The following is a 65,567-nucleotide window of genomic DNA, read 5'->3' on the forward strand; positions in this document are numbered from 1 at the left end:
TTGGCATCACCGATGCATGGGAGTCTTCAAGAGTCTTGTGGGATAGCTCAATGGTTATTCAGCTCAATTAAGCTGAATTAATTAAGTCTATTTGGCTAGACCTTGGTAGAGCTATAAATACTAAACTCAAACTTTGTATTTCAGACTTTTTGAACCTTTTATGTTATATATCAATTTGTGAGTTATTCAACTCTCTTTGTTCTTTTAGAGACTCAAATTGACTTATCTAGCTAAACTTAGTGGCGTCAATCTGATTTCCTTGGCGAACTTATCACTTAACAAGTGTGGCATTCCAATTATACCGTTTGGCTCCTATCTCCAATAAATAGTAGGTCGCAGTGCAATCTAACAGCTATTTCTACCTTAAGAGCATCATAAGATTCGATTCAATATTCCTTTTTAATATTGGTTCATTCTTCAGCTTTTAAGCTTATCTTTCATCTGTCCAATTCCTAAACAACCAAATAAGCCCTTGTTAAACCTATCGTTGTCCAAATTCAGCCCTTTGACGAAATTAGACCGGATACTACCTCATTTTACAATCAGGAACACAAGCAACTCGAATTCCCCAACGAGTACAAAATCACATCAGGTATCAACTAGTTGATTGAATAAGAAACCTAATGCTACAGTTAGTTATGATTACCGAAGTGAGCTAATCACCCATGCTCGTATCTGATTAAGTTTCCATAGCAAATCTTCTAAGTTTTTCCATTTATTATTTTATTTCTTAGTTTTTAAATAAAAACTCTTTTTATGTTTAGAAATAATATAATTTAAAGTACTAATTAGTTTTATTTGTGCTTAGGTTAGGATTAATTTAGTGCTCACCTCCCTTGGGTACAATCCTCGAAGTACTCACTTTGTAACATCCCGAAATATGGCCTAAATGGAACAGTGGTTGTGAAACCACAAATCTGAGGTAGAAAAATTTATTTTATTATTATTTTTAGGTTCATGATATGATTGCATGATTGTGTGAAAATTTCGTGATGAAATTCTATGCATAAAGTGCTTAAGTTGATATTAGGGACTAAATCGAATAATTTGCAAAACTAGCATTCTAGAAGTTTTTAGTATGAAATTGCTTTGGAATATTAATTAGGAGGGTTTAAATAAAATTTGACCAATTTCTAAGTTCATGGAAAAAATAGGACATGGATGGAATTTTTGAAAGTTTAATAAGGAAGGGCATTTTGGTCATTTGGATATTAAATGAAATAAAAAGGGAAAAATAACACAAAATTCATCATCTTCTTCATTAGCACGAAATTTCAAGGGTTCTCCATAGCTAGGGTTTGTTTCAAGCTTTCAAGCTCCATAGTAAGTGATTCCAAGCCCCGTTTTTAATGTTCTTTACGTTTTCGGAGTCCTGGTAGCTCGATAAAGCTTATGCTAGCAATAATTTAAGTTTGGGTTCATATTTAGAAAAATACCCATAGGTGAAAAGTGTTTATTTTGATGTTTTATGATAGAATATGAGGTTTTAAATTATGTTAGACAACTTGTGCTACTCGGTTTTAAGTGAAAACGAGTAAAAGAGCTTAATCGATAAAAATACCTAATAGACATAAGTACATGTTAGAGTGTGAATTTGATGTTGTCATAGAAGGGAAAAATGATCAGCATGTCATAAAACATAAGAAAATAGGATGAAGTTTAAATTACGAGCCTTAGGGAAAAAGTGCAAATATGTGAAAGTTTAGGGGCAAAAATGTAATTTTTCCAAAGTTTGGGTTAAGGAATTTTTTGATAAATGTGAATATTAAATAAGTTAAAATTGCTATTATAGATCAAGAAGAGCAAAATTCGGAAGTAGATCGGGGAAAAGAAAAAGTAAAGGACTAAATTGTAAAGTTTAGTCACATTTTGTATCGAGGTAAGTTTACAGTAAATAAATGCAATATTCTTTTATTTTACATTATTATTGTCAATTTCCAGCATTTATATACTTACTTTCTTTGAATATTTAAAGTTGAATTAAAGGCAAAGTGACAGAGAAAAAACATTAGGAAGCCCCGTTTGAACCTTAAGAATGTTAGGATATTAGGGTTGACAGGACAGGACAGGACAAAAATGAGCCATGTAAGTCCATATCAGTTATATGGCTTTGGAGACAGGAATGAGCCATGTAAGCCCATATTATATATATATGGCATTGGAGACAGGAATAATTCATGTAAGTCCATGTCTTCGACATGGCATTGGCAGGATATTGATAGACAGGAATGACCCTAGTATCCTTAGTATTCCGAGTGGTTCAACAGGTCATTGTACACGTTAAATTACAGTAAATTATCAGCAAAAGGGAAGGTAGATTATATTTATGAATAGTGAAAGGTCAGGTAAGAAAGAAGGTAAGTGAGTAAATAAGAAGGTAGAAAATGAGAAGTAAAGAAAGTTTATGAGGCTAGGTGACATTATGTATAATTATTCATTATGTTGAATGTTGTAATTTATTTTCTTGTAAGCTTACTAAGCCTAGTGCTTACTCTCTTTATTTTCTTTTTCTTATAGTTTTTATCAAGTCACTCGGGGATCGAAGGAAACGTCGGAGACCCGATCACACTATCGAAGAAATCACATTGGTATAGTTAGACGTTTCGTTTTATGTATGGCATGTATAGGAACTTGGTTTCTTTTGATATGATATGATCAATGAATGATGTGTAAATACTTGCTAGTGATTAGCTAATAGAGTGGCTGATGATATACATGTTTAATAGTATGTATGATTAAGTAGTAACTATCACATGAAAACTAAGAAAAATGTGAAAGTAACTTAAAAACAGATTCAAGTATCAGAAATAACGGGATTTTGAAAAATCACAAGAAATTGTAGAGACATGGGTTGATGGTGAATAATATATGAAATTAAAGCTCATTGTGTCTATTTTCATATGGAATAAGCAAAACAGGTAAAGGTTTTGTATTTTATAGGGTATCTGAGTTTTGGTGAAATAGGGCCAGAGCGATTTCTGAATCCCCTATTCCAACTTTAGAAATTCACCATAAATTTTACAAAAATAATTAGGTGGTGCACTTTATATGGTTAGAATCCTTATTGAATCTAGTTTTAATAGAAACAAACGGTATAGTCATATTATTTTTTTACAGAGAGAAAAGTGGTTCGTAGTAAGTAAAGGCCAGTGCAGTCGAATTCTAAAACAGGGGTAACTTTAACTAATAAACTGTACTAATTGGCTAAGTCAAAAATTCTATAAAAAAAATTAGTAGATAGATATATGAGTCTACTTTCAGGAAAAATTTACGGATCTTAATTTTTAGTTTTGAAACTCAAGAAATGAATTTCTAAGCAACCATGACGCAGAAAAACAATTTATTCTGAAAATTAAAATAAGTGGTTTAGAGTTGTTTAAAAGGTAAGATAAGTTTAGTAACACCTCAAGCTTGACTCCGGTGACGGTTTTGGGCGTGAGGGTGTTACACACTTACTTCATTGTAACTATATTACAACCTGACTCGTATACTTGTGGAAACCGCTTATTTGATGTATTTTGTGCAGGATTTCTACTCTGGACGTTGGTACGTCTAGAGTCGGTCAAATTATAGAGAGTGACGTCGAGACGAACATGGACTAATATAAGAACCTTCCTAAGTCCGTGTAAGTTTCGAAATTAGTTATATATTGCATCATATGCCTCTTGTGCTTGTATCTATGTGTGTAATATTATAAATTGAATGTTATTTGATGTTTGATGCTCTGGTAACTAGAGTAGTATTCTATAGCTCAGACTCGACGATCTGATCGTGTAAGGGGTGTTACAGGTATATTTGATACTGGCATATAATCTTTATCAAGGTGAATTTCGTTTTTTTTATTGATAGATAATTACACTAGATTATATATTTTTGAATAAGTGAAATAGTTGGTTAGATAATGATGCATTGATGGTTATGATTTGATGATGTTTGGTTGTGTTTGTATGTGATAAATTGATGATCTTACATTAAGGTAAGTTTTAGGTATGTTTAAGTACATTTTGGTATGGTTTGAACTTGAAAATGTGCGTTTAGGGTCATTTTGCCATTGAGTGTTAATATAGCATGAATTTGTCTCAAGACCATAAGAACAAAATTTACCTTTTTTGTCTATTTATATTTTTAATGTCTCGAGACTTTGTCTAAATAGGCTCGAGACACTTCCATTTAGGTCTCAGTACAAAGTGGTCATTATCTCGAAGCAAGGAAACATCAAAGTCAATTAAGTTTTTTCGTATTCCAGGTGTCGAGACAAGAACCCTTTGTCTCAAGACATTTAAACATTAAAGCTAAAATATTGAAGCTAAAATAAGAAAACAGGGAAGGTTAGTGTTCAGAGATAAGGGACTATGCCTTGAGACATAATTTTTAGTATCTCGAGATAGATTAACTTCGAACCAAAAATTCCTAAATTAAAATAAGGCCTATTTTGAGATAAGAATTCCCCTGTCTCGAGACACAACATTGAAATTTGATAATTGAGTTTGGATTTGAGTCCTAACTCTAAATTTGACCTTTCATAACTTCGTAAAATGATGAATCTGAAACTTAGACATCATGAATGTAAAATTTTGAATATGATTTAAGATGAAATTGGTTTGAATGATAATTATGAACTTAATTTTATAATTATGTAATGAGATAGCCTAAGTTGCTTCGGCAATATGATGTGGCATCATACATTCGGATCTAACGACTAGGACGGGTGTAAGGTGTTGCATATAATGTTATTAAGGTTGAATTTTATCTTTTAATTATTAGTTATTTATGCTTGTTTATATAGTTGTGAATGTGCTAATTAATATTTTAAGAGCTGATGTATTGATAATTGCGATTTGGTAGTAATAGGATGTGTTTAAATATGTCGACATGGTGATTTTATATTGAGGTAAGTTTTAGGTACAAAAAGAGATAAGTTTAAACACTTTGAAATGTGCAATTTTGGTCATTTAACCATTAAGCTTTGAGATAGAATGAACATGTCTTAAGACCATTAGAACAAAACTCATTTTAATGTGTATTTAAGAGTTTCGTGTCTCGGGACACATCTATTTGGACTCGAGACAATTGCTTCTAAGTCTTGAGACACATGACCTTTGTCTCGAGGCAGAAGTACATCGAAGTTAAATAAATTATCTTGTTCCAAGTCTTGAGGCAAGAATCCCTTGTCTCGAGACAACCAAACATCGAAGTTAAAATAGAAAAATAGGGGAGATCTATCTGAAGAAATAGGAATCTTACATTGAGACACATCCTTTAGTGTCATAAGATATGTTGTCATTGAAATAAAAACTCCCAAAATAAAAATATAGTTTGCCTCAAGACATGGAATCCTTTGTCACGAGACAAAATCTTGAACTTTGACAAATGAGTTTTGATTCGTGTCTTAACTCTAATTTTGACTTAGTATAACTCGTAATTATGTGAAATAAGATTTTAGACATTACGAATACATGTGGATGATTTTATTAAGTGATTTATTTGTTATGTTATTGATAAATATGAATTAAACCTTGTGGAATTATGTCAAATTAGTCTGAATTACTTCGGCAACGTAATGTGATGTCACACAATTGGATTTGACGATTAGGTCTGGTGTGGGGTATCACAATATTTATGCAAGTAATATATTTAGAATATTACAAATCATATATATTTTACAAGTTTTTAGATCCCAGGTGACATGATTGCTTAATTTATTGACATGTGTCATACTTATTGTGATGACATATGGCAATTATCTTATTTACCTTCATTTTTTGATATTTTAAATTTAAAATTTAAAATTTAAAATTAGAATATAACATATTTGAATGATATGAATAATTTATAAATTTAAATATTTAAAATACTATTCTGCTATAGATGTGTTTTATAAAATGAATAGAATTTTGACAATTAAAAACATCATCATATTATACAATTTAGTTAATTTAAAAACACAATTAATGGAAAGAGTCAGCTACCCTAGCACATTTTCCGTCTGCCGCCTCTGGTATGAGTCTTTAGGTTTTCTTCTGGTTCTTTATTGTTTTTTTGCCTAGTTCTGTCCGGTGTTCTCAATGCAACATTATCCTACTGTAAGCTGGGAGTTTATAATTACGTTGGGCTTCATGACTTGCAGAGATGGAGAATGAATTAGCGATTTTGTCTCTTAACGATGAGGAAGATGAAATTATGCAGATTCATAAGGATCCACTAGCAGTTAGAAAAGAAGAGTTCCAACTGGTAGGTTGTTTTTTAACAGCCAGCTTAATTCACTTCCCAGCTATGAAGAGTACGGTGGCTAATCTGTGGCACCTTGTACGGGGGGGTCAAATTAGGGAGTTGGGAGAAAAAGAGTATTTATTCCAGTTTTTTCACATCATGGATTTGGAAAGTGTTTTAAAAGGCTCACCATGGACTTTCAATAATCACTTGTTGATTTTGCCTCACTTACAAAAAGGGGAGGATTCGTTAATAGTTCCATTAATTTATGCTCTATTCTGGATTCAAATTCACGATGTTCTTACTCGCTTGTTCTTTGAAAATTTAGCGGTGCAGTTGGGGAATTTTCTAAGAGACTTCCTAAAATATGATGGATCAGGTATAGGGAAAGAAAACCGTAATTACATGAGAGTTAGAGCTAAATTGGACATCAAACGCCTGTTGAAAAGGAAAAAGCAGGTTATGTTTAATGGAAGATATTCCTATGTCATGTTCAAATATGAACGTCTATCTTTTTTCTGTTTTTATTGTGGTCGATTGGGGCATAGTGATTCTTTTTGTGATGCTAAAATGTTGCTGGGTGTAGAGGTTGCTGAGTTGGGTTAGGGTTTATCATTGCAAGCCCAATTCTGTAGAGCGTTATTAATGATTAGCTTCTGGCTTAGGGAGGAAGGCAAGGGGAAAAGTGGAAATCAATGGAATGAAAGTCGAGTACTGAGGCACCGACTATGGGAAGAGGGAATTGTTGAAGGAGGTGGGTTAAACATTGATCCAATTCTGGGTTTTAGTTTATAACGGAGGCTGTCCCCGTTCGATAAATCTAGGAGGAATATTGGGATGAATCATTCGCAAACTACCATAGAGCATGATCTTGAGGAGGGCGTTATCATCGGAGAGGAATGGAAGAAGAGAAGAGCCATCTAGTAAAGAAGGGTATGATGTTCTTACAACAAGGACCAGGAGAGGGATGGGTTTCGACCATGTATTATCAGCGGCTGCCAAAATGCAAGCCGACCGGTCACAATAAAAATCTTGAGTTGGAATGTTCGAGGTTTGGGGAGGCCACGAACGATTCGAAGGCTTCGGTATACGCTTGTAACAGCCTAATTTTGAGTGGTATCGGGAATAGAGATTTGAGATCACTAAATCTGACAGGTGAGTTGAAAATTTAATAAATTAATTCCTATGAGTCAAATGTAAATATAAAAGCATTTTTGAATTAGTGAATTTGGTGATTTAAAAGAATTAATTAGGTAAATTGGGTCGAGAATGAGGTATCGAGACCTCGACTTCATAAATCGAGCCATAAATATTTTTAAAAATATTTATGGAGTGTTGGTGAGGTAGTAATAAAATTTAGTCAGAAAATTTTGACGTTTGGGTGGTTAATTAAATAAAAAGAACTAAATTGAAAAGGGTGTAAAAGTTGCTAAAAGGATTAAATAGCTCAATTGTCAAATGAGGAAGGACCTAAAGTGCAAATAAGCCCAAAGGAGATATTTTGGGCGGCAATAGCTGAAAAAAATCAGGAAATGGGTGAAATAAGGGCAAAATTGGAAAATTGACAAAATTGGCTAAATAAAAATGGGACTAAATTGGAATATCTAGAATTCTCTTCATTTCTCTTCATATTCATCAGCTGAAAAATATCCATGGAGGAGGGTTCAAGCTGGTTTTCATACTCTAGCTTCATGTAAGTTTAATTCTTGCTTTCTCCTTGACATTTTTATGTTTTTAGACTTTTACAATTGGGTCCAACTTACTATTTCATTAGTTTTGATTCCATGTCTAATTTTTGAAGTTATTATGGATGAGTACTGGAAGTATATGATGATTTGGCATGGAATTAGAGCTTTAAATTGTTTATATTCTGATTTTATTGAAAGAATTGAATAGAAAGTGAATGTTTGAGACCTAATTGTAAAAGAGTTTGAAGTTAGAGTTTTATGTGAAAATTATGAATTTCAATAGTTATGAAATAACTTATAATGTCTATAAAAAGTATTAATTGATAAAATTATCTTAATTGAGGGGTTAATTGAGTAAAGACTGAATTGTATGAATTGTGAAATTTGGGGTAAAATGAAAATCAACATTTTGCACTAAAACTGTTTTGGGCAGCAGCAGTAGTTTAACTTTGAAAAATCACCAAAAATTTTATAAATCGAATTAGAGGATGAATAAAATATGAAATTAAATCTTATTAAGTGTAGTTTCTTATAAAAGAAATTATGTAAGCAATGGAATTGTAAATCATGAGATACAATAACTTTTGTGAGACAAGGTTAGAATGATTTCGGGTTTCCCTGTTCTGAATTTGGAAAATCATAAAAAATTGGATAAAAATAATTAAAGGCTTAAATTTATATGTTTAGAATCCTGAATGAGTATATTTTCAAGAGAAACAAACAAGGATATCATTCGAATCTTGTACGAGAAGATAATTAATTTTTAGTGAAGAAGGGTTGGAACTGTCAGACAGCAGAACAGGGGAGACTTCAATGAATAAGACCCAACCAAAAATCATGAAATTTTTATGGTAAGAAGACATATGAGTCTAGTTTCTGGGAAAATTTATGGATCTTAATTTGGAGTTCTATAGCTCAAGATAAAAATAATTTAGTGACTATGACACAGATGGACAGCTTGAATATTCACATAAGTAGATAGTGAAAATTATGGATAATGTTACCTACAAGTGTGTTGTTTATACTAAGGATGTGGATGGAGAGTAGGAGGAGGAAAATATACAAAAATATATGAATGACTCGTGTATAAATTGATCACATGCCCGATTATAATCGATAAGTGTTGGATTAGAAATAATATAATTTTTTACTTGGTATATTTATTATGAAATTATGATTATCGTTATAATACAAAAATTGAACTTGTGAGTTTATATGGCTAAATTTTAGTAATTATTTGTTAATTTTATGAATTTTATGATGTGTTATTTCATATGTATTGATGATAAAATCGTGACTAATGTAAAAGCATGAAAATTGAATAAATGATCAAATTGAGCATTTCAGTTCAGTGACAAGATGAATTGAAGGAAAAGACCATGGTTGGACCATGGCAACAAGTGATAAGTGATAGCTTCGGCTACACTTATCTGATCAAAGAAAAGTCAAAGTGATAAATGATAACTTCGGCTACACTTATCTGATCAATGACAAATGACAAGTGAAAAGTGGTAGCTTCAGTTACCTGATCAGTGAAAAGTGGTAGCTTCTGTACCTGATCAGTAAAAAGTGGTAGTTCCAGCTACTTGATCAGTGAAAAGTGGTAGCTCCGACTACCTGATCAGTGAAAAATGGTAGCTCTAGCTACCTGATCAGTGAATTGTGGTAGCTTCGGCTACAAATGACAAGTGATTTCCGTATAAGATCATATCTGGGATATGTCATCGGTGTGATATATGCTACAGTATAAGACCATATCTGGGATATGGCATAAATGAGATATATGATTCGTGTAAGACCATAGCTAGGCTATGGCATCGATATATGAATGTGTAAGACCATAGCTGGGCTACGGCATCATTATGTGAAGATGTGTAAAACCATAGTTGAACTATGGCATCGAGAAAACGAAGTACACAATTTCGTAAGACGTTCACTAATTTGACAAAGTTCGGTAAGTGATATATGGAATTATGTGATACAAGAAAGTACGAGTTAATAAGATCCGAGTATAGAACTTGGTTGATAAATGAATTCATTTATGATTATATAATTGTTCATCTTGAATGTACTGTCCGTATGTATTGATAATTCAAATGTTTTAATGAATAAAATTCCGATATGGAATAAATTGAACATGAGACAAATAATTATAAAATTGAACTCGGAATTCATGAAAATGACGGTTATTGATATATGGAGACATGAGGCATTGATATATGAATATGAAAAATGTTTGATAAATGTATTTATTCATAATTATAGAATTATATACCTCATGTGTACTATTTGCATAAAGATGATATTTCAAATACTTTGGTTATTTAAGCTTAAATATGAAATAGTCTGAAATCAAGATAAGTTGTTATGAAAATATGTTTAGATTATAGAGATATGGCTGATATATGTTGTATGATTACATAACATGAAATTGTGTATATATATGAGAAATTGAATGAGAATTAAGCCCATACACGTTTCTTGTTATTTATATGAAGTGTACGACTAACAAGGGTGATGAAGTTATAAACAGAGAGTTACACGGGTTGAAAATACGAGCGTGTGACTTTCTAAAGTGTAAAAATTTTCCAAGTGTTGCAAAAGTTTCATATGTTTATGGTTTGGTCCCGAACCACTCTGAATGTATGTTTTGAGCCCGTAAGCCCATATAAAGGACGTTAAACATATGTATGAAATCTTTTAATTTAGAAAAAAATTTTATGGCTGATTTTTTTTTACATGATTGATCATATTAAGTTTGGTAATGCCTCGTACCATATTCTAGACTCGGAATACGATAGGGGGTGTTACAACGCTGAAGTTACATAATCCCTAAATAGTCTTTTTTATGGAGACAAAGCTATATGGAAAACAAATGGAACGAGTACGACGAAGTTATGGTTTTCAAAATGGTATTGAGGTCGACGCTAAATGTACTAGAGAAGGGTTATGTTTGGCTTGGAAAGCGGATGTTAACATAACACTTTGAACGTTTTCCAAGCAGCACATTGATGTTTTTGTCAAGGACAATGATACTAAGGTGAAATAGAGATATACGGGTTTTTATGGCTCTCCATATGCACGAGACAAGAGCGAAGCTTGGGGGTGTTGAAAAGTTTGATTAATATGGAGGATGTCTCTTGGTTTGTATATGAGGACTTTAATGAGATTATGTATGGGTTTGAAAAAAAAAAGATGATTACTGAGAGATGAGGAAAGAATGGAGTCATTCCGAAGAACATTAGAAGTCTGTCAATTGATTGATATAGGGTATTCTGGTACTTGGTTTACGTGGAAAAGAGGCAATCTGCCGAAGACAAATATTCAAGAAAGGTTGGACAGAGGAGTTGCCATAGCTGATTGGATCTCCATGTTTTCGGAGGTCAAGGTCCAACATCTAGTGCATACTTTTTCAGATCATTGTCCTATTTTGATCAATACGAAGAAAGACGATGAACGACCAATGAGTATTTCTTTCAAATTTGAAGCTTGGTGGTTACTAGAAGATACTTTCTTTGAAAAAGTCAAACATTTATGGGAGTCTTCTTTCGGAACACTACTTTTGAATTTAGAAAATCTGAAGAAAGATTTGAGTCTTTGGGCAGGGAATATTCGAATGAGTTGAAGGAGAAAGAGACAGATTCTTACCGATAAGTTGACTGACGTGTTGAGTAACAACAAAGATGAGGGAAATCTGATGGAATTGATTGACATAAAGATACAACTGAATTTTGAAATAGAAAAAGATGAACGCTATTGGGAGTAGAGGCTAGGCTTAATTGGCTAAAATTTGAGGATAGAAATACAGCCTTTTTCCATAATTCAGCAACCCAACGACGACGGAAAAGTTGGATTCATTAGTTGCAGAGTGATGTAGGTGGAGAAACAGATGACTTGCATGAACTGAAGACTATTGCTAGATCTTATTTCAATAATTTATTTACAACTGGAGATAGTGGTAATTATGATCATGTGTTATCTAGTATTGACCATTGTGTGTCTAAGGAAGATAATGTAAAATTTACAGCAGTGTATACCAATGAAGAAATTCGAGCAGTGGTATTCGAGATGGGGGCAACAAAAGCGCCAAAGGAAGACGGGCTTCTAACTTTATTTTACCAAAAATACTGGCACATTATTGGAGATGAGGTCACTTCTTTTTGCTTACAGATACTAAATGGCGATATGGAGGTTAGTTCGTTGAATTCAACTAATATTGTGCTTATTCCAACAAAAACTCTAACCCCATCAATATGTCTCATTTTCGTCCAATAAGTCTATGCAATGTTTTATACAAAATATTGATGAAGGTGATTGCAAATAATTTTTGAGGAGTAATTGGAAAATGTATTAATGAAGCGCAAAGCGCCTTTGTGCCAAGAAGATTAATCTCAGACAATGTGTTGATAGCTTGTGAAATCCTTAATACGCTTAAACATAAAAGACAGGGAAATAAATGATTAATAGTAGTGGAGTTGGATATGAGTAAAGCGTATGACCGGGTTGAATGAAGCTTCTTGAAGGAGATGATGATTCGGATGAGGTTCGCTACTAAATGGGTAGAAGGGGTTATAAATTGTATTTCATCTATTTCTTATTCAGTTGTCATTAATGGATCCACTGTGGAGGGGTTTTGACCATCCAAAGGTCTTAGACAAGGTGATCCTTTAAGCCCATTTTTGTGGAGAGGGTCTATCGAGTTTGATAAGACTAGCGATGCAGGAAGGACGTTTAAAAGGAGTGAAGGCTAGCAGAAACGGACCAGCGGTATCGCATTTGTTATTTGCAGACAATTGTATTTTATTTGGGAAGGCCACAGTTTAGGGTGTAAATCTATTTAAAGCAATTTTAAACGAATACAGAACTGTTTTCTTCAGCAAAAATACTTCACCAGTGGATAAACAATTAGTTGCTAGCCTACTGGCAGTTCAATGCTCAGAGGAAACGGAACGATACTTAGGATTGCCAAATATAGTGGGTAGGAGGAAGAAAGAGTCTTTCCAAATTTTGAAAGATTGTATTAAAATGCATATTGACAATTGGAATACTAAATATCTATCACAGGGCGGGAAAAAAATCTTTATAAAAGTCATCCTTCAAGCGATTCCAACTTACACGATAGCCTGTTTCCTATTGTTGAGAACTCTGTGTGATGATATTGAGAATATTATTGCGAAATTTTAGTGGCAGAAGGGCAGAGGAAAAAAAGGTATTCATTGGTGCATTTGGCAAAATCTTTGCAGTTTGAAGGAAAATAGGGGTTTATGGTTTCGAAAGTTAAGCCAATTTAATGTTGCATTGTTAGCTAAGCAAGGTTGGTGATTGATTAATTACCCTAACTTATTATTAGTGAAAGTTTTGAAGGCAAAATATTATCCGCAATCAAATTTTCTAGAGGCTCGGTTAGGAAATCTACCTTCCCTCACCTGGAAGAGCATCTGCGCTTCGAAAGGACTTCTTCAAAGTGGGCTATACTGGAGAGTGGGAACTGGGAAGGAGATATCCATTTGGAATGATTGTTGGATTCCCAGGATTGACACAATTGATAGGCAGAGTAGGATAGAAAACGAGAAGCTAGAGTTAGTCTCGAATCTTATTGAAAGTTCGAATATGAAAAGAAAAACAAAGCTAATATGCAATACCTTTCAAGACGAGGTTGCTCAAAGAATATTGCAGATCCCCCTTGCAGAAACAAGCCATGCTAATTTTCAAGTTTGGAAGGGAGAACAATCTGGGGAATTCTCTATACGGAGTACCTATAAACTATTACAAGATTCTTTACTAGATCCTAGTAGTATTATATTACAGACTGAATCAAAAAAATTTTACAGCAAACTCTGGAGCCTACAACTTCATACAAAAATCGCAATTACAGTTTGGCGTATCTCCTGGAATTATCTGCCCACGCTTATAAACCTTAGGAGTAAAAGGGTGCTCACGAACGTTCGTTGCCTTTGTTGTTGTTCGAGGGATGAAGACTGCTCTCACATATTCAGACAATGCCCTACAAGTTTAGAAGTTCGGAAGATTTTAGATCTTTCTTGGGTCACTAACAACTTAATCTCTGAGTTTTGGGAATAGCTTACCTCGGTATTCCTGCAAGGGTCCGAAGAGTAAAGTCGACTCTTTTGCTATGCCTTATGGCTAATATGGTACTCAAGAAACCAACTAGTACACGAACGGATATCCATAACAGGAAGACAACTTGCACAAAACATTCTAAGTTTCAAGGCTGAACAATATGGGGCAAGAACAAAGCAGAAATCACCAGATCTGGCTCGAAGGCACAGAAGTATGGAAATCTTACCAATGGTTAATATACACTTTGAAGTTGCGTTCAACAAGAGAATTTTCAGATCTGTCTCTGGGGTGGTGGTTTGGGGTCGTAGAAATGAAATTCTGGCATTGAAGACGGTCCTTCACAATAGTATTCCATCTTCGTTCGCGGTAGAAACATATGCAGGGTTGGAAGCAATTAAGTTAGGGATCTTAATGGGTTTTTGAGAAGCACAGATTAAAGGGGATTCACGAACAGTAATCAGGAAGTGTCAAACAACAGAAACAGACAAATCAGCCATAGGAGCAATCATTTGAGATATTCAAAACATGTATTTCCTTTATCTAACAATAGAATTCAAGCATATTCCTAGAATAGAAAACATGCGTGCCCATCAGATTGCAAAAGATGCCTTAGAGAGCGGAGTAACCTCTTACCTGGTACAAAGAGACCCGAATCTGCTAGACTTGCTTTTGGAAGGGCGCTGGGCAAGAAGTCCAGACTAGAATACGCTGGAGAGGAAATGGGTTTTGATGATAGCAATGAATGTTTAATTTTTTGGGCAGAGCTATTGACTGAACGGTTGGGTAAGTTTGAAATGACGACTCGTATAATATTATGAAGTACAGCCGGCGTTGAAATGACTGGGGTTGATTAGGTTACTCTTTTTTTTCTAGATTCATTTATTATTGCTGTCGATTTCTATTTCTTTATTTTTTTTTAATTTTTGCTTTTAGGAAACTTAATCTGTTCGATTTTTGCCCTGATTAGGGCCTTTATTCTTCTCTGGTTGTTGGGCAGGTTTGAGGCCCACTTTTAGAAGTATTTATTTTCATTATATATAAAAGCCCAGTTGTTTATATTTCAAAAAAAAAAACATCATCATATTATCGGAATAAATTTAATTTTATAAAACTATTAAATATTTTAATTTTAAAAATAATATTATTTCTAAGATATATTATCTAAAAATTTAAAATAATTAATTTTATTATTAATTAAATTTATGTTGGTGAAGATATAATAACAAAAATTATTATTTAAGTATAAAATTAAAACCAAATTTTAAATAATGATAATTAAAATCAAATCTTAATTAACGTGTATTTTCATGAATTATTTTTTAAAATTAATGGTTATATATAAATTATTTATTTAATCACACTTATTTAAATGAATAAATTTGCTTCTAATTTTTTTGTCAAATTAAAATAAAAATTTTAAAAATAGATTTATAACTTTTAGAATGGGTAAATTCCTTTTTAAACCATCCATATTTTGTTAAATTATTTAAAAGTTCTCATCATTCTTAAATCACACTTTAAGTTCTCATTGTTTCTAACCTTTTAAAAATTAAGAAATTTCCTTATTAAAATTACAAAATTAGACCTCATCATTTTTTATTTGTTCTAAAAAATAATCTTTCAGTCAAAAATTAAATAAATTATTTAATTAATTATAAATTTTATTTTGTTAAAAATAATTATAAATAATTTTTTATATATTACAATTTTAAAAAAAAAATAAACAATACACACAATAAGCCTATGCATCACACATATAAAAAACCTAGTATTCAAATATAAATTTAAAAAAAAAACTGTCCAGATAAAAATTTACAAATACAGATAATTAGTAGAATAATTATTCAATATTGATGATATAATTATTAGTAAAAAGAATGGATTTTTTTTTTGAAATTAAGAATGGATAATTTTTAAAATTTAAAATTTAAAATAGTGAAAAGGATTTAAATGTTTTGTAAAAATTCTAAAAAGATATATAGAACAATTTTTTAAGTTGTTTTCCAAATTCCAAGCTCAAAATGATATTTGCCATGGATTCTTTAGTTGAATGGCTCCTGTTCCTCGTTGTTTTTCTTTCAATTTCAATAAGTAGCAGCAGTGCTGGCCGGATTGGTATTCCGAGGGGAGCAGCCGTCTTGAAGAAGCATCATCTTCCGTTGAAGAGAGCATTTTCTGGTGATCTTCACACTTATTTCTACACTCAAACACTGGATCACTTCAACTACAAGCCTGAAAGCTATGCTACTTTTCAGCAAAGGTATGTGATCAATTACAAGTATTGGGGCGGAGGCGCTGTTAGTGCTCCCATTTTTGTCTGTCTTGGAGCTGAGCAGGCTTTGGAAACTGATCTTCAAACCATTGGTTTCCTCGATGATAATGCTGCCCGCTTCAATGCTCTCATTGTATACATTGAGGTATGAATTTTTGAATTAAACACTCCAGTCTCTTCAATTAAGAAATGTGATTTTGATAAAAAGTTTCGGTTTGAATATTTGTAAATGGAAAAAATAAAATTACAATATATTGAATCTAATTAAATTTAGATTTGAGTTGAATTAAATTTTAAAAACAGATAAATATCTCCCATTTATAAGTATCTAACTCTTTACTACTCTGATACAACGTAAGTGGATTTAAGAAACATCAAATATTAACCTCTCTCTATATAAATTGCATCAGCATCGTTACTATGGAAAATCAGTACCATTCGGATCAAGGGAAGAAGCCTTTAGAAACGCATACAGAATGGGTTATTTAAACTCAGCCCAAGCTTTAGCAGATTACGCAGAAATCATCGCAGATATCAAGAACAATCTTCAAGCTTCACATTCTCCGGTGATCGTCATCGGAGCATCCTACGGGGGAAGTAAGTCTGATTTCCATACAAATTTTAAATCACAAATTCAATCCAAATTAAAAGCTACTCTCTCACAAATCTGAATCTTAAAAACAGTGCTGGCTTCATGGTTTCGGCTAAAGTACCCTCATCTGGCATTGGGAGCTTTGGCCTCATCCGCACCTGTTCTTTACTTTGATAATATTACACCAAGTGACGCTTTCTATTCAATCATCACTAAGTCCTTTAGAGTACTTACCACTCAACTCTCATTTTTTTTTCCTGGATTGTATGACTTGATAATTTCATGTAACTAACTAATCGGAATTAATAATGTACAGGAAACGAGCGAGAGCTGCTACCAAACTATACGAAGATCATGGTCTGTAATAGATTCATATGCTTCCCAACCCTGGGGTCTTTCTGTCCTCAGCTCCAAATTCAGAACTTGCTAGTATGGTTTTATTTTTCATTAATTCAGTAACAATATATGTAATTATACACGATCTGTATTTAAATTTATTTTTTTTGGGCCGGGGGGGTGTTATATTAGTCCATTGAACAGTGCTTCAGAGCTCAAAAAGGAGTTAGAGTCGATTTACGTGGTAGCAAGTCAATTTAATCAGCCAGCGTATCTAGTCAACCGGGTATGTGCAGCCATCGACGAAACTCAAACTGACGATATTCTTTTCAAGATCTTTGCCGCCGTTGTCGCTTTTAATGGGAATAACCGTTGCTATATTAATCCACCAAATCCTGAATCCCAAACAGTTACCGGATGGAAATGGCAGGTAATTCTTAACAATTGTTTATATTAAAAATAATTATAGTTTTAAATATAAACCTGAACTGTAATATTGGTATTATTTTTTAGACATGCAGTGAAATGGTGATGCCCATCGGCGTGGGCGAAAACACTATGTTCCAACCTAACCCCTTTGATTTGAACACATTTATAAATGATTGCATTCGAACGTATGGCGTTGCTCCTCGCCCTCATTGGATCACTTCTTATTATGGTGGCAATGTATCTATCTTTTTTCTCTATTTCTTCACAATTATTTTCTTTCATATTATTTATAAAATAAAGCCTCAACTCATACCTGCTTTATTTTGGTAAAAATAATTAATATATAAATGCCTATTTTACTTTATCAATTTTAGAGATAAATTTTGCAGGATTTTAACTTCATTCTCCAGAAGTTTGGTAGCAACATCATTTTTTCAAATGGGCTGCGAGATCCTTTCAGCGCGGGCGGGTAAATATATTTTTACCAAACAATATCTTAAAATGTAAAAAATTATGTTAATTATTTAACCTTTTTTATTAAATATTGTAGGGTGTTGGAACATATTTCAAAAAGTATTCGAGCCGTAACTACAACTTATGGTACGTGGAATTTTCTTTCCTTTTTTTTTTTAAATAAAGAAATAATTGAGATTGCTCATTGGATTGACATTTTTTTTTAATCTCGATGGATAATTTAAAACTAAAAAGATGGGTATATTTGTGTTGCAGGATCTCACTGCTTAGATTTATTTCCAAAAAGTGATAATGATCCAGAGTGGTTAACCAAGCAACGGAACATAGAACTGCGTATTATCAAGGGATGGTTGGTAACGTACTATGCTGACCTTAAAGCATTCCAAAAAGGATAATATTTACTTCCAGATGAATTTTGAAAATAATATAATTTACTTAATCAACTCCATTTGATTTAGTCCAGCTTTTCTTTTTATATATATCGTTCTTATATTATATATCAGTCTATTGTTTGATTAGTTTACACATATCAATTTTGTTCGAAATGTGACCGGTGCTCCATCATCTCTCCATAACAAGTGTTTTTCCTATTCAATCAATATTATTTTTATATGTTAACTTATTTTTAATTTAATCAATCCGATTTAAATATAATCTCAATCACTCAAAATAACAGCTAAATCTTTTTACTAAAACAGATTTTGTGACAAAGTCCACCTTTTTTATTTAAAATAACTGTATAATATATAATATTGGCCAAACATTTGTAGATGGTTCAGCTTGATTTTCTCACGCTTACGAATATAAAATTCAATGATGAAGGTTTAGTCATTCTATTTAGGTAAAATTCTATTATTAATCCCTATATTATATGTAAGTGTTCAATTCAATCTTTACATCTCAAACTTTCTTAAAATTTCTACACAAATTTGTGGGTGGGTGTTCGTAAGGTTAAATTATAGTTAATTTAATATCTTAAATAAGCAAATGACTGAATACCCAAATCCTATTGTCACCCATAAATCAAACTTTTTTTTTGAATGTATCACCCATGAATCGAAATTATTTACTTTGTTTTGTTGTCTTCAAAGCAAGCCTTCTCAATTCAAAATTCAACAATATAATTAAATTAAATGGAAAAAAATAGCTATCAAGGAATATAGTAAACCAAATAGGTTAATCACTAAACAACAAAATTACTAAAAACTAAACAATTTGAAGTAAAAAAGGAACATGCAAAAGTAATCTAAATATATATATAAGAAAAATACTCACCAAAAGGAAAAAGATAGAAGCAACCTTCCACACTTGTAAAAGATCTTCCACTAAAAGGTTAAAAAAAACGCAAAAAGTTAAATGCTCAATCAAAAAAAAAAAAGTTGAGGGCGTCTTTTAAATAGATGATACATTTATCTTTAATAAAATTAAAAATAACGAGAATTTTATGTGATAGCATGATGGTTAAGAGTGTTCACTGCCTCAAGTGTAATTTAAATTTAAGTCGCGCTAATTACGCTCGTTATTTGGGCTATACCCTATTAATGTAATTCACCAAAAAAAACTAAAAACTAAAAATAATGATATCAGTAAAATTAATTATTATAATTATAAAGTAAACTGTATTATAATTATTGTCCATTCAAAAACAAATTGAGACGTGAAAAAGAAAAACCCCAAAGTGAAAAGGAAAACAGTAAAAGAAAAAAAAAAGTAAAGTGAATATTTAAAATTAGAGTAAAAGACAAATTGACCAAAATTTTCCAATCGCCACGTGCTACCTCTTTTGCTTACACGTTGGAACCCCTGCAAAACACAACAAACATAATTTTGACTAAAAGTCAACATAAAGCCAACCAATTTAAATGACCGAATCACCCTTCAAAAACCTATTAATACCTTCACTTGGCTTAAAATTAGATCATCTAAATTTCAAAATTAAGGCCTCTCAATGTATAGGGATAACTTTAAAGGAGTTATATAGATTCTATTTTGCCAGCAAAAAGTAAATACAAAGTATTTCACTCAATTATGAAAATTTATAAAACAATATTTAATTATTATATTTTTTTGTCAAATTATTAAGTGATAATAGAAAGTAAACATAGTAATTTTTTAAAATTGACATAATAACTTTAACTCTTAACATTTTATATATTTGTGTCAATTTAATATTGATTCTAAAAAAAAAAACTTTAATACTTACACAATATATAATTTGATTATTTTATGGTTTTTTTTGTGATTTTTTTGACATTATCTTTATATTTGATTCAATGAACAAAAAAAACAAAAATAAGAAACAAACACCAAGTTTTTTTTAAACAAAATCAATTGCTTGAAAAAAAAAACTGCTTTCATTAATTCAATCTAATTAAGTTTAGCAGCTTGAAAAAATAATAATTTTCGCTTTAATTTACTTCGTCAATGATAGTTAATACAAACTAACAAAAATAAATTAATTATCATCAAGAATTATCAAGTTCTTAGTCATTTGAAGTATAAAGAAAGTTATGTATTTGAAAGTTGTCTAGATTAATAATAACGGAATTTTTAAATATATATTTTTGCTTTTATTTATGATTTACATTGTATAAAATTATATTTTCATGTCACGATAGGATAAAATTAAGTAATGTATAAAAAGTGAGAGCGAAATTCTTTAACATTGAGATTAAATTGACACAAGATGTGAATGTTGAGGGTTAAATTTGTTATTATGCCAATTTTAAAAGTTACTACATCATCTTTCTCTAAATTATTTAATATCGGATGACTAAAAATATAATAAGTTGAATAATTGAATGGTTATTTTGTAACTTTTCATAATTGAGTAAAAAATAAACTTAATAATAATTGACTATCATGTAGTCAATTGTCAAGTAGTTTAAGTTCTATTTTAATCAAAATTTTAATATTATATTATAAGATTTTAATGATTTTATCTTAATCAATTTTTTTAGTTTTCACAATTACATTTAAAAATAAAATAAATTCATTTAATTAATAATTTTATATTTTATATTTATATAAATATATTTATCTACATTTGAGGTACATTTGTATATATAATATTATAAATATATTTAATAAATTTGAAACGATATATTGATACATTAATGCTAGAATAAAATATTAAAATATTTTTATAATATTATAATTAATTTAAATGAAAATAATAATCCAAAAATGTTTATTGGACCTTCTTAAAGGAATAGGAAGAAGCAAAGCCTAACTGCACATTACGTGACCCAAACAACGCAAGTTATTGTTCAGGTTTTGGGCATTAAGCGGCAGCCCATTACTTATTTCCAACTACAAAGACAAAATTGGCAAAAACGAAGAACCTCTAAAAATTTCTTCCAGTGGTTTAGGGTTCTTAGAGGGGGAATTGAAATCTAAACCGAAAACAGAAAATGTTGAGGGTTAACCGAGTAGTGATAAACCGGGCACAAGCTTCGATTTCAAATTGTCAATATCTCGTAAGTCATGACCCAAAGATTTCCCGTTCACCTCCTCAACATTTCGCTTCAAAATCATCCATTCGCTTCTTCGATATTTACAAGGCAATTCCTCCATCTCCCCCTTTTTAACTCTAAAATATTTGATTTTTTAAGTTATTGTTCTTTTTAACTTTTTGTCTTGTGTGTGCAGCTTGCAAGCAAGGAAAAATCGAGAAAGAACGAGCAAGACTGTAAGTTTAAGCTTTGTTTGTTTATTGAAATTTTGTTACGTGCTCTTTTTTCCATGAAATTTAATATAAATAATTGTTTTAATTTGATTTAGGGCAGTGCTGATGAATTGAATAGAGGATATTTTGATGATATGTCTGAGCTAAAACAACACGGTGGTCAGGTATTAACTGATTTGTTCTTTTTATATACATATAGGCTATATCATTTGTAAATCTGTTCAAATTAGTTGAATTGCAACTGATTTCTGAGTAAAATTAATGTTACTTTCTGTAAACATTTTAATTGTTAGTTTTTTTTTTCTGGCAGATTGCACTGGCAAATAAGATTCTAATTCCCGGAATTGCAGCAAGGAAGTTTCCTGCCGTGGATGTGATATATTCTGATGGTAGAAAATCAAAGCTGCCGATTGTTTTTGATGCAAGTGGCGTTGATGCTAGCAAGTTGGCTGTCCCTGGAGCATCTTTAGTCTGTCTATCATTTAGAGCAAACTCTCAGGTATGGTTTCCTTTTTCTATGTTTGTTTTGGATTAAATTTATGTATTTCTTAATGATGTTATAAATCTTCCATTTTTATCATGATAAGAGAATGTTGAATGGACAGTGCATTGCTTTAAAATTGTGATAAGAGGCATATCAGCGGCTCCATGGCAATGGAGGGGTTAGCACTAAATTGCAATCATGAAAACAACAAAAACATGAGAAACAAAAGATGTTGTTAGTTGCTAACTTTTCTTTTCTCTTGTTTCTGGTTATTGTTGTTGATGATGCATTTTAACTCCTTTTCCTTGTCAGGCTATGGTCGATTCTTGGAGCAAGCCTTTTTATGACACCTTTAGTGAGTCCAAGAGCGTGCAGCTATATGAGGTTCTATATTTTTGCTATTTAACCCTTCATTCCTTTTTGGCATGTGTGGTGAATCAACTATTCTCAGTTTTCTGTTACTAGAAAGAACTTATAGTTACATGCATCTGTAGTCAATAATAATAACAAACAAATAAAACAACAAACAAGAATAGAAGATAACCATGCTGGTATGACTTATGAGTTATATGACCGTCCTAGTTGAGCTTATAGCTCATCAGATCAGCCTATAATTAATAATGCAGTTGTCCTTTTATTTACTGTATTTGAATGGAAATTCTTGGCAGCTGATTTTATGTTTTATATAAGTTATTTGTTAAAATACTCGTGTTTGGAAATTATTATGTGTTGTTAAATGATAATATATTTGCTGTTATCAGGTATCTTTTATAGACTCTTGGCTCTTATGCTTGAATCCCATTAAACAACTGCTTCTTCGATTTATGAGGAAATCTAGTGATGGAGCGAAGGATGCTCTTCAGAGGCATATTGTTTATTCATTTGGTGATCATTATTACTTCCGAAAGGAACTTAAGATACTGAACCTTCTAACTGGGTAATCAAAAGTTTCTTATATCCTAATCAATAACATAACTAATGTTCATACAGTTCTGTTTTGTTAGTCTGAGAAGATGCTTTTTCACTTGTTTGAAGGTATATTTTCCTGCTTGACAAATTTGGTAGAATAAGATGGCAAGGCTTTGGTTTGGCAAAGCAAGAAGAGTTGTCATCGCTTATTTATTGCACGAAAGTTCTTCTGGAGGAACAATAGGTAGCCCGACTAGGTACCGTATTATCTTAATGGGTTAATCTCCATTTTTGCATTCAAGGGATACTAGTATCAAATGAAAATAATGATGTGCTTTGTTGGAAACATGGTCCAGTTTGCTGTTTTCTTTTCCATTTTTGCATTCAAGGGATACTTTTCAAAATAATTTCTAAAAGTCAAGAAACCATATAGAAAAGATTTCTGCAACCAAGCAAAGCCTTAGGTTTTCCATTTTGGGAGAGCGAGTGAAAAGTAAAGAAGTATCCTTATGCTAGTGTCAGTATCCTTATGCTAGTGTCAGTTTTATTTCAACTTCACTTTCTTATATTCTGGCTTTGTGTCAGACTTAAGTTATAAGCCTATCAATATCCCATTGATATTCCTTGCAGATACTTTTGGCTTGCCTGGAGTAGCTTAGTTCTTACACTAAAAGCCTGTTGGGTCAACAGGATGAACAAGTTCACAGTTTTGAGAGACCTCAATTTTGTTGCAGAAAACCTTGGTGTTGAGTTTTTCAAAGGTACTGTTGTGGTATAATGATGTTCCCATTACTGATGATGTGTAGAGTTGAATGAATTTTGTTTTATTTTCTTCGACAATTAGAATAAATTGTATTTATCTCTTTAATATCGAACCGGATGGCAAAGCTGTTGAGGGAGTATTGTTATGGAGCATTGGGATTTGGTGGACAAAGTAACTAAGCAGATAAATTGGCAATTCCAGGGAAAACTTAAATTGGAAGCAAAGCTTTTTTATTTTGAGTACATTGATGAAGTCAATTTTTAATCAAATAAATGAAGCTTCATCCGAAAGAGAAGTATTTGCCTTGTAACACCAAAAAAAATGGTGAGAAATGATGCACCTGCAACGAGAGAAAAGCCCCAACAATTAAAAAAGGCAGGAAAAATGGCAACCCATGTCATCACTGTCCCTGTTTTTAATCGGTGGCCAACAAAAGATTGCATTGGTCACCAAATTGAGATGAGCATTGATATCGGCAATGAAACTATGGTGACACGCCGCACTGTAAGCAGTGAGCAAAGCAAAGGAAATGTTGGTGTCATTTTTGAAGGTGTGGACCTTGCATTTCAGCATATGAATTTGTTTCGGCAACCATCAAGCTGCACCCCAAGTGGCTTGTTCAGTTAATAAGGGGACGGACTCGTCAACTTGGCCTTCGATCTTGTTCAGTTAATAAGGGGACGGACTCGTCAACTTGGCCTTCGATTTCATATACTTTTTAAACTATATTGGCACTATAATCTTAAATACATTAAAATTAAATATGGACCAGTGTGTTCCTTTGGAAGAGATTATGAATTCATAGGACTTAGGATAATATTAAAAAAAAAAAAAAACATGATTGTGTCTGTATATAACTAGTTTATATGAGCAACTTCATTTGCTTCTGGGTAGGATAGTGGATAGGCTGTGAGGCCAAGTCTTTTAATATTTAGTTTTGGCAATTTGTGGTGTGTATTTTATTTGTCGATCGATCAATGTTAAAAGGAGAGGATTAAGCTTAAGCCTTAAGGTTTTCATGGCGCGCACTGAATGTACCAACAAACAGAGAGAGAGAGAGGGAAGGCAGCCATAAGCTTTGAAAGGAGGCCCACAAAAGCAGATAATGTTTTTTCAGCAGGACAAAGTGCCCCACCACCCATTCATTCACTCACACCTCCATTATTCTATATTCTATTCCTTCAGTGTTTTTCTTTTAAATTTAAAAAAAAAAGCAAAAAAGAATAACAAAATAACGTCCAAACAAGTTCTCATTATTGAAATTATAGGTAAATATAATTGCCCAGAAAGTTTTTAAAAACACGAACTTTTCATATAATTCCTATGACACTTTGGAATTGAATTATTGAGATAAAATTTTTTTTATTGAATATTCTAATTAATTTATTAATATTTTGGTATAAAAGGATTAGATGTCGTTTTATCTTGCAAGGAAAGTTGAGCATAAGTCAGAGAATGAGACAGAAGGGAGCAGGGTATATCTGATTTCACAAGTCATTTATATTTTAATTATATCACCTTTACTCAAAGTACCCAACACTTGAACTCTTTGGATATTCATTCTTTCTTCCATTATTTATTTCTCTTTCAAATATCTGGGTTATATTTTATGAAAAGAAGAAAATGGGTCAATTTTCATTGGAAGGTTGACACATTAACATCTTCACGGTCAAATGTGTAAACAAAAAACACCAAGGAAACCCAATGCTTTCATAAAATCAAGATTCCTTTTCTCAACACAAATGTTAAATTCTCATTTTCGGATAAAAGTTAAAACACTTATATTTGATCACAACACCTATAATTTAATAAATGTTAATTCATATTTAACTATTAAATACACAATGAATTAATAAAGAGAATACGAATCAGTTAGTATAATTAATAATAATAATAATTATTATTATTATTATGAATTGATGTTAAGATGTATATTTTTTTATGGTCATACAATCAAAGGAAACGACATTGAAAAGAAATTAAAAAAAACATATAAAAGAAAAATGTGTTTAAGTCAAACCTAAAATAGAATGCACCCACCACAAATACAGAAACACATTGTAAAGTGTTCAACTACCAGCATAGATGAGACGATCCATAATGTTTGTCTTTCTTAAAAACCTATAAAAACTTCATGTTATGAAATTAGAAGAGTTTATTGAAGGTACCTTTTTTGGGCAATTTTTTTAATGTCAAACAGTGAAATATAAATATAGGTACTAAGAAAAGAAAGCCTCACGTACAACACCTAATGACATAATTTATTGGTAGGCAGTGTCCGTAATGGAGCCGTACTTTGATGCCCTGTTTGGTTGGCGGCCTTCGGTCAAAGCCACAACCCCCCATTGCTTTGCTTTGGAAAACCAACTCAACTATTCCCTCCACATAGCCTCAACTTTTTACGTTATTTCTCAAAAATGTCCTTCACATTCTTCATCCCATAACCACACTTCATTGCTACAACTTAGAAGTAAAGGCCACTTGGGGATATATTAGTCATTTTCCGAAAGCAGCCCATTGCATTTGCACCTTTGTCCTTAAGGATTGTTTAGTGGAAACATGACCTATATGTATTTTTTTTATTTCTTTTTTGCTTTCAAAACCGACCAAAGTAAAGTGAAAAACATGCAAAAATAAAATCAATAATTGTGCATTGGGTTTTGATAAAGTAGTAGTGACTGTGTATTGGGCTAAGAAAAAATTTAAATATAAAAAAGATTGATTTAATTTATTGTGTTTGATGAGTTTTTTTTAATTCAAATATTGTTGATTGAAATTATTCTTAAGGATAGTTCCGATATTTATGGCTGTCAAGATTTGTGTGCTTTTAATTTTTGACAAAATCAATATCTTAAAAGAGAAGGAATTATATGAAATTATATCTCCAAGTCATTTTTATTTTTTTTAAAGAATGACAATGATAAATTAATTTTTTTTGTCCTAATTTTCAACTTTTTTCTTCTAAAAAAATTTAAATTCAACTAAAAATACTGAAAATTTATCATTCTCCTATGAAAATGGATAAAGATGAGGTGGAATCACAGTTTCATACAATCCTTTCTCATCCTTAAAATTAGGGATAAATCTCAAAATTATACACAAACTTTGATTTAATGTGCAATTGTATATTTGAACTTTAATTTGGTGCAATTATATACGTAAAACTCTAATTAGGGTTCAAATGTATACTTTAAACTTTAATTTTGATTTAATCATATAAGTTTAAAGAAACAAATCCATCAATTTATTTTTATATGGGATAAATATAATTATTTACGTATGCAATATATAAGCATAAAATTATGTTGTATCAATAATTGTGTTAATAATTTACAAGGATTGAATCAAATCAAAATTTCATGTATAAAATTGCACAAAATCAAAGTTCATATATACAATTATACATTAAATCATAGTTTATGTATAATTTAATATTTATCCCTTAAAAATATGAACAAATAAATTTTGACTACATCTCAATATTGCAAGGTTTGACTTGAGATTATTTAGGCTTTTCAACAACTCAAATCAATGTCTTTGACTTAACCTCGACATACAAGTCTCACTCGATAAATAAGTATAACCCTTCTTTTCTTTTGTTTTCCACACTAAAACTTAAACTTTAAATTCTATCCTTTCTTATATAATTTAAATCCTTAACCTCTTTAACCTAAATTTCTATCAATGGTAAAATGATTTTATTGAGACAACAAAATTACATAATTATAGTTTACACCAGCCCGATTAATTTAGTCACTCCATTATTAAAATTTGTTATTGTTAAAATCTATAATTATTAGATTAGATCTTTTTTAGAATTATTAAAGTGAGGAAGATAGAAAACTTTGAGAAAGTCATAATATGATAGTTAACACTTCGAATGATTAAATTGCTGATTACTTACACAATATCTCAAATGAGGCACTTCCATTATATCGAATTTGCTTACTGCCTTAGTATGAAGATGGAGGCCAAAGACTCATACTTTCCATTTTCACACAGTAGAACAACAACTTTGGAAGATATAGCTATACTAACAAGCTTTTCGATCAATGGTGATGTGCTAATTGGAGAAACTCCATTTGAGATATTGCCACTACTTATTTCATTTTTGGGTGAAGTTTGTGAGAAAAAAAAGATCAACTACTTATTTCATTTTTGGGTGAAGATTGTGAGAAAAAAAAGATCTCGATAGGTGCCAAATGAAAATGACATGGTTGGAAACCCTAATCAACCAACTATCACTTGCTAATGTAACTGCCAAAGAGATTGATCGATGTGCTAAAATTTACACACTCTTTATGATTGAAGGAGTGTCAACGTCGGACAAGTTTAACATATGGTGCATTATATGTATTTTCAAGTAGTGATAAACTTTTATTTGTCCAAGACACTTAGCTAAGGGTTAGCAATTTTGGCATTCCTCAATAAGGCGCTTTGTTGGTTGAACCAAATTGAGATTGATGAAATAGATGGTTTTTGCCTACTTCTACTAACATGGGTGTAGTTGTGGTTACCATGGTTAACACCTATCATTTCTCGGCCATACATTTTCCCTTTCAATATAAGGTAAAAATAAATATTATAATTACATTATGAATATTTATAATGTGGCTTACCTTTAATATTTGAATAGATTCATGGTCACTTAGATTATACCAATTATAGAGAGGACTTTACTTAGATCCAACAACAAATTGATTAATATGCATACGAGCACACTCATTTGAGGAAGAGCAGGCACTGCTTATACTCTTCCACATCATTGAGTGGCAACATCCTGACTAGGTGAAATGATAGTTCAACCTGGTCTAAGATTCCACGGGAGCTGAGGAACCTCAACCAACTTCTTACTATTTGAGAGAGATCAAGAGAAGTGTTGGCCTAATATTGACCATGACTAAATTAACCTTAGTGGCACTATTGATCAACATGTTGTTGTTGATGAATTTATCTAGAATAATATTTTTGAATCATCAACAATATATATTGAATAACTTATCAATTGTGTTTATATGCGAAAGGATAATATCCTCTAATTAGGGAATAATGGGTACCAACTAGTTGAAGATAGGTGTATTAGAGCATACGTGTTCAATCTCTCAAACTTGTTTAACCTGACTCACTTGTCAAACCGGTTGGAGTTGTCCCACTTGTGTACTATTCGAGTGTGTTCTCATATTAGTTTGGCGATGGCGTTGGTCATTCAAACTTAGCTCATCCTTGATTAGGGCGCCAATGATAGATATGCCAAGTATGGGGCTCAAGTTAAAGTAGTTCTTCAAGTTAAACTATCTGGCCCAATGACTCCAAACACATGTTATCCCTTCCATCCATTGCAACATTATTCACTAGCATCTTCCTCTTGGTAGTAAGTTTTATTTTTAATACTAACATCTAAAAGGGATCAACATTGAAATAGTGATGAAAATCATGTCCAACATCTACTATACTAGAATCTTGGACATATCCTACACCTAATGGGGTGTGGAACGCATTAATGACTGTATAGATTTTTTTTATTTATTTAAAAAATATATAACATTTTAATTATATTTTATTTATTTTTGTTTAATTCAATTAACTTTTATTTTATTTCATACATTTTATTTAAATGTTAAAAGCGACTAATCATATTTAAATGATATCATTATATTAAGAAAATTTTAAAAAAATGATAATAAATTAAATTAAAACCCTAAAGTTGAATAATTAAAATAAAAAGCACGTAGATCATTTTTGTTGGTAAAATAGTTTTATGCAGTAAGATCATCCCTACCTTCATGTTTTGAGCTTATCTCAAATTAAGTGTCTTTAAGCTAATTAAGCACTCTGAAATCTTAATGAAAATGGTCATTTATCTGGTCTTTTACAAACAAATAATAGGCCTCCATAATAGCCATTTCCAGGAACATTGACTAGAAGTTCGTCCTCAAGTATCTCCTTGATTATCTTTGAGGGTTTGCATCATTGAAAATCCCTAACTCATTTTCCCGAATCTTAAAGACTAAACCTTGAACCCGAACCCCAAAGGTTAGTAGGTTGTGGAAAAGGGTTAGGGCTCAACCTGAATTTAAAGGCCAAGTGTATTAGGACCTCTATACTTATGGGCATTGAAGTCCTCTTAATTTGTACAAGATATCGTTAGGAATCTTCGAAAAGAAGCTTGGCATGAGAAATAAAAGCCTAAGCCCTAAGTTTAAAATTGTAAAGTCTTATAAGCTAGACCTCGACATCTATAGGTGATAAGATTAGGGTGTTTTTTAAAATTACTTGATGAAATCTCGTATGAATTAATAAAACATTGACATTCACTGATGTCAAGGTCATGATTTGTTTGGCCTATAAATGTATGTTGAATGAAGTCCTTTCCCACAACCCACTACCCCTAAAACTATCATATTTCTGTCAACTCTAAACCTTAAATTAAATCATTTGATAAATGATTGTTGAATTGTTTTCGTCTAACCTATCAAGATAAATCCATTTCTAGGTCAAGGATTTTGATCCAACTCCAACTTTAACTAGAGGAAATTTGGATTCACCTGATTCTATTATTTTTTATGACCACTGTCTTCCATAAGTGTTGAAGCATTATTCAACTATGGAAACATCATCCAAACTAATTGTAAACAAGGTCTATCATAAACCATAAATCCCCTTTAGGGTTAGTCATTAAAGATGTTTTTGTACTTGATTAATGCTATAAAACTTGAGGAGGTTCATGTTTATGAAAACACATTCTCGTTTAGAGAGTTGAGTTGTCTTCGTTTGAAGTTAGAGCTCGATAGAAATTCTTGAGTTAATAAGTCATTTAAGCTTGAATATGACGCCAGAAAACAAATTGGTGTAACATTTATCAAATGTTTCAAGTTAAGGTTTATGGTTCATGTTTGGGTTAGGAATCATAATTTTAAGTTTAGGAAAATGAATTATGGTTTGTTAGCGGCACAAACAAGTTTCCTTGTTATTTAAGAGAACTCTCTAGATGAATAATGTTGGCAATGCAAAATCAATAACATTTTTTAAAAATATTTTCTAGATGAGGAAAATCCTCTACTATTTTTTGAAATTGATATTACTATTTTACCATTTTGCCCTTTTTGAAAACAATATAAATAATAGATTATTCTACTCATTTTTCATAATACAAAAAAATAGGAAAACTCAGTTTTCTCTTTTCTCTCCCATTCTTGCTCTCTAAAATTTTCAGTGTTTTACTAAATTATATTAGTGCGATATTCTGTCTAGGAGATTGGGTTTTAAGCGGGATCGTCTGTGACCCCTCCAATCTTTCCTAGGAATTAAACCTAGTGTGATTTACCCGAGTTTCTTTCAGTTATCTCCGAAATTTTACGAGATGAGTAATCCTTTTAAGTTTCATCTTCCTTATTCAGGTGTACGAATTTAGAAATACTGTGTTAACCTGGGGGGTGACGTCCATTTTCAATTACACTGATCAGGGCGAAATTAATAAAAAGAAATGGTTCTTCCATGACACAATGATTGCTTTATTTATTTATTCTTAATTTGATTTCCTATCTGTGCTAATGGTTTGTTTGCAATAGTATATTTCCAACAATTAAAAACCACCCAAATTGCGGTTCAAGGTGAGCCTAGAAGACGTGGTTAGTTAATACAGGACCCAAAGGTTTAAAGCTTAAGGAAATGGGTTAGGGTTAATTGGTGACATGAGCAAGATTATTGGTGGTTATATTCAAGTGCAGATACTAGCAAAAATCGCCTGGTTACTTAATGTTAGAGTTTATGGAAAAAGGATAGAGTTATGAGATGACGCAAGTAAAATTTTTGGTGGTTATGTTTGCTACAACAATCAATAAAAGTTGCTCAAATTGATGTAAGCTAATATATTGCGGGATGAATGATGTTGGTGCAACAAAATGGTTTCAGTAATTTGTTTTTGCTATTTGGATGAAGAAAAAAAAAAGGTCACTTGGGGTTTGTCATTTCTTTGTAAGCAATTTGAATTCTTAATCGTGCATTTCACAATAACATTTCACGAACTTCACAATATCTTAGGGTTTTAATTGTGAGAAATAATCCCAAAACAAACAATATTTAAAGAAAAATGATGGTATTTGAATAAAAAACTATGTTTGATTCGATTTTGATATTTCTTTCATAAATTTTTTTTTAAAATAAATTTCAATGCTATACATAACCTTTGATCCAAGGTTTAATGTGATATATGAAATTTAATTTTGTTTAAATTTATATCTAAAATTTTGATTTTATTCAATTATTACAAATAAAAAAAATTAAGTTAAAATATGCTCTGAGTCCATGTACTCTTTATACATTTGAGATATAATCCCTTTATTTTTACTCTATTTTACTGATTTACAATTTCAAGTCTAATTATTAACACCATTAAAATTCTTTTGTTAAATTTGTATGTGTAACATTCTCAAATAAAAAAAAATACATGATTGGTAGCATGTAGTGAAAAAAATGTTGTAAAGAACTTGAATTTAATAGAAAATTTTTAACATTGTTAGCAAATGGACTTACATTTTTTAGATAAAAAAATAGAGGGATCAATCCTTGAAATAAAAGTAGAGTGACTAAATTGCAAATGTATGAAAAGTACAAAGATTTTGAGCATATTTTAACCCAAATGATATTATTACCATACCACCATTTTACAATTTCTATGTTGCATATATAAATAAGAATATTTATCTAATATGAAAATAAATTAAAGTATTCATTTCTTTTAACTATCTAAAATTACATCAAAATTAAAATTAAAGTTTCATGTATACATTTAAACCACAATCAAAATTTTATGTGTATAATTGCACTAAATCACACACTAGATTGAAAATCATATTTAAATTTGAGATTTATCCCAAATTTATTCTTTGGTTTAATGGAAAAGATTTTGGAGTTTTAAGTAATTTTATAAAAGTTACTAAATTATGAGACATCCATGATGTGGGCGAAAAACTTAATCTAACAAATTAACAAAAAATTGATTTAAAAAATAAATCTGGTTTTGATTGAAATGATAGTATTAAGATAATGAAGATTTTAGTATTTTGAGTTTAAATCTTATTATATATATATTTATTTAAATTTTATATAAAAATATAAAATAGAAAGATATCCTCAAAAAATAATATTTATTCAGATTATAAATATCATATTTATGGTTATAATTTAAAATGTTAGCCTGTTCTTTTTATTAAATTTGATATGTATGATTCTATCCTATTTTATTAATATTTCCATATTTTAAATAAATGGTAAGTTTTGTAAACTTGTTCTATTAAGGAAAATTGTCCCCACAAATTTGTGAGTAAAGAAAAATCTGCCAATAATTTGCTTTTATGGTTATAATTTAAAGTTTTTTTTTTTGGGTCAACTAGGTAAAGAAACGATCAAATATATAATGCTTTCGGAAATGACTGTATCATACAATAAGTAATCATTATTATTTCAAAAAGAATTATCATTATCATTATATAAACAAAATAAAATAACCATTAATTTTAATATGATTATAAAAATATTATAAATTTGTAATATTTTATAAACACAATAGAAAACAGCGTAAGACATTAAATATGCCAATAATACATATATTAAATATTGATAATTTAATTTTAATTCGATTGATATATTATTATCAATATAAAAAATATAAATTTGAGTGAGTGGAATTTATGGAGTTTTAATTGATTGGGCAACTCACTTACTTATGATTGCTGTATTTGGGAGTCATAATCTTGAGCTGCATCTCAACTCTTTCTAGAACTTTTTCTTTATATAAGCTTTAAAGTTAATTCAAGGAAAAAAGTTGGCAGACATATGAAATAATTAATGTTTTAAACCTAATTATAAAGTATTCTTTTTTATATCAGTAATGGACTCTACAAGATCTTTAGCCTTTAAACCTTTCGTTAAAGTAAATCATATTGGTAAATTAAATTATTTTTTTAATAAATAAAGTAGAATTATAAATATGCAACTCTATAAACGTAACGTAATCCACGTCTTGTTCAAAGCTTCTGCTTTTATCGTCTCTGCTGTTTGATGTATTGCTCTTGTCTCTCAGACTTTCCCATGTATATATATCTTCTTTGACCCAAATTCATTGCCCCTAAATCTTTGTCTTAAAATCATGTTTCTTCTTGTTTTCTAGTTTTCCGCAAAAAAGATAACACACACCCAGTTTTGTCGTTGTTTTTGTTGTTAATTTCCCATCTTTGATTTGTTTGAGGGAGAGAATTACTTTCGTTGAAAAAAAAAAAGACCAAGGAGATGGTGTCACGAAGTTTTTGTAAGAGAAGGGAAATGGCGGCGGTTTTTCCCGCCTGGATCATGGTAACGATTTTGGTTTTGGAGGCTAGCCTGGTTATGGGTGGTTTTCAAGCGAGTTTGAAACTGGAGAGAAGGATTCCACTGGTGAGTCATGAAGTGGAGCTGGGTCGACTCAGAGAATTCGATAGACTCAGGCATGGAAGGTTGTTGCAGTCTTCTGGCGGTGTCGTGGATTTTCCTGTTCGAGGCACCTATGATCCATTTCTTGTTGGGTAAATAAGTTGTTTACTTTTTCTTTTCAATTTGGGCTTCGTTTTTGGATCACCAGTTTCTAATTTTGGATTGAGTTTAAATTTTTCATCGGGTTTCCATTTCTTTCTTTCTTTTTTATAGATTATATTATACAAAATTACAAATAGGTTCTCCTCCAAAGGAATACTATGTACAAATTGATACTGGAAGTGATGTTCTATGGATAGGTTGCAATTCCTGCAATGGTTGCCCTGAATCTAGTGGACTTCAAGTAATTTTCTTCTTTTACTTTTCCTTTGTTTTTATTGTTCAATTTGGTATTTTGATTGAAACATAAAGAACTTAGAGCTATTATGTCGGGTTTGTTTTTTTACCCTGCCAGATTGAACTTAATTTGTATGATCCTGGAAGCTCATCAACATCTTCATTGGTCTCATGTTCAGACCAAAGATGTAATGCGGGCGTTCAATCATCCGATTCGGGTTGTTCCGGACAGGGAAATCAATGCAGTTACACATTTCAGTATGGAGATGGAAGTGGAACATCAGGGTATTATGTAGCTGATTTGTTGCATTTCAGTACTATTCTTGAGGGATCCATGAGTGCAAACTCTACAGCTCCCATTATGTTTGGGTGAGCCAAATAGTTTTTCGATGTGGCTATACTAGTTGTGTGTGTTTTGATTTGTTGGCTTATTACGTTATGGATTGTGTAACAGGTGCAGTGTGTTACAGACCGGAGACTTGACAAAGTCTGATCGAGCAGTTGATGGAATCTTCGGGTTTGGACAGCAGAGTTTGTCCGTAATCTCACAACTTTCATCACAGGGAATGGCACCTAGAGTGTTTTCTCATTGCTTAAGAGGGAAAAATGGTGGTGGGGGTATACTTGTTTTCGGAGAGATTTTGGAACCCAATATGGTTTATACTCCGCTCGTCCCATCACAGTACGTTCTTTTATCGTTTGGTTGGAATTGTTATGTTTTCTTTCTTGTTTTATCTTATTGTAGAAGCTCCCGTTTTTTGTTATTAATCATTTGTGTTAATGGTCCCTGCATTGTAAGTTTCTTTACTGTTTCTGTTCCTTCCGATTTTTTATGTTATGCAATAGCGGTTATATGATACATAATCATACACAGGTTTCTTAGTAGTTGAGATCAAACCGAGCATGCAAAAAAGCCTGATCATTCTGTTGTTTCAGTTTACTAATTAGTACTCAGACATCTATTTTCTCTGGCTCAGGTCGTACTAGCTTACAAACCGCATAGGAGCAATGGGTTTGCTAGGCTGCTATATCCAAGAGTGTTAAGAAAAAAGACACTACTGGAGGTTTTCATTCTTACGGTGTAGTTTCTGAGTGAATAAACCCTAGTCCTTGTATTTAGCAGTTGGCTCTAAACTAGGGTTGAGTGGTGTTTGAACATGATTAGTTTAATCATTGTACTAGCTGAGATACCCCTTGCAGAGACTAATCATGTGAGAAGGATATAAAAGATCATCGTTCAGCTTGTTTGATAATATATTATTTATGATTGGATTATAAAAGGGCTTGTGACAATTTGCTTAATCAATCTTGCACCACTAAATCTCAGGCCTCACTACAATCTTGATCTGCGGAGCATTTCCGTTGGTGGACAAGTTTTATCAATTGACCCATCTGTGTTTTCAACATCAAGTAGCCAAGGAACAATAGTTGATTCCGGGACAACTTTGGCATACCTAGCTGATGAAGCTTATGATGCTTTTGTAGATGCTGTAAGTATACTGCTCGGTTTTACTCATACTCGGATTCAGTTAAAATTATGCTCTTCATCTGTGATGCTTCTCTTTCTGGTTAATGAAACAAGTAGTGTGTGATTGCGGAGCATGAGCTTAATTGATTTACATTTGATTCTCTTGTCCAGATCACGAAAACTGTTTCGCAAACTGTGCGCCCTGTTCTTTCCAAAGGAAATCAATGTTATCTAATAACCTCCAGGTCAAATTCCAACTTATTATTTCATTTTGTTTCAGCTGTTAATTATTCTAACACGGTTATAACTGACATCATGTTAACATTCGATTCAGTGTCACCGACATATTCCCTCAAGTTAGTCTGAACTTTGCTGGTGGTGCCTCCTTGATTTTAAATCCGCCCGACTATCTCGTGCAGCAGAGCTCTATTGTGAGTTCAACCTTAATTTATTTCCAGATACCGAGAACTTTCAGTTTACGCTTATATGCTGCTTTAGTCTAATCTTTAGCCAAATTTTCAGTCGCAAAGTTGAAGTTATTGGAACAAGCTTTGAATTTAACTGTAGGCTGATGAACTTCCTTGTTTCTGCATCAAGGCGTTTTTTTTTTCTTTTTTTCATATCCCAAATTTCTGAATGGAATAGGTGGCTTTGAGTTTTACAGGGTGGTGCTGCAGTTTGGTGCATCGGTTTTCAGAAAATTCAGGGTCAGGGAATAACAATTTTAGGAGGTATTTTCATCGAACAGAATGTTTTGATTGTTTGGAATTTATGTAGTTTGGAGACTTAATGAATTTTGGACCTTCAGGAAAGCGTTCAATTTTCATTAAGTTCCGAATATGATTACCTTGTGCAAGAAACTTAAGTGCTTCCGACCATTGAACTGGATAGGTTTGTCCTTGATCTTTGTTGGCAGATCTTGTTCTGAAAGACAAAATCATTGTTTATGATCTGGCAAATCAACGGATCGGATGGACTGACTATGACTGTAAGTTGGATCTTATGATTCCAAATGACAATATGTTCTGTTGATAATCTATGGTGCAACAAACTTCTTAGTCTGGTAAACCGGCAGTTTCACCATATCGGTGTTGCAGATTAACAATAATGAAACTTTAGGCAGAAAATTTTAGAAGATCAAGTTTATATCATTGCTGATTCTGTTCTCTTCTGTATGTGATTAGGTTCAATGTCCGTCAATGTGTCTGCAAATCTTAACTCCGGAAGAACAGAATTTGTGAATGCAGGGCAGATGAGCAACGATGGTTCGTCACCATATCAACTTCAGAGCATCATAGCTTCGCTTCTAAATATGATCATGCTTGCTGCTCTACTGTTTTCCTAGCATATACTGCAAGGATTCAGGAATTAACAAACTTGGTTTCGTCATGTATTTTCTCACCCGGTTAGACCTAGTGACCGGCAGAAGTCGAATGCCGATAGCTTGTGGTCGAAATGTAGGTTATTTTTCCATGGGAGTGTGGCTTCAGGTAAATGCTGTAAATTACATTCATAGGTGATCAGGTTAACAGTCAATTCAATTTATACTAACCGAAGTTTTTCCTTTTAATTTATGTTAAAAAGGAAAATTAATAAAAAATTGTGGCATTAGGTTGATCATTTCTAAGTGTTATATTCCTTTTATCCGTCTCTTTTCCCCAACTTCTCAAAAACCACATTATTCCAACATACAATCTCTCTCCTCTCATTTTTAGTTTTTGTATCAATGAGTAATCCCACATTGTGAATGCCAACATCATTTTATGATGAATCTCTTATACAAACATTCCATTTCATTTAAATAATGCATTTTAATGAGTTAAATCCAAAATCACTTATTTAAACTATTTCCCACAAATTATTGGTTAATATAAAATAGATATTCCGGATTCTAAAATATATATAATATTTAATTTTATCTTGGATGTGTACAGTATTTTTTTTATTTATCAATGTGGTCTTTATTCTTTTTTTTTTATAACTAAATTTAGTCATTGACATTTCAAAAAGAAACATAATAGTTTTTTTTTATTAACATAAATATTGAGTAAAACATTGATTTTTGTTAAGGATGTTGGTGTGACAATTTGCATGGTAGTTCACATGCAATTCATGCTAATATGATATTGTTTTATATCTCATGTCAATAAATAATTTAAAATTTATAAAACATTCAAAATTCAAAAAAGAAGTATGAAGTAAGTAAGAATTGTCATGCTGGCTATCATATTTAAAAATCTAAGGTTTTACTTGGTATCTCTATTAAAAGAATATCAATTCAACCATTTTTGAAAGTTTGATGGTCGATTTTTTACTCTCTTTAAACGATTAGGGACCAAATTTAACTCAAAAAAAAATCATATTAACAAAAGATATAAATGTTATTCCACCTTAAAAAAAAACCATCAATTACACTGATAAAATAAGCATCTCTTTAAAAATAAAATAAAAATTTAAATAAAAACTATTATTTTTATAAAAAATATTATTGATTTAAATAATATATTTTTACATAATTTTTCAACAGCTACCTTTTTTAAAAAATATTATTTATAAATATTATTTGAAAAACACTATTTATATAATTTATATATTTTTTACATTTATATCTATAATACATATATAAAAACATGAGTTTAGAAAACTTTATGAATTAACGAGAAAACTTTTTATTTTCCTTCATAAAATTAAATTGATATTTAAAAATAATTATAAGTTAATAAAAGTTGAGATAATTATACATTCAGTGTAAGTGAAAAATATTTTGTGAATTTGATCTGCAAAGTAATTCAAATTTCAACAATTAATTTTTTGATACAATAATAATTTTTTAACCATTATCATTAAATGTGATTATTAGTATAAATATATTTTGTATTTATTTATTTACATAGTTCCCAATTTGTATATTATTTTAATAGTTTTTTTTAATACTATGCTTTGCATTTATCAACCTCTCATTCTTAAGTTAAGCTTAAAAATAACATGAGGCTATGAAATGTCAATATTATTTTTATTAGAATATATATATTTTTTTAATTTCAAAATGTTGCACATGTAAATTTAATAGAATAATTTTAACGATGAAAACAATTGGACCTGAATTTTGAAATTTAAAAAATAAAGAGGATAAATTCCTAAAAATAAAAGTAGGGGACTAAATTCCAAATGTACAAAGTGTGTAGAGACTAAGGTCCATTTTTTTCACAGAAAATGGTTTACGGAAAATATTTTCTATATTGTTTTTATATTTGTTTCGTGGAAAAAAATTTAGTTAACAAAAAAAAGAAGAAGCTCATTTTCCTGTAAATTGACTTGCACTTTTTGAAAAGTGTAAGTAATTTTTCGGAAAAGAACTATTTTATTAATAATATTATTTTTATATAAAAATTAACTTGAATAAAATTTAATATTATTATATTATTAATAATTTTTATTTTAATTTTTAAAATACTGAAATATTAATATAAATTATTATAATATTTGATATTATTAAAAATGCATATTTAATTATTTATATTTTTGATAAAATTTAATTATTTATATTTAATAATATAATAAATTATTAATAAAATTGAAAAAACTATTATTTTAATAAATATTTAATATTGCAATTTTGTTTTAATGATAGATTTTAACAATAATAATTTTAAAATTTAAATAATATTCTTAAAATATTATTGAAAAATATTTATATTAATATTTTAATAATATATATTACAATTTATAAATATTTTATAGTATAAAATATGAATATTTTAATTAAATAAATACTAATATTTATTTAAGTCATGATTATCTTCACTTCCAACTTTACTATATCACTATTCACTATTCACTCTCGTATCCTATATTCTAGTAGATACCCTATATTTACGTCAAGTGGTTTTCATTTAATTATGAAACATATGACTGTTATTGTTGTTGGAAAAAATGAAAGAAAGTAAGCATGCTTAACCTGCATATAATATCGAAAGCAAACACATACTACTATTTATTATAAAACTGATATGTATTTCATATATTTTACACTATAACCAAACCACATTTAAGTTAACCATAACATGCGCAAAAAAACGCATTTGATTCAAAACACCTTTTAATTTTTTTTGTTGGTTGAATGTATTACTAAATCTTCATCATACGTTTTCTTCTAAATTTGATTTTTTTTTTGTCAAATCATTCTCCTAATCATCAAGTTATGCAATTATGTATTTTCCTCCTAAAATACACAACTGATCGTACATTCAAGGAAAATCATTTACCTTTTTTTTTTGAAATAAATAATTTAGCATTATATATTGAAAAGTAAAAGGCAAATTTGCTATTAAGGACTTCTATATTTTTGCTTTTCTTTTTAGGGCTTATGCGATTTGAAATTACAAGCTAGGTGTTTTATATTTTCAAAAAAGTAATAAATTTTTAAAAGGATATCTCTGTGTTTTACGGGGGCTTCGCCCAAGTTTTAAAACAAAATCAATTTAAATACATATAAATTTTATATGTACCATCATACTTACTTGCATCATTAATCACTGGGATTGGAGAGCAGGTGCTAATATTGCGGATTGAGGCATTTTTTTCAAAAGACCCGAAGTGGCAAAGCTTTGGGTAAAAATAATATTTGGTGCAGTTATTGCACTTAAATTATTTTTACGCTTTTTAAATTTTAAATAGGAAACCATATGAATAAAGGAGAAACCCCATGAAAGAAAAATTAATGATTCATATAAATCACTTAATGGGAAATGTCCTGAATAAATCCAACGAGTGACTTATAATCCTGTTGTACAAAAAAAGGTTACTATCATGCCCTTTTGTGATGAATCATATAGTCTTACGACTTCATCTACTAATAAGAATAAGGTTAAAAAATGAATTGTGATTACAATTGAAAGTTTAAAACAACTGAAAAAGGTATATGAGTTAATATATGCTCTAAAGTTGAAAAAATCATAAAAATATGAAAAAAGGCTGGGTTTCTAGATTTTATTGGATGGAAATCAAGAATGAAATTCATTTTCATTATAAGACTTATTCTATCTCTTTTAGAAGATACTATGCCGCCACTCGGATTCGAACCGAGGTGCTCTAGCATATAACAAACTGTTATTATTATTTGAATAACATAAATAATAATATTTTTAATAAGTTCATAATTTCAACACTAAAATACTTTATTTCAACACCACTTTTTAAATTATTCTTTAGTAATTTTTTTAAAATAACATTGCTAAATTTCTAGTTTTCTTTTTTTTCTTTTTCCAACTACATATCACTCCTAGGCTCATTATGTGTGTTTAAATTTAAATTTTAAAATATATTCTACTAATAAAATTTTAGTTCAAAAAATTTCCTAAATAAAATTGTCATTTATCTTACATCACATAACACAAATATTTAAAGTAAGAATAAAATTAATTAATCTTAGCAATTTAATTTCACAATATTGAAGAATATAATATATATATATTATAAAACTAAAAAGAATACAAATATTAAGAAAGAACAAAAGACAAAGGAATAAAAGATGATTAAATTCTCATTTTAAGATGTATATAATCTTGTACATGCCCTCTATTTATAGGGCTTTAAGAACTATAAGTTACAAGGCATTAAGACCAATATTTAAGGTACCCTATAAATGATTTAGGGGTTACAACATAGTAAATTTATAGGGTTATGAACATTCATTCTTTAGGGGTTACAATAGGATGGAATTTGGGGTTATGAACATTCATTTTATCAAATGATTTACAACAATATATTTAATATTACAAATATTTGATGTTCTAAAAAAATTATACATATAATTAACTCGTGCGCCGCCCGAGATAAAAGAAACTAGCATGTATATGCAATTTAAATGAAATTTTAATTATGCTTTGTTTATTATTAAATTTATATATGATATTTATTATTATTATTATAAAATATTATCAAATTAGATATTCTTTATTATGTTTATATATGATTTTTATTATTATAAAATATTATCTTACTATAAAATAAATTTCAATTGTTAAAAGAGAATGCTACTATAATATTTTGTAATAAATATATTTATATTGTACTTGTTTCACTAATAACAACATTTAGAAAATGATTTTAGGAAAATTGGTTAAATAATCGAAAAATTTTAAGTAAATCATCCAAAGCACCAGAAAATATTAATTTTTTTAAACACAATCATAGAGCATATTTTAACCTTCTTATTTTTAATATGTAATTTGATATAAACAATTAATCAATTCAGAGTGAGGCGTGGTTGTAACCATAAAAATTGCTTGCAAAATAAGGGGTGAAATTGAGCAAAATGTATAAAACAGGGCATAATTAGAAAAGAATGAAAAATTACGGGTTTAAGAATATAAAATGCAGTCTATTTTTTCACAAAAAGGGGGGAGACTTCAATAACCAATAAATGACAAAAGAGAGGGAAACAAATACCGTAAACATTTGTCTATTAAAAAAAAAACTGTAAATATTTGTGGTTTCTCTAAGGAACCCAACAAATGGCGGCATCGGAATCAACTCCTACAAGAGAAGAAGAAGAAGGAGAGCAACTGGAAGAAGACCGTTTTGTCTCTTCGCATCACCCTTCCGCACCGCCCGATGAGGTTGCTAATCAACACCTAAGCCATGTTTTCTCTTTGCTCATCGTTTTTGTGTTCTCCAATCTAAGATTCTACAAGTTAGGGTTTTAGTTAACTTTGAATTAGCTTAAATTTGCTTTTTTTAATTTAGTTTTGAAAATATGCCTGCAATTTTGAATTTATTTTGTTAACGACTCTTTTTTTCCTTCTTTCTTTTGATGTAGTTATTTGATATTTCCACAACTGTTGATCCGAGTTATGTAATTTCATTGATAAGGAAACTTCTTCCAGTTGAACCAAAGAACGTTGATAATACTGAAATTCGGGGATCAAATTGTAATAATGAAGTTGTAAATTCATCAAATGATAGTTGTAAAAGCATGGGTATTGTTGATGATCCTACTAAATCTCATTTTCGAGGGGAAGGTGATGAAGATTCGCATAAGGAGGAAAATGCTCGTTTATCAGCTGGGGAAGAGGTCTGGGAGGAGTGTGGTTGTGTTCTGTGGGATCTTGCTGCAAACCAAACTCATGCTGAGCTCATGGTACTTGAACTTGCTCCTTGTCTTTATGGCATTTTAAGTGAAAATAATAGTACAATTTGTTTAAGTGTTAAAGATTACTGGAGATTAGGTATATAAAACTGAAATATAAAGAAGATAGATGGTTGTTCTATATACTGTTGGTCTCTGTCACCCACTTCTTTAGCTATTTAGGTGCTGAAAATCATAGATTAGGAACAAACGATTTATTAAAAATAATAGGGGAATGTACTGTTGTTTGATTGTAATTCAAGAGTTTCTAGTTTTACTTGTTGTATTGTATGCCCTGGGCTCACTCAATTATATCTATGCAGGTGCAAAATTTTGTACTTGAAGTTCTTTTAGCAAACCTTATGGTTACCCAATCCGTTCGTGTAACTGTAGGTTACAAATTTTCCCCTGTTTTAATTTCCTATCTTGATTATTTAGTTGGTCACTAGGTGGTTCTTAGGGACTTTGATGCATCACGCATGAGAGTTTTTATGTCCTTTCTTTGTCTCAGGAGATTTGTCTCGGAATTATGGGAAATTTAGCTTGCCATGAAGTTCCCTTGAAGCATATAGTCTCTTCAAACGGACTAATTGCTGTGATAGTAGATCAGTTGTTTTTAGATGACACCCAATGTCTATGTGAAGCTTTCCGGTAATTTAGAGTTAATCATATATTATGTTTTATGTTTACTTGCTTATAACCGAACATTATAATTTCTCCCTTTTCTTTTTCACTCTAAATATTGTTATTTTGTTTGCTATGCTGTCCTGATCTCTATGTTGATCTTCTTTATGGTTCTTTTAGGCCATGGTTATTCTAACACGATTGTTATGATACTCGTTGTTTTATTTAACCATATGCATAGTCACAACAATTTTCTTGGAAGACATTAAAATCTAGTCTTCAACCTATTGGAATTTCCTTTTTTCTTTTGTCATTTTACTCTGCAAGTAATTAGCATATTAGATGCCTAGAGAAGGGGATGAGAACATTTGCTCTTTGTTCTGAAATGAAAGTACCGCATCCTGCAAGCAGTGTTGTCAAGGTCGTAAGGCACACTCTAGGCACTAGAATCTGGATATTGCTTGCAAGATGTGGAAAAAGCATTTGCCTGATTGAAGTAAGGCACAATATGTGAATGTGTTTGTGTATACATGTAAAATAAGTTTAAAATATATAGTTATTATAATAAACTCTAAATATTGGTGTAGTTTATCCACAGAACATGCAAAAACTTTAATTTTCATTTGTTGGCCAATATACATGATTTCCTTATGGCCCATATTTGTTGATGAGTACACATATTGAGGATTAAGAGTCTGATTTTATCTATTTCTACTAGTAAAGGTACAACTAATGAAAAAAGTTAAAAAAAAAAAAGAAACCAAGGAGAATTTTTATTGAATTAAATTTTTTATATCTATTGTCTAAAAAAGAATACAACCTAGTTGTGTGCACGATCAAATTCACCTATCTCAAAAGGGTTTGAGGCACTTATGTTGTCTGGCACTAAGGCCCAACCCCTAGGTGCATGCCTTGACAACAGGAACAGATTTCCTCTGCCCCTAAGTGTGCCCCCTAAATTTCATTGGTCCAAATGTTAATTTTTTCCTTAAAACACAAAAGTTATTCAGTTTCCCTTATGTACAATAGTGGTGGTTTCATCTTTTGTGTTCAACCTAAAAGCTTCTTTTTTCTATCAAACTTCATTTCTTCTTTGCATTTTTTTCAGATGCAAATATGGGAGATATTTTATTGAAGCGAAAGTAATCTATAAGTTTTTACCATATCTATAATTTTTATTAAAAAATTGCTACTTCAGTTGCTAAACCACTTGAAGAAGATTATTCTAAGAATAAGTCATCAAGACCACTAAAATTAAAATCCGAAAACTCAAAATTAATTCATCAGTTTATAAATTGCATGAATTCAATTTACGACTTCATAGACCAGAAAGAACCAATAAAGAAACATATGGATTTGGATAGATTACTGAGGGAAAAGTCCGGTGATTGGAGGATTTTCGCGCCAAAGAGAAGAATACTAGCACAAGAGAGAACCACCATGGCTTTTTGTAAGAGAAATTGAACAACTTTTATGTTCTAAGAAAATAACACATGAACCAATGAATTTAGGGGCGCATTTAGGGGCAGGGAAAAGGGGCAAAGGAAATCTGTTCTGACAACAGTGACATCATGTAATATGTTCTTCAGTTGCCTATCATAGTTACATGCATGTATTTAGCTCTAACTGTTTTGGTTCTGCACCACTCTTATAGATCATACTCTGTGACAGGCTGTTAAGTTCTGGTCTTCAAGGTGGTGAATGCATAAAATGGGCAGAAGCATTGCAGTTTGAACACATTTTAAGCCGCATTTTATGGGTCATGGAAAACACGTTAAATCCACAGCTTATTGAAAAGGTTATACCAACATCTACTATTCATTTCTTCTGTAAAATTCCAGTAAATCTTTCTAACTTGTACATGCACAGGGTCATATTCATACCATTAACGGTATAGGCTGGTTTCAAAAAAATGATCTTAGAATTGAAAAATTCTTTGCTGTAGCAACCATGAGTGACCGATCTATACATTTTATAGTTTTTATTTAGTAAAGGGTGATTATCTGAGGATGTTAAGTACAAATTTGATAGAGAATTGTTGGGTTTCCTGTATGTTCAAGAGACCATTGAATTTTTGGATATTTTGGATTCTATTACTGCGTGGTGCTTAAGTTAGTACCTAATAGAGTCATGAATAATGCTCTTATGTTTGAAAATGAAGAGGGTTAAGTTTGCTAAGCATATACTAATTCAAGTTCATATGTCATTTTGGAATTTTGTTACTTTTTTCTTTGTAAATTCCTGTATTTTTTGTGATGGAATCTAAAGAAAGTTTTTCTAACAGAGTGTTGGACTTCTATTGTCCATGATAGAAAGTCAGAAGGAAGTTGAGCATATTCTTCTCTCGCCTTTGATGAAACTTGGTTTAGCAAGCGTACTGGTTAATCTTTTAACTTTTGAGATGAGCAAACTTACAAATGACAGAATACCTGAAAGGTACTATTCTATCTTATCTGCATCGAAAGAGTTGAAAGTTTAGTTTGAAATGAAATGAGTTCTGGACTGTTAACAAGCTTATTTCTCTTGTCCCACATGCTTTTATGTTTGAACCTTTTAAAATTACACACCTTATCCAATTGAAAAATTTTGGGGAAACTGATTTGATGAGCATCTGCTTTCCAACAAGCTCATTTTGCACTGGTTCGGGTTCCACTTTGACAGAAGCCTCATCAAAGAGCAATTTTAACACACTCACAGTCAAAGACATGTCTATGCTGTTCTGGCTAGTAGTTGTGTTATACACAACTGTATAAACAAACACAGTTACAACATGGCTGAGATTCACAAAAGTTATATTCTGTGCTTGGAGTCTTCTTTCTTTCAGTAATGTGATAAAGCCGTGGAAATCATTCTTCCTTTTGCTTGAAATTCTGGTCTGCAGTCTGCTTGTGGCTTTATTATGCTATATAAACTGTCCATGAATGTAAACATTGGATCTGGATTTAGCTGGTACCTGGTAGCATACTTTCATGCTTGACAGCTACAAATGCTTGTGTGAATTAAAATGGGATAACCAATAAGTTCTTCTTCTGATGATAATGGTTATATTGAATAAAAAACTGTCTTTTTTCTGTTAGATAACGGAATGCTAAACGCCTTGATGTTTGATTTACATCCAATATCAGGTACCCTGTTCTTGATGTTATTCTTCGTGCACTTGAAGCCCTCTGTGTTATAGATGTATGTTCTCAGGAAATCTGCTCAAATAAAGAAATTTTCCAACTAGTCTGTGACTTGATCAAATTTCCTGATAAAGTTGAGGTAATTTGCAACTCTTTCGTTACTGTAAAAACTGATATATGTTATAGACTCTTGAGTTTGTCAATTATTGGTTGTCTTGTTCATTCTCTGTTTCTGAGTGCTTGGAGATTCCTTTACTTGAATTGCATGTTGAAATTAGAATCTATACTCCTTTCGTATTCATTTCCACTAAATACAATAAAGGCTACTTTGCTTTGGCATCATGAAATAAATTGTGATAGAAAGCCTGCATTAGGTGAATTCTTCCTTATTATTGACTTTGACATTCTTACCTTTTCCATGTTTAAGGAATATTTGTCTTTCTTCCCGGTAAAAGATTGGGATCATGTAATAAACATCATTTGTTGGCTGGAGTTCTACACATTAAACAGTCTTGGATGATAATGCTCGCTGTTAATGTTTATTTTTCAGGTCTCTACCTCCTGTGTGACTGCTGGACTTTTAATTGCAAATATTCTGTCTGATGTTCCTGATCTAGCTTCAAGCATATCACAAGGTATATTGTTTATATTTTCTATCTATACAACTTCTCTCTGCGTTATGAGTTTTTGCATAAATCTGGACTGTTATCAAATTTTACGAGTATTGACACCTCAGGGCTACCCAGATTTGCCTTTCTTGCAGGGACTGTTTGATATTTTCCCATTTACTTCAGATGATTCTGAAGCACGATGTGCACTATGGAATGTTATTGCAAGGTTCCTAGTTCGAGTGCGAGAAGATGAGATGAGTGCTTCTAATCTACGCCAATATGTGTTTATTCTATTGAGCAAATCTGATGTGATAGAAGATGATCTTTTTGATCACCAATTTGATGAGAAAAAGGAAAATGAGAGCTTGGCCACCTCTGGCAGAAAATCAGATGCCCGAATTCTTGCTGTATCCTTTTGGTTTGACTTTCATTTGACATTGCCAATAGTTAAGCGAAGATATATTAGAGAACTGCCAATTTATTGCACTCATATATTATATTTCTACTCTTGCAATATCTGTGTTTCCCCTGACCTTTGAAACAGCTTAGAAGGATAACCAGCATATTGAACAAGTGGAATGCTTTAAAGGATTTTTGTGAGAAGGATATGATGGAGGATTACGCAACTAATGAAAAAATTGGTAGATTGTTGGATATCTGTCATGGACACAACATGTAAGCTCCTCATCCTATCTGTAATTGTTACTTCTAGCAATGTTCCAAACGATGGCCCTAGATTTTGTCATAATTTTGCAAAATTTTGGTATCCTGAGTTATCATGCTCAAGTAAAAGTTTAGCTACAATTTTATTTATCAGTGTAAATTTCGTAATCAGTTAGTTATGCCTGGACACAAGCCTGATTTAGCACATTGTTATTGCTGCTTGCTCTTTCCTTTGGTTTTGCAAGCTTGGATACGGCATGTTACCAAACATGCATTTGATAATTTCATGTTGCAGATCTGGTACTTCTGAATAATCTTTCTTGGGGCAACATTACTGAACATACAAGTCCATGAATCATTCATTCAACTTGCTCATATAGAGGTGAATAGAAACTTTAATGGGATCCTTTCTTATCTTTTGAAGCTTTGGACATAATTCATCATCCAATTAAGAGATGCTTTATGAGGTAAATATCTATTAAACCTAAATATATTCCTACAATTAATAGTTGCGAATAAGAAAGCCTAATAATTGAGTGTCATAATTGGCCAATAAAAGGAAGAAGATATAATTTTTTTTATTGTATATCTGGATTGGGTCATTACAGATACTTGTGAAACAAATGGAAAATCACAGGTTCTAAGCAGAACCAGTTCTTTTTCCATTCATAATTCAAGTGATAAATAGAAATGAAAATCACAACATGGAAACAAAGAGTACAACCAAATTCATTATGACATAAGCGAGTATTGTTTTCCTTTTTGGGCCTTAGGAAATAAGAGAAATTCCACTGCTCAACAGATCATCTGCTAAAATCTTGTTTGCAGCTTCTGATGGGTGGAATCCATCCCAGAAAACATATTCAGATGCATTTGCGCATGTCCCAATGGATTTGGGATTGCACAATATTGATGTTTCCAACAATCCGGTTCCACAACAAGCTTTTCTTGCTTCTGCAAAACCTGTTCAAACATTGCTTCAACTATCAGTGCCTTGCCTGCAAATTGAACTATTAGTTTCTATAAATACTAAAGAAATGATGATGTACCGTTGTCAGCAGGTTTAGTGACAAGATTATAGAGAGATTGGTAGATGTCAAAGACCACCAATTTAAGGTTGGGGAGCTTTGTCTGTAACCTTTGAGATGTTGCATTGAGCTTGTTGTTGAATGAAACTGCTTCCGTATTTAACTTAGCCACACACTCGTTGCTATCTGACCCGAAAACTGTTATGGCTGCTGGTAAGCATCCCAACGGTGGCAATGTCGTCACTCCAATTTTCCTTGCTCCGAGCTTGTACAAATTCTGTCACACAACTTTTCAACTTTAACCAAGTTGTAATCACATGTTTGAAGACCCCTTATTTTGAGCTTTTTGAGGGCTTGATTTAGTCATCTCTGAATTCATTGTGCTTTTAAACATATGTGCAACAATGGGAGTCTTTCTTTAGGGTTAGATTATTTTAGATTTCTATGTTTTGAAGATTTTTGGACGTAACAGAGAGAAACCTGAATGAAGTTAGCATATGATTCAATGAGAACATCCGAGAATTGATCAGGTGTATAGGACTTGTATAAAAGAGGATTAATGTAATAGTTTTGAAGAAAATCACTGCTCCCAGAACTGATAAGGTAGATTCCATCCGATATTATTGAAGAAGCATTGGATTTCCCTACAATGGCCACCAATTTATTTTGATACTGCTTGTAGTTCTCCAATTGCTTACTCAATGACAGTGTATGCTGCAAAAACAAACAACACGTATCAAAATCCTTAAGTACAAATAATGCTAAATCTTTTGTTTTCTTTTTACTTTTTTGCTTACATATAACTTTGCCGTAGTCTCATAATAACCAGAAGAAGCTGATGCAAAATTGGCTCCAATTAACAGGTTATTTCCTTTGGCCTTTTTGCTAAGATAAGCTGGTGGGTAATCAGTGAAGCCAATGTTCTCAGCTAACAAAACAAAACCAAATTGTAAGATGAAACAATATAAAAATGAACAAGCAAATTCAAGATGGTGTTGAAAAGGGTTTTATCGGATTAAGAACCAGTGAAGTCCGAGGCTAATTTTCCATTACAGAATCTCCCGGTTGGTTTGTGATTCAAAAAATCCCTCCCATAAGGAGGGAAGTCTGCTTTTATGATAGTGTAGAGGTTATTGTTGTTTCCTACATCAACAACCGAGTCCCCGAATATGAACATGGCAGGAACAAGGGGTTGTCCATTAGCCATTGTGAGCACAAATGCAAAGAGCACAAATACAACTATGAAATTGCTTGAAAACTTCATTTTCTTGTGTCTGTTGGATGCACTTAAGAGAAGTGATTGAAAAATGAGAAGAGGTTGGAAATGGCAACTATGTATATGAATTGGTATGAAGTTCTGTATATATACAGTTTGTTGATGAAGTATTTCATGATTGAAATTTCTATTAAAAAAGTCCGTTCAGTTGCTATAATTCCAAATCCCAAATATTTAATTAATTTTTTGTATTATAGGTGTGATTAACATGTGCAAGTCTTGGGGTAATTTGAGTCAGGACTTACTGAGATGATTCATGTTCAATGTAAGCTGCCATTGATGTTGCTGTATAAAAAGTTTCTTTGGGAAATATGGGTAAAGCCAGTCTGGAATGTATATTTGACGATAGATGTTGCACCGGAAGCCAATTTTTTTTAGGTAATCATGCCCAAAATTAGAAGAAGAGAAGTTGAGTGTTAGGATAAAAGTATATTAAAAGTTTTTAAGTTTTTTTTTTCGTATTTGGAGGTAATCTAAAAAATAATTAATTACAATAGACATCCTTAAATTATGATTTAAAATTATTTTAAAATTTTTTAGAATGGTTTCTAAATTTTAAAATGTTCTAATTGAATCTTCAAAGTGTCAGTATTATATCAATCAAGTCTTTTTATCAGTCTAATCGCTAGTTTAGGTGTTAAATTTTATCTTGAATTTGACACGGTACGTAGACCATATTTTTAACATATATATATTTCATAGATAACTTAGATCTAACGTGTTACAAAGCAAACAATGTTATTGAAATATAGGAGGGCTTTTTCTATAACACTTCGTATCCAAGTAATATGTGATGTAGCTATATACACATGTAAAATTTAATTAAGTTATATTTCACGTCAAATTTGAGTTAGTATTTAATTTCTTAACCAATGATGAGGTTAATGAAAGACTTATTTGATGTTGGTATTTTGATAACTCAATCAAAATGTTGTAATAAATACGATTAACCAATTAAATTAATGGTTTCTTTAGCTAGTAAAGTATGGGTTATAAAATTGGGATGTGGTGGTAGTGAAAGGGAGAAATTGCATAGTTAAATGGGCATTAGTTCCAACTAACTAAACCCTAGTGGCGTGTCTTGATGAGCTTTCACTTTAGGCTGTCCTAACTTCTGCTACACCCTTTTTTTTTCCATCTGTTTTTGCCCAATTTCAGAACAAAGGTCAACAAAAATAATGGGACCTTGCATTTACATTACAAACAAGATCTTCACTCACTCACTCACCCTTTGGTTTCTTTTATATATTTTGTATTGCGTGCCCTCTCATTTACTACCACTTCCCCAATCACTTTCACATACTGTAAATTTCAACCATGGTTCGACAGATAAAAGAGATTGGACACCCTTTCTTACATACAAAACTATTTATACCCAAACCCTTCCTATTAGGGGGTTTGCAGGAATTGCAGAAAATGGCCTCCACCCATATTCACAATGCTCATCTTTCCCTTCAAACAGTTTAAGTATGTTAAGAGGCAATCATAGATTATAGTGGTTTCTTGCTTCTTCCATCTTTTTAACTCAATTGGGTTTTCATTTTTCCGGTACAAAATAGATTGTAACATGAACATCAAGATTAAATTAAAAATATTAGTAAGGTTTAAATTCCCAACCTGTTACATGTGCAACACTTTCGTTAAATCTGGGTTGTCAACTGGATTCTTTTGCCTATAAGTTTAGTTATATAAAACTAAAAATCCTGCCCAAACTGAGGCAACACGGGGATGTAGCTCAAATGGTAGAGCGCTCGCTTTGCATGCGAGAGGTACAGGGTTCGATCCCCTGCATCTCCATTTTATATCCATTTAACTGGCTACTCTATAAATACTATATTGGGTATGATTAACCCATAATAATAAAAATATCTTTAATTTACAAAATAAATTATATATTATTTTTGTTATTTATATATTTTATGAAAATAATAAGATTTTAGGTGAAACAATTATAATTTTTAACATTTGTATTTTATCATTAAAGTATTTATATCAAATTTGTTATTTAATTTTGTTTTTTACCCACAATCTACACTATTATTTAAAAGTTTTTGATTGAATTTGTCTCCTGCAATCGAATCCCAGCTAAGTTATGAAATTATCAAAAGCTCAACATTTTAATAAAGCAATAAATATAATTTTGACTGGCTACTCTATAAATACTATATTGGGTATGATTAACCCATAATAATAAAAATATCTTTAATTTACAAAATAAATTATATATTATTTTTGTTATTTATATATTTTATGAAAATAATAAGATTTTAGGTGAAACAATTATAATTTTTAACATTTGTATTTTATCATTAAAGTATTTATATCAAATTTGTTATTTAATTTTGTTTTTTACCCACAATCTACACTATTATTTAAAAGTTTTTGATTGAATTTGTCTCCTGCAATCGAATCCCAGCTAAGTTATGAAATTATCAAAAGCTCAACATTTTAATAAAGCAATAAATATAATTTTGAGAGTACTTTTATTTTTTTTACATACAAATTAAAAAAAATATACATACACATGATGATATTTGAACCCAAATCCTTAAATTCTTCCTTCCAACTCTACCATTTCAACCAAAACCACGTTTAATTTTTATGTCAATTTTTTATAGATTGAGTTGATGTTACTTGTTAACTAGGTTCTAATTTGATTGTAAAATTACCAAAAACTTGTTCATTTTACAAAATAACAAATATTATTTTAAGAGTATTTATGTTTTCTTTTTCATATTTTGAGAAATCTAAAAATATATACATAATAGGAATCATAGAATTCAAACACCATAATTTTCACAAACTCAACTTTATCAAAACCACATTTCATTTTTATAATAAAATTTGGAGGAAACTACATTCAAAATCATTAATCTATTAGTAAGTTTATGTTTTAATTACTTAATTTCAAAAAAGTTACAAAATGGTCACTAAATTATTAGGATGTTTTCATTTAAGTTATCTAGCTGTTAAAATAGCTACTGTATGACTTTCCATGTTCTCACTGTCTGCACCAATTAAAAACTCTTATTTCCCTTCTCTTTTATAGTTCAATTTTTTTTTTCATGAAACAACTTTGGATATTACGAATTTGTAAACTAAAATCCAAACAGTTTTCTTCTTCGATCTTCAAGATTGACCGTCATATGAACTTTGATCTAAGGTATGCTCTTCTCCTCATTGATTGGTATTGATCTACCGTATCAACCGTCGAATCGTCGCTTGAAACTCTCTAATCAGACTTTTTTTTAAAAAAAAGAAAAAAAAAGTTTAATACCCTAATAACTTAAATAAAATTTTTTAAATAGTTTAATTACTTAAATAAAAATATTTAAATAATTAAATAATATTTTTTAAAATTAAGCCTTAAAGTTTGATAACTTTTGTTACATAAGATTCTTTGTGCGCAATATTACTGATATCATTGACTGTTGAGTAAACATTTGGATTCAACTGGAGCTCCAGTCCAGTGCAATTAAGCACCTTTTTAGTGCAAACGCACCATTTTGAAGCATTTGGATTGCTTCAGTTCAGCGTGTTTAATCACATCAACTGCACTGCACTGATCGTCTACATTTTCACTGGAGCTTCAAGCTCCAGTCCTTCCACTGGCATCAAAGTTTCCAACAAGGAAAAACATTATTCTTTATTCAACTTCATTTTTTATTATATTTTATTTAAAAACAAAATAAATTTAATTAATAGAATTGGTAATTTTATTATTATATAATAAATCATTAAACATATGTCTTATTATTATGATTAATATGATCAATTAATTATATGAATAAAAAATAATATAATATAATATTTTATTAATTTATAATTTAATATAATAAATCCAACTCCAATAGATGACAAGGAAGTCTAAAGCTCCTCCATTTTCACAAGAGCTGCTGAATTAGGCATCTCTCAAGATGATTCTCCTCTTAAATCATTAGAAAGAAAATCAATGCCCAATGCTAAGTAGAATATTTATTATTTGATTACAGGGGAAAAAAGTCGGAAAATTACAACATTACAAGAAAATTGAATACCCCATTTTATGCACCTTTCTCTCAAAGTCACCACCATACGTTATGAATTTCTCTACCTCATCAACCCACCCTTTCTGGGTTGCCTTTTTCAGCTCATCCTTTATTTCCCCATGTTAGTTTTACTCCATTTTGTTGGTTACTACTTGTTAGGCACTCCTCATTTTTTCTTACTCTCATCATAGCCCAAGGTTAATTCTTTCCGACATCTTTATGATGTCGGAGTGAATCTGATCGCCTCCTATCTCGTCCCCGGTGGCACCAGATGCAACACGCATTATGTCTTCGATCAGAGCGAAATTTCCCATGATGTCGACGTGTGACCCACTCTCGATCCCCCTCCCTTCCATCAGACTAGTTGGCGGCTTGTGCCGGTACTCCCTGATGTATGTGGCAATACCAGATGGATTGAACCGGGTTCGTCCTCTCCAACCTTTCGCACACATGAAGCCGGCACTTAGAACCGGTACACTCTCGTCCCCGTCTGCAAAATAGACTCCACCTTTCAAGCAGCTACCATCTTCTCCGTGGACTGAGTTATCAATCTGGTATGGAATGCTTTTGCACCTACTGTTAGGTGATAGCTTGTACACGTATGATCGTTCAGTCGGAATTCCGACACCATACATGCAATATATCTCCATGTCCGGAGCATCAGATAATCTGAAAAGCAATGTGCTTAGAATCTATATATCCATTACATATACATACAACTCAAGTGTAATTATGTGTACTTACTTCGTTTCAAGTGGATTAGACCAGTATTTGTAATGGTTGTATTTAGGGTCATCAAGATTTTCAGCTATTCCATGTGAAAAATGAGCTTCGGCTCGTCTCATCATTTTCGGTGCCACAAACCGAAGCAGATCAAGAAGAGTTGTAGTTGTGTAAGCTTTATCTGCTGCAACATTTTGGATGCTTTGCCTGCTCATCTCATCATATTCAGTCCATGCCTCTCCACACGAAAAGTTATTGAAATTTTCGGAAGTACTCGTTCGCGAAAATACCTAATAATGAAACATAATTATTGATTGCCACTACGGAAGCGGCTTTTCTTCTATATTTTCCTGGGTACATTTCAAAAGAGATAAAGGTTAAATATAATACCTTTGAATCAGAAGTGGGAAGCTTTGAGGAATGTAAAATTGAGGCTGGCTTGCCGAAAGAGATTATTCTTCCATAGTTAGCAAGATCTTTGACTAGGAAGCCTCTCTTAACGTCACTGTTGTTGACATTATTAGTGGTTAGAGAGGTCTTAGAATGACTTTTCTTGGAGAAGTCACAAACATGACCTTCTTCAGGAGACCGGTCCATGTTTCCCCAAATGACCTCTCCACCTTTAGGCAGCAATGACACGATGGAGTCCCATGTCCGAGCCATCCGCATAACACGTTCAAATGTTTGAAGGCCCAAAATCTCGGAATCGAAAACTCCCGGAGCCATAGCTCTACAACAAATATGGTATATGTTTCATGCACAAAACATCAAGTAAACTATGTTTCATCCACTCAACTACTACTACAAGGAAGAGATGGAAAAGCTAACCTGATGTAAGAAACATCTTTGCCCTCAGCAGAGAACAAATTACTAACAGCCTTTGGAACACCGAGAAACGCAGGGCCAATGTTCATGACGGCCTTGATGTGCTTGGCACACCAACCTGGACCACCACCGCCCCCCATAGGAGGAGGTGTTTCAACCCATTTAAGGAAGTGAAGAAAATAGATGACCCCCATGGAATGGGGCACCGCTACCACTTTCTTATACCCATTGCTTATATACATTAGCTCAATTTTACTTTTCAGCCTAGTAAGAGCATGGTCCCGAATCTGCTTTTCCCCAATAAAAAATACATTTATTAGTAATCGCTCGATTTAATATCTTATAATTAAGGGGTTGTTTTCATCCAAATTCTTATTTCTGCCAACTGCTAAGCCTAAAGGAGCAGTGTTTTGTTGAGATGGACATGAAAATAACACAATGCAAGAAGCAGAGGGTTAGCCGTTATATTTATACCTCTGTATTCTGGAAAGATAGCCTCCAATCATAAGCAGCCATATGCAAATTCTTGCCCTCATAGCCGATTTTCGCCAAATTTTCAATGAGAACAGCCCACACGAAATATCCAGGAGCAAAATAGTCGGCTCCAACCAGCCCCGGAACGGCACGAACTCGGATTCCTTGTGGGTCAAGGCCAGTTTCATAGTGCAAAGATAAGTGCTCCAACAAACACAAAGGCCTAAACATCAATCAATTTCAATCTCAAGAAAGTCATTAAATGAGCAAATGATGAAACTGTTAGTAGTATTTTTTTTAAGTACCTTTTGAAGATCTGAGTGAAGCTACCACCACCCCAAAGGCGTTTACGAAACAGACCATCGGCACAAGGCCTGCCTTCCCAAAGCTCTAGGCCACCGGTGACAATGCCAGGGACTAAAACGACAGGGTGAAGGGCCGTCAAGCCTTCACGCTTAAGCCTCACTCCGGGGCCTGGTAATTCAGGAACCCGAAGCAATGTAACCGGAAAGCAGTGGTAGAAGAACAAAAGGAGCCACCAAGTGGTGCAAAGGTAACCAATAATCCAACAGCAAGAATCTAAGCACCTCCATTCTTTTGGTTGCCTCTTAGGTTGTTTTCTCTTCTTGTTGATTTCCAAGGCAAAGTTGTTAGCAGAAAGGACATCCTCTTCCTTCTTGTCGAGTTTTTCATCAATCTCAAAAGATTCATACCCCACTGAAGTACACTTAACCGCTGACTCTACATAGCATAGTTTCCTAAACCTAAGAACAGAGGCCATTTCCGACAGACAATAAAAATCGTAGAATTCACTGAAAAGCACAACAACAACAAAAGCTACCCATCAAAGGGGAAAACACAAAAAACATGAAAACATTACAAACAATGTAAGAACAAGAACTTCTCACTAATATAAAAATACAAGCGTAGACAAACAAGTGAATTATTATAAAGGTGAGAGAATTGTGGAGAGCATTTAATTAAAGATTGTGCGTTACTGAAAGGGGAAAAGAACACTTGTTGAAGAAGAAGAAGATATGGGTGAGCCTGAAAGGCGGGTAAGAAACAAACAGGGACTCACAGAGATAAGAAACAAAAGATAAGATGGGATTCTTCTATCATAGGTTTTTAGAGAATGTAAGTATGGGTAGTGAAAGAGAAGGAAGGTGGGTGTGGAGGCGGAGGGAGGGACTGTATATACATAGATAGGTGGAAGATGGAAAAGGGTATAACAAAATTTGTTTAGTGATATTGAATGACACTTGTCTTGGTCCTTTACATGCATGAGCTGAGCTGATCACCCTTTATCATCACCTGTCACCTTTTCTGTACAGTCGAAGTCTCTCTTAGCTTACGCTTTCATTTCTTAGGTATTCACAATGTAAATGCAAATGTATTCCTATGTGTATGACTTCAACATCATTCATTAATTATGTTCTGGGATTACTCATTTATGGTTACTCCTATTTTACTGACTTAATTTTTTTTTAATTTTATCATTTTAAAAAATAAATAAATTAAATTAATTACTTTACCATTAAAATAAGAATAAGTCCTATTTCGAGTGATTAACATATAATTTATCTTAATTTTAGAATTATTAACCTTACCATTTAACACTAGAATCACCAATTTAATTAGTTTAGAATGACCAAATTAATAAAAAGAAAATTAGGCGACGAAAATAAAAATAATCTTATTTACGTAATTAACCGATACCTTTTATTTTAAATTTTGACATATAATTATAGTTTATATTATTTAATTAAAAAATTTTAAAAACTATTTTTAGATATAAACAATCTTATAATAAAATTAATTACTCTATTGTTTTAATTTAGTTGGTGTTTGGTTAGTTAATTACATCAACTTGCCAACATGAATAATGAATTAAGTCTTGTCATCCTCCATCAGACCATAAATGTTAAATTTATCATGTGTAGGTGAAACAAATAAAATTTATTTAAGTAATATTTGTTTTGAAATAAAAATAAATTGATTGATTATAATTATAATTTTAGAAGCGTGATTTTTCAAATATGAAATTCTTATAATCCTACTACTACTTTTTAATTGTTATAAATTAGTGGAGAGGAGATGTGACTTGAATCATATTTTTGGGTTAATATCTAACAATTTTATCACTTTAATTGTCACTCCGTAATTATATGTTAATAAATTTAATTGATATTTAAACATTTTAATTATTTATATTTATTCTTAATATTTGAAAAATTTATGCATAAATTATATAAATGAATATTTGTTTCTTAAAAAGAATGGTAATTTTACTTTAAAACAAAAGCAGTTTTACTATGTTTCATATTCAAAACTGTAATTGCGAATGTGTTCGGATTTATATTATATCACTTATTAATAAATATTTGACAAAAAATAAAAAATTATAAATAAATGGATTAATACTTATTTTTAAAGGTTCTAAGCTGTGGTTCTGTATAGAATACAAATCAGGGAGGGATTCAAGATTTTACTTCAAAGGGAATGGAATTTTTAAATTCGAATGATCTATTTTTTTAACATAAAAAACTGTTAGTTTTTCTCGAATATTTTTTTCCTTATCAAACAAACTAATTTAATGTTTTTTAAAAAGTATGAACGATTTAACTGTAAAAAATTTAAAAGGAAAAAAAATCACATTATATAAAATTAAATATTTCTTTCCAATATGCAAAAAAGAATAACTAATACTATACTAAAAATTTCATAAATATCATTATAATTCCAAAAATTAAATTAAAACGAACTTGGCCTTAGTCCCGTTTCTCAATACTAGGCATCCTAAATTACACCATTTGCTTTTTCATAAGATCGAGCTCATCAATTATAAAATCTATTGAAAATTCTTGAGCTATCTTTTTTCTGATGTATGCCACCAAGTAGATTGGAAGAAAATCATCTTCCATACTGTTGTGAAGCCTTGTCTTCACAATTTTCATGGCTGAAAATGTTCGTTCGATTGTTGCAGTAGACATGAGAAGAGTTAGCACAAGACAAATAGTTATATAAAGAAGAGGATAAATACTTGACTTTTTTGTCTTAGCTAGCACTTGACATAACTCGACAACTATAGAAGCTTTCTACAACTCCATGCTTTGATGATCATCAAGTTGAAAATGCTCCAATTGAATCTTCATGTGTAGCTTTTATTGCTCCGTAAAATCATTCAAATAAAAATCATTTATAAGCTTGCAGATATCTTCCACTCGAAAAGCTTTATAATTATCGCTTGGATCCAAAGCGGAGCTAAGAACAAGTTACTCCACTACCTCATCATTAAAGCGAGAATTCATTTCTGTTAGCAATGAATCGATACCAGTAATGAATATATCAAACCGATAATGATGCTCAATAGTGAGGTTATCTCTTTGGATGCAAGACCGACCTCGCCTATATTTGGATGAAGCACTTAAATTGGGGACTTTTATCTCATGATCTTTACAAAATGACTTCATTTTCTCAAACGAAGGATCCCACCCATGTTCTCTGGATTTCTAGAGAAGCATTTTAGTTGATGACACCAACTACATCGCTTTTAGTATATCTTGCGATTTATACTGCAATGCTTGACAAATATCATCAGTGATTCCAAGCATCTCAATCAAGAAATGTAAGATGAAAACAAATTCAACGAATGCCATTGCATCATATATTCCATTAGCTTCACTCTTTTGAGTAAGGTTGCCGAACTTGATGGTATCTTGTAATACAACATAGACGGAATCGAACATCCTCATCAAGCTATGGAGAGAAACTAAATGAGATCCCCATTGGGTATCGCCTGGACATTGGAGAGTACTAACTTGATTTTTCCCTTTTCTAGTTTTAAGCTCACCACTGTCAATCAACCCCGCGATATAAGATGCCCCAATGTCTCTTAATTGATCATGACGTTTGCTTGAAAAAGAAACCAAATTGATTATACCAGTTGATTATACCAGTAAAGTATGAAAAATATTGAAAAATAGGAATAACCTCCTTGGATGCAGCTACTAAAGTTAATTGGAGACGATGAGTAAGACAATGAACATAGTATGTAAATCAACACTTTTTAGCAAATAACACTTGCAAGCCATTCCATTCGCCATTCATATCACTTGCACCATCATATCATTGACCATGAATATCATCCACATTAAGGAAATGACATAAAAGAACTTCACATGTAACCTTCCCGACTCGATTTAGACGTTAGACCCGAATTTGAAAGATTACATCTGCCACTGAAATGACCTAGTACAGTAAGAGTTTATAAAACAATCAATTTAAAATATTTATTTATCTTAGAAGAAAACTTAGCTTACTTTTAGGAAAACTAACGAGAGTTAACAAAATCCAATTAATTTTAAACTTGTCCTCGTAACGGTGACTATTTTTGAAAACTTAGTTAAACTTATTTATTCTTCCAAATTTTATTTATAATCTAGTAGCGGAAAAGTGATTTTTAACTTAGTTTTATTAAAACTATATTTCATGCTTAATTAATCAAAAACCATATCTTAAATTAAGTTAAATGTCATGCATGCTAAATAAAACTAAAACCTAAGTCTCATGCCACAGTTAAAAAATAAATTCATACAATCTTTGAATAATAAACCATCAAACAATAAATCTAAAATATTTATATAGAAAAACATATCTGAGCTGAGACTCTCAGAATTTCATGTTTGCATCCTAACCTGGTGGGTTATCTGAAAAGATGAAAATTAAAAAGGGAGTGTGCTATGAAGCTCAGTATGAGTTTCATCACAAGAAAAACCAGTGCAAACAGTCGATAAGTCATTCTAAATAATAACACATATAATAATCGCTGGGAACTAGTGAATTAGAGTGCTAATTTTTCATATTATCAAAGTATCTCAAAATTCATAATATCAATTTTAGAATGTCGGTATTTCAGTTCACTTAACAATTTATACATAAATATAAATATGTCATCACAAAAAATATATTTTGAATGCACATGCTTTATGAATGCCATATAGTTTCAATTTAATAGAATAGATCCTACCCCTCTACTACACACCACACTTTGAGAACTCATCCAACCTTATAACTCTGGGTTGTTGATAAACCATTGTTGTTTTATTGTTACTCCCACTTGTTGTGAGTGCACAACATATTTGTAGATTAAAAAAAACTACAACTTGGTTTTTAATCGAACCACATTGTTTGCAAATTAAATTGTCACTCTTTCTCGGTACATATCATCCCACCCCATGCAATGCAATATGTCACACTTTATAATAGAATAAATCAACACTAGCAGTACTTATTAGGCCCGGCCCGAAGGTCTGCCCGAAATATGGGAGGGTTTGGGCAAAAATATAGGCCCGAAAAATGTACTTGGGCCAAAAAATAAAGCCCGTTTAAAAAATAGGCCGGGCCTTTGGTAAGGCATTTTTGGCCCCGGGCCGGGCCCGGCCCAGCCTGAATTCACTAAATGACAAAAAAATCTATTTTTTAATATTATTTTCTTATTATTTTCTCCCTATTTTACTATTATGTTGCTACTATTTTGTTGTTATTGTTTGGATATTGTATAAAACTTATTTTATTGTTAATTTTTATTATTATTTTAAAGACATTTGCTAATTTTGTTATTATTTTAGAGGCATTTGCTTGTTAAGTTGCATCTATTTTAGATTTATTTAAGTATACATATTTTTTAAAATTTATTTTTAATTTGTTGAGAAATATTTATTTTGATGTTTTTAATATTTTTGATGGTTTATATATATTTTAAAATTATATAAATAATATAAAAATTAATATGGCCGGGCTGGGTCGGGCTTGGGTTTTAACATTTTTATTCGGGCCGGGCTTGGTCAAAATTTTAAGCCCATTTTCAGATCGGGTCGAGCCTGGGCCTAGCAAACGGGTCTAAATTTTTAGTTGGGCCTGGCCCGGCCCATGCACATCTCTAGTACTTATGCTTAACATGTATTTGATTCATTCACTAGCAATTAACATACTTTAACAAGTATTTCAATAGAGTGGTGTTAATATTAACACTAATAGGGTATCTGTTTCACAATTGCAGCAGTATGTATATACACTTCATATACAATATAGCCATAACACTTTGGTCTTTAAATCACATATTCCAGAATATCACAAAGTCAGGGACTAAATTGTACAAATAAAACTCTAAAACTATTATGGGCATATATAGAGACTAAATTGAACATATCATACATATACATAATATTAATAATTTAGCCAGTTAGATCATGAATTTTAGCATTAATCATATTATCTAGAGCTTAATTGAATAAAATAAAACACTAAAAATAGTTTGGGAACTAATCAGGGACTAAAATAAACATATTATGAAATTCTGGGTCAAAATTGTAAAATTTGATAATCAGGGGACACAAGGTCGTGTGACCAGATTGTGTGGGAAGCCTTGGGCTGTATGGAAGGGGTACATGGCCGTGTGGCTAGACCGTGTAACAAACTGAAGGCATGTGGAAATTGAAAAATCAAGGTGCAGAGGAGACATAGTCGTGTGGCAAGCCGTGTGAGAATAAAAAAACCTAGGATTTCAGGGGGACATGACTACATGAGAGGCTGTGTAGTCCAAATGGATGGCCCACATGCCCGCGTGGTTGGCTGTGTAGCCTTATTCTAGGGTTGATTTTGCCTCGTTCACTTATAAAATAACACACACCTATCACCAAAGTTTCAAGCGACAATCCTCACGTTTAAATCTAATCTAGGGTATTTAAAATGGGTCATTCAAATTGGATTTCTGCAATAATTAGATATTGTTTTCAAGATTTATCAAGATTACCGGGAAATATCGATAAGATTTGTAAAACATCATTTAATTGATCTTAAAATTAACGCGAAAAGGAATTCTACAGGAATTTAATGTCTAAACATCTGGATTGGACAGTTCTTACGAATTCTTGGCAAGGTTTAAAGGATGTTTCTATTTGCTATCATGAATCCAATTGAAAAACGAGTTAATATTGGGAATAAATTTTGATTCAGGAACAAAAATAATTTTAGTAGTGGAATGACAAATTTGATGAAAAGAAAAAGAGGAAGAAAAAAAAAGATTGAAAAGAGAAAAGAGGGAGAATTCAAATTGAATTAGAAAAGAAATCAAAATCCTAGGGTAATTAGGATAAGAATGACTAAATAGTTAGCTTTCAAACTTTTAAGGGGTTGCATGGTAAATTACCCTTATTATCAAAATTAAAAGGAAAATAAGGGAGGTTGGCGTGACATGAATTTGGGAAAGCAAGGGAGAAGTGCAAACGTTTAACCATTAGGGCTGTTGCCTACACTTGTTCAATTTCTACTTCATTTAATATATATTTTAGATTGTATTTCATCCTAACTTATTAAAAAATAAAGAAAAGGATTGGTAGAAGTATGACTTGAACCTAAGACCTCTAGGGAGTACACTAAACACTAAACACTTAACCATCAAGCCTAATCATTTACTTGGTCATTCTTTACAATTAACACTCTATAATTTGGGGTGTTACGTTACAGATTGTCTTCTCCAAAGCTAACGATGTGGTGTCCTTCACATGAACCAAATCAAAGAATTGTCTACGTATAAAACCTTCTTTATCAACAAACTACAATACAATTGCATTTGTTCTTTCTTTGACACATCACGAGCTTCATCTACTATAATGCAAAATTTTGAATCTTTAATCTCTTCCCCAATGAATCACTGGATTTTACTCGCCTAAATAGAAAGAATGTCCTTTTGAAAAGTCGGATTGACATACTATGCATTTTGAGGGGAATTTTCTAAGAGAATTACCCCCATATCTTCATTATAAGAATTCAAAAGTTTTATTAGTTCAAGAAAGTTACCTCGATTTCTTAAATCTTATTCTTTATCGCGTCTCCTAAAGGAACAACCTTGAAATAAAAACCACTTGACAACATCTATTGTCACCTTGAGTTGTAGCCGATTTCTTGCAACTTGTTCAGAATTTTGTTTCTCAATAATCTTCCCAATATTTTGCAAGGAATTCTAAAGATCAAGATAATTTTTCATTGCATTCTTATGTAAAGAATTTGCATCCTTACCCGCATAAGTAACCAAAGGACATTTAGATCCTTCATTGATCTTCTTTCATGATCGAAATCCTTAGCTTGTAAAAGTATTTCAATGATGCCCAAATGGATTGTTGAAGAGAAAACAAGGAAGACAATATGCGACATTCTTACGTGGTGAAAGCTTGAGCCAATTCGAGAATAACTTGTACCAAGATAAGAGAAATTGACATCCATTCTTTTCAATTTACTGATGAGATTTTGAAGCCTCACTTGGAGGAATCGGTTGATATGGCCCAAACTTAATGTAAGCTTGACGGACTTTGTCCTTTTGATTTGGAGGGTAATCTCAAATAGACTTTCGAAGTCCCAGATCACGCTCTAAAGAAGAAGTATCAAACTCCTTTGTTTCTACTCTCTACACCTTACGAGGACGTTCTGGAACTTGAGCAGACCCGATATCTCATTCAAGAGCTTGGGATGACTCGATATCACGTTCAGGAGCTTGGGATTAAGAAGACTTGATATCTCGCTAAGGAGATTGGGAAGATTCAATATTTTATTTTTCTCCACTAATAACAGAAGGATGAGGAATCAACAGATCATTATTTTTTTTACACATTTTTCTTGAAAAAAAAAGATTCGATCTTTTTGTTGACCATAATTTAATCGAAAAACCTAAAGTTTGTAATAATATATTAAACAATGTATTAGGAAAAAGAAAAAAAATAAAGTCAAATAAATAAAAAACATAATTTATGAAAAAATATTTATCGAGATGTCTTTTGCGTAAGGAGCCGAGAGGAAGATAATTTGTATTT

General features: G+C 31.5%; 6 protein-coding genes, 1 long non-coding RNA gene and 1 other non-coding gene across 20 annotated transcripts; 5 read left to right on the top strand and 3 right to left on the bottom strand.

The window, feature by feature from the left end:
• Window positions 1–13,220: 13,220 nt before the first annotated feature.
• On the bottom strand, window positions 13,221–14,855 carry LOC107953312 (uncharacterized). The gene is made up of 5 exons (XR_001699179.2): window positions 14,613–14,855; window positions 14,206–14,334; window positions 13,985–14,102; window positions 13,541–13,902; window positions 13,221–13,386 (listed from the first exon to the last, which is right to left on the bottom strand). It is a non-coding gene; the product is annotated as an uncharacterized lncRNA (long non-coding RNA).
• Window positions 14,856–15,995: 1,140 nt separating this feature from the next.
• Window positions 15,996–18,609, top strand: LOC107953311 (lysosomal Pro-X carboxypeptidase). The gene is made up of 9 exons (XM_016888569.2): window positions 15,996–16,396; window positions 16,662–16,848; window positions 16,936–17,069; window positions 17,160–17,272; window positions 17,372–17,609; window positions 17,693–17,845; window positions 17,998–18,077; window positions 18,159–18,208; window positions 18,338–18,609. Exons 1-9 carry the CDS (start codon window positions 16,001–16,003, stop codon window positions 18,475–18,477), a joined length of 1,491 nt encoding a protein of 496 aa, XP_016744058.2. The 5' UTR covers window positions 15,996–16,000; the 3' UTR covers window positions 18,478–18,609.
• Window positions 18,610–21,400: 2,791 nt separating this feature from the next.
• Window positions 21,401–24,715, top strand: LOC107953309 (uncharacterized). 6 transcript variants are annotated; one of them, XR_005930470.1, is made up of 9 exons: window positions 21,401–21,645; window positions 21,734–21,773; window positions 21,866–21,934; window positions 22,081–22,269; window positions 22,567–22,638; window positions 23,016–23,191; window positions 23,268–23,407; window positions 23,794–23,924; window positions 24,043–24,715. XR_005930470.1 is itself a non-coding variant. In XM_041117710.1 (8 exons), the coding sequence occupies exons 1-7, from the start codon at window positions 21,569–21,571 to the stop codon at window positions 23,405–23,407; spliced, it is 741 nt and encodes a 246-aa protein (XP_040973644.1). In that variant the 5' UTR covers window positions 21,404–21,568; the 3' UTR covers window positions 23,794–24,168. The 6 variants fall into 6 exon arrangements, 2 of the variants coding, with proteins under 2 accessions (XP_040973644.1, XP_016744057.2); XR_005930467.1 differs by having other exon boundaries at window positions 21,404–21,645; window positions 23,290–23,407; XR_005930468.1 differs by having other exon boundaries at window positions 23,268–23,420; window positions 23,794–24,168.
• Window positions 24,716–33,932: 9,217 nt separating this feature from the next.
• Window positions 33,933–37,817, top strand: LOC107953308 (aspartic proteinase 36). 4 transcript variants are annotated; one of them, XR_001699178.2, is made up of 10 exons: window positions 33,933–34,485; window positions 34,607–34,736; window positions 34,848–35,098; window positions 35,184–35,411; window positions 36,057–36,219; window positions 36,369–36,442; window positions 36,532–36,628; window positions 36,843–36,928; window positions 37,089–37,185; window positions 37,382–37,605. XR_001699178.2 is itself a non-coding variant. In XM_016888565.2 (10 exons), exons 1-9 carry the CDS (start codon window positions 34,214–34,216, stop codon window positions 37,145–37,147), a joined length of 1,335 nt encoding a protein of 444 aa, XP_016744054.1. In that variant the 5' UTR covers window positions 33,934–34,213; the 3' UTR covers window positions 37,148–37,185; window positions 37,382–37,605. The 4 variants fall into 4 exon arrangements, 3 of the variants coding, with proteins under 3 accessions (XP_016744054.1, XP_016744053.1, XP_016744052.1); XM_016888565.2 differs by having other exon boundaries at window positions 33,934–34,485; window positions 37,114–37,185; XM_016888564.2 differs by having other exon boundaries at window positions 33,934–34,485; window positions 36,862–36,928.
• Window positions 37,818–42,645: 4,828 nt separating this feature from the next.
• On the top strand, window positions 42,646–49,541 carry LOC107953305 (protein SAAL1). 5 transcript variants are annotated; one of them, XR_001699175.2, is made up of 12 exons: window positions 42,646–42,817; window positions 43,018–43,338; window positions 43,650–43,715; window positions 43,838–43,977; window positions 45,622–45,748; window positions 46,235–46,386; window positions 47,076–47,211; window positions 47,623–47,707; window positions 47,819–48,090; window positions 48,228–48,358; window positions 48,642–48,813; window positions 49,175–49,541. XR_001699175.2 is itself a non-coding variant. In XM_016888561.2 (11 exons), the coding sequence occupies exons 1-11, from the start codon at window positions 42,713–42,715 to the stop codon at window positions 48,658–48,660; spliced, it is 1,554 nt and encodes a 517-aa protein (XP_016744050.2). In that variant the 5' UTR covers window positions 42,646–42,712; the 3' UTR covers window positions 48,661–49,541. The 5 variants fall into 5 exon arrangements, 1 of the variants encoding a protein (XP_016744050.2); XR_001699176.2 differs by having other exon boundaries at window positions 49,408–49,541; XR_005930472.1 differs by having other exon boundaries at window positions 48,642–48,728.
• LOC107953307 (GDSL esterase/lipase At5g22810) lies at window positions 49,077–50,716 on the bottom strand. Its single transcript, XM_016888562.2, has 5 exons — window positions 50,398–50,716; window positions 50,172–50,302; window positions 49,855–50,088; window positions 49,396–49,651; window positions 49,077–49,309 (listed from the first exon to the last, which is right to left on the bottom strand). Exons 1-5 carry the CDS (start codon window positions 50,636–50,638, stop codon window positions 49,116–49,118), a joined length of 1,056 nt encoding a protein of 351 aa, XP_016744051.2. The 5' UTR covers window positions 50,639–50,716; the 3' UTR covers window positions 49,077–49,115.
• Window positions 50,717–52,374: 1,658 nt separating this feature from the next.
• On the top strand, window positions 52,375–52,447 carry TRNAA-UGC (transfer RNA alanine (anticodon UGC)). The gene has a single exon. It is a non-coding gene; the product is annotated as a tRNA-Ala (tRNA).
• A 2,166-nt stretch (window positions 52,448–54,613) lies between these two features.
• LOC107953304 (putative phospholipid:diacylglycerol acyltransferase 2) lies at window positions 54,614–57,902 on the bottom strand. Its single transcript, XM_016888560.2, has 6 exons — window positions 57,006–57,902; window positions 56,701–56,923; window positions 56,230–56,513; window positions 55,792–56,131; window positions 55,423–55,691; window positions 54,614–55,347 (listed from the first exon to the last, which is right to left on the bottom strand). The coding sequence occupies exons 1-6, from the start codon at window positions 57,479–57,481 to the stop codon at window positions 54,864–54,866; spliced, it is 2,076 nt and encodes a 691-aa protein (XP_016744049.2). The 5' UTR covers window positions 57,482–57,902; the 3' UTR covers window positions 54,614–54,863.
• Between the last annotated feature and the right edge of the window lie 7,665 nt (window positions 57,903–65,567).

The sequence above is a fragment of the Gossypium hirsutum genome, chromosome A07 (genome assembly GCF_007990345.1).
Source record: "Gossypium hirsutum isolate 1008001.06 chromosome A07, Gossypium_hirsutum_v2.1, whole genome shotgun sequence".
Taxonomy (NCBI): Eukaryota; Viridiplantae; Streptophyta; class Magnoliopsida; order Malvales; family Malvaceae; genus Gossypium; species Gossypium hirsutum.

Coding starts and splice junctions, on each gene's coding strand:
- LOC107953305 (XM_016888561.2), top strand. CDS start 42,713: ATGGCGGCATCGGAATCAACTCCTACAAGAGAAGAAGAAGAAGGAGAG. Junction 43,339..43,649: donor AAACTCATGCTGAGCTCATG/GTACTTGAACTT, acceptor ATATCTATGCAG/GTGCAAAATTTTGTACTTGA. Junction 43,716..43,837: donor CCCAATCCGTTCGTGTAACT/GTAGGTTACAAA, acceptor TCTTTGTCTCAG/GAGATTTGTCTCGGAATTAT.
- LOC107953304 (XM_016888560.2), bottom strand. CDS start 57,481: ATGGCCTCTGTTCTTAGGTTTAGGAAACTATGCTATGTAGAGTCAGCG. Junction 56,514..56,700: donor TATCTTTCCAGAATACAGAG/GTATAAATATAA, acceptor GGGGAAAAGCAG/ATTCGGGACCATGCTCTTAC. Junction 55,692..55,791: donor TTCCCACTTCTGATTCAAAG/GTATTATATTTA, acceptor TTTCATTATTAG/GTATTTTCGCGAACGAGTAC.
- LOC107953308 (XM_016888563.2), top strand. CDS start 34,214: ATGGTGTCACGAAGTTTTTGTAAGAGAAGGGAAATGGCGGCGGTTTTT. Junction 35,099..35,183: donor ACAGCTCCCATTATGTTTGG/GTGAGCCAAATA, acceptor ATTGTGTAACAG/GTGCAGTGTGTTACAGACCG. Junction 35,412..36,056: donor ACTCCGCTCGTCCCATCACA/GTACGTTCTTTT, acceptor ACTAAATCTCAG/GCCTCACTACAATCTTGATC.
- LOC107953309 (XM_041117710.1), top strand. CDS start 21,569: ATGACCCAAAGATTTCCCGTTCACCTCCTCAACATTTCGCTTCAAAAT. Junction 22,639..23,015: donor AGAGCGTGCAGCTATATGAG/GTTCTATATTTT, acceptor TGCTGTTATCAG/GTATCTTTTATAGACTCTTG. Junction 23,192..23,289: donor ATACTGAACCTTCTAACTGG/GTAATCAAAAGT, acceptor ACTTGTTTGAAG/GTATATTTTCCTGCTTGACA.
- LOC107953311 (XM_016888569.2), top strand. CDS start 16,001: ATGATATTTGCCATGGATTCTTTAGTTGAATGGCTCCTGTTCCTCGTT. Junction 16,849..16,935: donor CGGAGCATCCTACGGGGGAA/GTAAGTCTGATT, acceptor TCTTAAAAACAG/TGCTGGCTTCATGGTTTCGG. Junction 17,273..17,371: donor TCCAAATTCAGAACTTGCTA/GTATGGTTTTAT, acceptor GTGTTATATTAG/TCCATTGAACAGTGCTTCAG.
- LOC107953307 (XM_016888562.2), bottom strand. CDS start 50,638: ATGAAGTTTTCAAGCAATTTCATAGTTGTATTTGTGCTCTTTGCATTT. Junction 50,303..50,397: donor ATTAGCCTCGGACTTCACTG/GTTCTTAATCCG, acceptor TTGTTTTGTTAG/CTGAGAACATTGGCTTCACT. Junction 49,652..49,854: donor CATATGCTAACTTCATTCAG/GTTTCTCTCTGT, acceptor GTTGTGTGACAG/AATTTGTACAAGCTCGGAGC.